General features: G+C 43.4%; 1 long non-coding RNA gene across 1 annotated transcript; it reads left to right on the top strand.

The window, feature by feature from the left end:
* Positions 1–21,887: 21,887 nt before the first annotated feature.
* On the top strand, positions 21,888–39,763 carry LOC144889853 (uncharacterized). The gene is made up of 3 exons (XR_013622115.1): positions 21,888–22,018; positions 36,674–36,814; positions 36,947–39,763. It is a non-coding gene; the product is annotated as an uncharacterized LOC144889853 (long non-coding RNA).
* The last annotated feature ends 32,326 nt before the right edge of the window (positions 39,764–72,089 follow it).

Below are 72,089 nucleotides of genomic sequence, written 5' to 3' on the forward strand. Positions count from 1 at the left end.
GGGCTTTTGGGTCTTAAGGGTATTTTGGTTCCTCTGGATTTCCAATGGTCTTTGGGGTCTTCAGTGTGTTTTGGGTCTTCAGGGTGTTTTGGGTGGTCAGTGGTGTTGGTGGTCACCCCTCCCCCCCCCCCCATTTCTCCCAATTCCCCAGGAAGAAATCCAGGAGGCACTGGAACTGTTGTACAAGAGGTTTATTATAGAATTACTAATAACGTGCATGGAATATTTTGGAGATACCAAGGGGACAGTCCATCTCATAAACAAGAGGCTGCCTCGATGCCATACACCGAAACATTAAAGTTCTCCGGCCACACCCGGACATATACATCATCCACTCCATTTCCCCCAACCCCCTCCCCTCATCCCATACTGAGAAATCAAAGAGGTGGTCTAGACATTAAGGAGGGAGGGACAAGGGCATTGGGAGGAAGGGAAGAACGAACAACTCATTCCAGGGAGAAATGCTTACAATATACTGGCCTTGACAGCAATAGTTCTCGGCTGTGAAGCGGAGTGACAATGTACAAACACGTCTGCTTCCCGCCCTGCCCGTACCTCCCAGGAGGAGATCATCTGGCAGGGAATGGAAATGTCATTTATGGTCTTAAACTGCCCTTCAGAGGATTGGCAGGGTATAGCGGGGGGAAATACTCATTATGCTGGCATACTTGCGATGGGAGTATTTGAGTACCCCCAATCACTGCCACCACACATACACATACACATACACACAAACACATGCACACAAACACATGTACACACATGCACACATACATACAAATACACGTACACATGAACACACGTACACATGTGAAGAAGCGGCTCTTCGTTTGCAAAGGAAGTCCACAAACAGTTTGAAAATGACGCAGCTTTATTAAAAACCAACTTATACAGATCCGGAAGAAGGCGAACATCAACAGCACGACTCGCCCTTGTGCCACGTTCAGACCTTCCCGAAGCATATTGATTCGCAGTCCGTATAAATAGGGACAAGTTTATCAGAAAATCTCCGAGAGAACAAAGCGACTGGCGAGAGTCCCTCACCGTCATCCTAGCCCCCACCGTCATCCGTCCCTTATCTGGACCAGATGTTTCTCTGGGCTCCGAGGAGACAGAAAATATAACTCATTAAAGGGAGGGTGCATTCTTTGGCTTCGATAAGGCCATAAAATATATGGGTTTGTTCAAATGAGTAATTCAAAGCATGTTTATACAGAGTCAAGCGTCGCTGTGATTAATACAAAATATATATGGTTTTAACGATAGGTTTATGTCTGCAATCTAATCATTCTACTAGCGTTACACAAAATCACGTGCATGTGAGCGTGATTTTACGACCGGCCTTATCTAGCCTCGAAAAAGCACACGTATACAATTGTCCAGCACGACCGAAGCGAGCCTTTCCTCATTTTAAACTAAAACGAAGCAAAAACCTTTTATTAACTTTATGAAAATAGCATTTTTAAACAACATTTAAATCATAACACATTAGCAACCAACGTCTATAACTGAACTTTAGGCAATAACAAATCTACGACCTGACATTCCTTCCTCTTGTCTCGTCGAGACAAAGTATCTCAAGAGACAACGTGCCACATCGGGCTTTATTGAAAGACAATCGTGTAATGCGGGTATCTCCCAAGGGCATACCGTGCGCCCATAGCGCCTCGCCCGTGCATTTGGGGAACGTGTCGTGTGGTGCGTGCTTGGAACCTGAGGGCTCAGAACATGAAAGTCCATTAACGTTTCGGATCCACAACGAAGACGTCTGGTCCAGATGAGGTTCTGCCCCGCCAGGGGGCCAGCAACCTCCCCTGCGGAACTTGCTCCCCCCACCCTTTGCAGACGCAGTCCTTGCAGATCTTCGAAGTTAATCAACGGTCATGCCCATGAGGTCCCTCACGTGCTGCTGTTCTGGGGAATACAAAATGTCGTCAGTATCTTGTGTCTCAATTTCCTGATCAGGGTACAGAGCGTAAAAATCCGATTCACTTGAAGCATTTGAACTTAAAACATTTGGAGAAAAGAGAGGGACTTCCTTTATGTCAAAGTCTCCCATGGGCGCCTGGTCGGCTTGCGGGTCTAGGACATCCGCGTCGGGTCCCTCGACCGCCAGACCCAGTGTCGCAATCAGATCCATAGTTGGGTCGGAAGGGGGCGTGCAGCTGTCAGCTTGTAATACATAAGCAGCGTTAGCCAGTACACGCAAGGGGTTTATAGCACAAGTATCACAGTCATCACAGACACCGTTACAGGCAGCAGCCAGTTCCCACATGGGATCCACACAAGTATCACAGTCATTACAAAATTCAATGCAATTGGATTGAGCGCCGGTCACGTCTGCCTTGTTGAAGGACCCGTTCAGGTCGACGGCCTCTGTGGTCAGAACCATTGTTGTTGTCGGCGGCTTCTTCACTTTCCATCCTGTAAAATACTTTCTCATACAGAGGAGGACTAGAGATTTCATTAGTGCCCCCCAAATTACTACCCCGATTATCACGGCCAGTGCGGTCAATAACCACTTCACTATGGTGCCCATCCATCCCTGGAACCAGTCAGTGAGCCAGCTAAATTTATAAGAGTTCTCGCGCGCGATCCGATCGATCGTCAGGGCGTGGCTAGTTTCTCTTAGTCTCACTATTGCGGCTGACACTCCTTCAGATGGATCGGGTATGTAAGTGCAACATTTTCCCTCTATTATTCCGCATACCCCTCCTTTCTCTGCCAGGAGCATGTCCAAAGCCACCCGATTCTGCATCACCATTGTACGCATGTGAATCACCGTATCCAATAGTATGTCATGAGCCGTAGCGGTGTCGTTTGCCACCTTTTCTAGGGCCAAAGCCAATTTATCTATCCGGAAACTATCCATGACTGTGCCCGTTCCTGGGAAGAAGAAACCAAACACCTTTTCCCATAGACTCCCGTGTAGTTTAGTGGTTCCATCTTCGTTCATGACTGACCTCTTATAACGCCTGTCCAAGGACTTTGGGTCTAGCTCATCCAGTATCTCAACGTCAGGAAGGACTGAACCCAGATAACATGTGCCCCCCCCAATTATTTGGTAAATATGGGTAAGCCTTGTCGCCGCATATAAACATTGTCCCATGGGGTGGGACCAGGTGGGTGGATAAGCACTGGAGTCCCTTTACCACCCCATTAATCCTACTAACCCCCCTAGAGAATGTTATAGCCGTTATGTTGTGGTTGTGTTTATCTTGCAGTACTATTCGTAATGTAATCCCCGAGCTCCCTTGTCCCAGCTTCCCTGGGAGAGTGTAGGCGCATTCTGATTCTCCCATACGCAAGTGGCCGGAACCCTGGAGGCAGACCCTCCCTTTCTGTGGTTTGACCCAGACGGGGGCAGGCCTCTCGGCCACATGGGCAATCATTGACGGGCGATAATTAAATTGTCGATTGCAACTCTTGCCGTTGTCAACCCCTTCTCTTTCCAGCGTGGTGAAGTGCGTGGCGTGGATCCACGAGGTCTTGCCCTCGCAAAAGACTGCCGTTGGTGTAGTCAGCAACACCTGGACTGGTCCCTTCCACCTTGGTTCCAAGGCGTTCTTGCAGGTGAAGTGCTCCACGAACACCTGGTCTTTTTCCTCTGGTGGAACACCTGGTCCACAAGTCTCCTGGGAACGCCTGGTCTACAGGTCTCCAATTCATAGATTCAATTCATTCAATTCATAGTTTCATAGAACACCTTTTCTCCAATTTCCTAATCCACTTTTTTCAAGTGGATCCAATTTTATCCAATATTCAATTTTTAAATTCAATCCCATTTAATCCAGTCCAATTCAAATTAAATTCAATCCTTCTCTCAGCATCCCATTACCTGTTTCCAACATCAATAAAAATAAAATTATAAAATTAATAAAAATCAATCATCTCAAATCTCAAATCAAATCAAAAAATCAATCAAAATCATAAAAAATCAATAAAATAATAAAAATAAACGAAAATTACTTCAGCTAGAGTTTCAACTAGAATTAACACAAACAAACCACCATTAACCTCCATTAACACAAACAAACCACCATTAACCTCCATTAACACAAACAAACCACCATTAACCTCCATTAACCTCCATTAACCTCCCCCTATTATTTATTTATTTTCACGAATAAACAAATAATAGAAATAACCTGGTCTACTTCCAATTTCAATTCTGGTCAGTTCTGGTGTCTGGTCACACACAATGTTTTCCTCACCCACTGTGATTCGCTCAAAATAGATTCTCACTGTTATGTCTGAAATTCGTCTCATGAAAACCCATTCAAGAGTCCGGTGTAACAGACAGCCAAACACATAGACACGCCGAAGACCCCAGGGTACCCATCAAACTAGCTTGTCCCCAGATCCACAACACAGCGAAACATGTAACTTTACTAAAACTAGAACGGGCACTCGGTAGAGCGCATACCTTCGCCGCAGCTACTTTTGTTGCCAAAATAAAAGACTACAAGATCTGTGTAGCAAAGCCACACCTACGTTGTCATGCGGGAAGATTTGTTTCAAATTAAACCATTCTATCCCGCCAAAAGTTTGATATTGTAATCACATCCATGACCTTTTCATGACCTTGACCTTGACCTTTGACCTGATCGATTCCAAAATCTAATCAAATGGTTCCCGGATAATAACCTATCATCCCACCAAATTTCATGCGAATCGGTTGAATACCTTTTGAGTTATGCGAATAACATACACATACACACACACACACACACTGACATACAAATAAATACACAGCGATCAAAACATAACCTTCCGCTTTTGCGAAGGTAATAATCACTTACTCATAACTAATACTCATAATAACTCATAATTACTTATGTAATTACTCATGCCAATACTTACTCAAAATAATGTAATATCCCAATCTTCACCCCCTATGCAAATCGAAGCACCCCGGACAATCCACAACCAATATCAACCACTGTAGCCGCCTTCCCGACTCCAGGCAGCCACACGCAGCCACATACATCTCCATCCACGTCACACAAGACAACAGCCAACGAGTGTGTCCACCACACAGAAACCTTTGGCAATGCAACAACCGAACTCCCAGACAACCAACAACAAAACCCAATCCATCTCCATGGCTCATCAAGCAGTTCCAACTTAATCCAGCTTCACATACCGATTTCCCCAAAAACTCGTGAAACTTCACCCCCATTCTGGAAAAACCCTGGACTAAACCCTGACACCCTAAATAACTTCAGACCCATCTCCAACCTACCCTTTCTGTCAAAAGTTTTGGAACGTGCTGTGGCCACTCAACTCAAACATCACCACTCTGCCAATAACCTGTATGAAACATCCCAATCCGGATTCTGCTCCAGCCACAGTACTGAAACTGCTCTCCTCAAAATCCAAACTAAATAAACAAATAAATAAACAAACTTTACAACGTGAACAAACTCCTCAGTGCCCTGGATACCACCACCTGTCATTCAGAGTAGACAACAGCATCTCCTTTCTGGCTTTCAGCATCTCCTTTCTCCTTTCTGGCATCCAAATAAAATTCTGGCTTCAAATCAACTTCCTCGAACTTAACTATGATAAATCTAAATTAATCTTCGTTTGCCCAAAACCACTCACCAAATCCACCCATAACTTTGCCCCCAACATCGATGGTTTCCCAGTATCCACCTTTTATGAATTTTATGAATCTTCTCATTATTCGAAAGTTTACAAAATGTCCCAAATCTGTATATTATTTTCTACTGTGGTTATATTAAACCATTATTTTACAAAATCCAACTTTCAATAAACTGAAAAATGCTTCGCCATGGAATAGTCCACCACTCATATAAATAATCATAAGAGTTCTGCGAAACATCTCCATCTTTAAAACTTAGCCAACCAATTTTAAACCACATGTTTTCCCCCCAAAAAACAAGTCACATTCTTTGTATATTGCCAACATTGTTCATCGTTTAAGTATCATCCAGAACTAATTTTTTTTTATAAACCATCAACTTGTAGATGCATTTATTTATATCCCATTAACCCAAGAACTCTCAATTGCTTGGTTATATTTTAGTAATGTCATATATCCATATTTCTTTTCCAAAATGTTCCTGATATACACATTAATCCCATCTGTCTTTGTTTCCAGATCAACTCAAATCAAGAAATCAACACAAATCCTTATTACCTCCAATCAACTCAAAATTAAATCAAACAATTCAAAACCAGATCGGATCAGCGATCAGAAATCACTTTTCCAATCAACACATTCCAAGCAACAATTCATTCAAAGACCAAGCTTAAAAACACAACTCTCATCTTACTGTGACAAATAAGCAACCAACCTACTTCACACTAAACCAAATAACTTTTCATCACCCCTTTCTTCTCCGCCGCCTCTTGCACTTAAACAGATCACAATTACTCACTCATACACTGTTGCCCATCATGAAATCCCAGTAGGTTGTTCTTCAATCCCAACCATCATGTGATCCCAAATCCCACTCCTGACACCAGGGGAAGGTTATGTTCCAGTTTTGGGGAGGGGGCCCTTGTGGGTTCCAAATTTTGGGGAGGGGGCCCTTATGGATTCCTGGGCAAGCATTTGCAACATGTCGTCCTTTACATCGGCCTTCTTATCGTCGCCCATGTCCCACTGCTCGGCCGCTTCATCTAATTGGTCGGTTAGCCTTAGTGCGATGTGTACCCCGGCCAACAACAGGTCGACCAGGGCCCCCCAATTGTCGAGGGTCTGGGCCGGGGTTGGTGCTACATTCGGCCAGCGTGCGTGTACTTTGGCCTGGTCCCACACCCGCGCTGGCAATACAGCCTCTCCCATGTGGCAGACGTCCCGCCAATCTGCGCCTGTATTTTGTATCCACAAACGCATAAGTTCCGGTACGTGACCGGGCTGTTCAGCCAGCAGGGTTCTCACCCGCTCCTGCATAGACGCCAAATCTGATTCTCTCCAGGGTATTCTGATGTTAATGGGTGCCCCCCTGTTCAGTCCTATTGTTTTTAAAGGACACATCCCGATTGCAGGTGGTGGGTTCTCTGATTCCGTGCATTCTTCCAATGAGGGGTACAGTTCTCCTGGCCCTTCTGGGGCCGCGAACCCGCTGTCCATCCCATTAATTTCTGGTCCTCTAAATGGATTGCCCGGGCTAAGGTGAACCTGAGGGGCGGCTGGTCTAGTTTTCTGGGGGTCTAACCCCTGGGGGAACAGGGGCGGGGGTGGGAGAGGTGGCGCCTGTAGCCCTGGGACAGGGCTCAGGGCTTGGGGGGGTAGAGGCATGGTGGCTACCTCCCCTGTCGCGGGGTCTTGGTCCGGATTATGGACGAGCGGCATTAGCCGCTGATTTGCTTGCTTAACTACCTCCTTAATTGTTTTGTCCTGAACCTTGTCTGCTTGTTTCTTTTGGCCCTGAAGCTTCAGTACTTCCCCTGCCAAGATAGCCTGTCTTGAGGCTGCCAGTCGCTTCATTCCTTCCCTTTCCCACCAGCCATACACTTTCCAGTAATCGGGTGGGAAGTGTTTCCTTTCCCTTTCTAGCTTATCCAAAGCTCCGTACAACACTTCCAACTTGTCAAGTGCAAACGATCCCTCCTCTGGCCAGGGATTATTTAAATCTTTAGTTAACACAGCCCAGTCTTTTACTGGTCTTACCGCGGCAAAATGATGCCTCTTAAACATGAAAGATGCCGGGGTTCCCTTAAGCGGTTCCCCTTCTTTCATTAGCTTGCTTCCTTCTTGTCAAGCCTACCTACTGCGTGTTTTCCTTTTCCTGGCCATGTTCCTATGGCCCTCTAAGTTAGCCACAGCCCTTCGTTCCCTGGCATGCAATGGCATACCCCATCTTGTCTCTGGGCTGTTCCTTCCTGGAAAAATCTTGGCCACCTGGCTTCAACCTATATGGCTGTCCGACCTCATTTTCCCCTCCTGGTGCTAACTGTAACTTTAAGCTTACTGTTAAGTCCTTACTGGTATCCTGCGCAAAATCTATTCTTAGCTTTACCCTTAATGTTTATCCTGGCTTTAACAAAGCCACGTCATTCTGAGGCCTAAAATGAGCCTTTACTTACAATTTCTGTTCGAGTGCAGGCAACGCGGAGACAGGGAGACTGGACCCGCTCGAGGGCGGAAGGTACGAATTTGGAATAATAGCCCTCTGATATAAAACAACTCTCACCTTTAATCAAATCAACGTGCCGGCGCCGGCCTCAGGCAGCCTTCCTCCTGTCCCTCGGGCTCCGTTTCCCGTCGTCCGGTGCTGCACCCCACTCCTGGTACCAAATGTGAAGAAGCGGCTCTTCGTTTGCAAAGGAAGTCCACAAACAGTTTGAAAATGACGCAGCTTTATTAAAAACCAACTTATACAGATCCGGAAGAAGGCGAACATCGACAGCACGACTCGCCCTTGTGCCACGTTCAGACCTTCCCGAAGCACATTGATTCGCAGTCCGTATAAATAGGGACAAGTTTATCAGAAAATCTCCGAGAGAACAAAGCGACTGGCGAGAGTCCCTCACCGTCATCCTAGCCCCCACCGTCATCCGTCCCTTATCTGGACCAGATGTTTCTCTGGGCTCCGAGGAGACAGAAAATATAACTCATTAAAGGGAGGGTGCATTCTTTGGCTTCGATAAGGCCATAAAATATATGGGTTTGTTCAAATGAGTAATTCAAAGCATGTTTATACAGAGTCAAGCGTCGCTGTGATTAATACAAAATATATATGGTTTTAACGATAGGTTTATGTCTGCAATCTAATCATTCTACTAGCGTTACACAAAATCACGCGCATGTGAGCGTGATTTTACGACCGGCCTTATCTAGCCTCGAAAAAGCACACGTATACAATTGTCCAGCACGACCGAAGCGAGCCTTTCCTCATTTTAAACTAAAACGAAGCAAAAACCTTTTATTAACTTTATGAAAATAGCATTTTTAAACAACATTTAAATCATAACACATTAGCAACCAACGTCTATAACTGAACTTTAGGCAATAACAAATCTACGACCTGACACACACATACACACATACACAAACATACAAACACACATACACACAAACATACACACATGCACAATGCAGAAACACACGTACACGTAATTCCTTTCGCCAGACGGGTTTTCCAACGCAGCGTCAGATGCTGCTCAATATCAATACCCTCGCCTTGGAGCTCGGCGAGGAAGAGGAAGAAGATCGTCGCTTCTCCCGCACCTCGTGTCTTTTTTTCTTCCGTTTCCGGTCTCCTTTTTCCCAGAAGGGCCCCTGACCCTTTAATCACAACAACCTTTAATCGACTACACATTGATAAGCAAAGACCTGAATAGTAATTCACATACATTCACATAAATCCGTAACACTCCCCCCCTTCAAGAAAGAAAGGTTGAACCCAGTGAAAACCTTCTTTGCCGGCCAACTTGGATAAACAAACCAGATAACTCACCCCCCCCCCCCCCCAAATCATCAGTTCCTCCCGGGCACAGTCATCACTTAAAAATAAAGCAACAAAATTTCACACAAGCCCCTAGATTAATTCCCTCTGGACCAAGCGTCAACCACTTCTAGTTTCTCTTGAATGACGGTTAAGAGGTGGTGACCAAAGCCCCCAAATTTAAACCTCTCAATAGCACTTTTTCGGGAGGCCCAGCGGAGTATTCCCTACATGGACGCTTTAAGGAATGTGGAGTTCACGGTTAGTCCGTGCAGGAAAGTTCACTACCTGGAAGCCTTTAAGAACGCGGTGTTCACGGTTAGTCCATGTAGGAGCCCCGGCTCGGCGGCTCCACCGTATATAGGGCTTCAACTTCTCCAGACTCCTACCAGTTACGGTGGGACCCCTTGTCCCAGCCGTTACCTGACTGGTGGTCTCCTTCTCGGCCAGTGCTCTGACAATCATTCTTTCGGGAGATGCCGTAACTCTGGGCCTCCATAGTAATATCGGCTGCTGCCCACACCAAAACTACCGCCAAGTGGTCCTCTTCTGTAGACCTCTCGATGCCTACGAAATTCCTTCCCTACTGTTATGGTCCGACCTTCCAAATCCTTACCATTCCAATTCTTCTCTGCCTCCCTGGCGTCTCTTGTGCTTGCAAACGTGACAAAGCCGAACCCTCTTGACCATTGCGTTTCCCTGTCTTTTACCACCCGCACTTCCACCAGCGGCCCATATCTGTTGAAGACAGAGGTCAGAACTTCTTCCTCTGTGTTGAAGTTCAGTCCCCCTAGAAATAACTTGGAACTTTTGTCGCCATCCCGAGCTGGTGTGGTGTTATTTTCCCTGCTGTGCTCTTTACCAACCCTCGGGTTACCATAAATTTGCCCCCCGGCCAAATCATTCCCGATAATCACAGATACTCCCTCAACAGGAAGCGTGGCTTGTAAACCGACGGTGACCGGTCCTGACACCAAATCGGATTCCAAATGGATGACATGAAGTGGGGCACTAACACAGCCACCGATCCCTTGTAACCAAACACTATCACCAGTTGCGGTACTCTGTGACAATGGCAAAATGCCTTCAAGCATTAAGGATTGATGGGCTCCTGTGTCCCTCAAAACCCTAACCGGTCTTGGGTTAGTCAAGTCTCCCTTGAGTGAGACCAACCCCTCATAAATAAATGGTTGGTAACTCTTCTGTGGGCGATTTCTTACGCTTGCCATCGCATTCGGAGTGGTAATAGTCGGACTCCGCTCTGGGTTTTCCCTTTTCATGAGGTAACAACTGGACATCAAGTATCCAGGTTTCTTGCAAAAAGCGCAAGTAGGCCCGGAGGAAAAACTCGTGGTCTGCCTCGGGCCCCCCGAAAAATAAGTTTGTCTTGGGCCCGTAGCCCCCTGATTTCGAATAGTTCGGGTATCAGCGTTGTCCCCATATTCATCTCGAGGCTGCCGCCATGTATTGTCGTTCTCTGCACCTGCTGTTCCACACCTCCCCTGCGGAGATCTCGGCGAGGAGTTAGGTTCGTGGACACCTACCCGGTGTGTTAAGGCATAATCATCTGCCATGGTGGCTGCATCCCACAACTTCGGTATTTTCTTTTCCTGCAGGTACACTTTGATGTCCTCGTGGACACACTGTTGAAATTCCTCCACCAGCATCAGGTCACGCAATGCTTCGAAGTCGTTCCCGACTCCTTTTGACTCACACCACCGATCAAACATATTTTCTTTCACTCTAGCAAACTCCACATGGGTCTCACTCTCCCTCTTCCTGGCATTCCTGAATTTTTGCCGGTAAGCTTCCGGAACCAACTCATAGGCTTTGAGGATGTGCTTCTTCAATACCTCATAATCTGCACATTGGTCCATTGGTAGTGCCGAATAAATCTCTTGAGCTTTTCCCACCAGCACACTTTGCACTAGTATGGTCCAGGCCTCCTCCGGCCAGTTTAACTGTCGAGCCACTTTCTCAAAGTGTGGAAAAAATTTAGCGACTTCCTTTTCACTGAAGGGTGGAACCAGCCTCACATGTCTGCCCACATCCCACATGTTCTGGCTAGGTGTTGACCCCGTCAGCAAGGGTGGTACCTCTCCCCGTTCTCTCATTAACTCCAGCTCCTTGAATTTAATTTCTTGCTGAAGCTCCATGTCACGTTCCTTTAATTCCCTTTCCGCTTTTCTCTCCTCTGCTTCAAGGTGCCTTGCAGCTCTCCTCTCCTCTGCTTTTCTCCCTTCTAACCTTTCCTGGAGTTCTCGTTCCACGCTCCTTTCCTCTGCTTGTTTCTCTTCTCTCCTCTCTTCTGCTTTCCTTTCCTCTTCGGATCTTTCCTTTTCTGCTTTCCTTTCTTCTTCTGCTCTTTCCTTTTCTGCTTTCCTTTCTTCTTCTTTTAACCTTTCCTGGAGTTGTCGTTCCACTCTCCTTTCCTCTGCTTGTTTCTCTTCTCTCCTCTCTTCTGCTTTCCTTTCCTCTTCTTTGATCCGTTCCTGGCTCCGTAATTGCAACTCCAGTTTCCGGAGCTCAACGTCTTCTGGTTCTTCGGGTAGCCACTCCCAGGCTAACTCGTCCCATGTTCCTAATCCCACCATAGATTGTATCACCGTGGTCTGCAACTCTGCCTTCCTCAAATTAGTTCGGACCTCCAAGTTAAAATGTTTGGCCAATTTCAAGAGGTCCGACTTTAGTAACGCTCGGAACTGTGCCTCACTCGGGGTTACCGCAAAGTTCTGTGCCACAAACGCCATGGTGCCTATCGTTAACACCTGTTAACCTTCACCCAAGACTTTACCCCCAATTTCCCCAAAAATTTACCAATTAATACTTAATTAATAAATTTTAATTAATAAAAATATTATTTGATTATTTTATACAATTTTAGATCCCGGACATAGACCCAATTGCGAATCCGCAAATCGTAATTTGGACGAGCCCCAAATTCTGTTACATGGTCCTCCCGGTAACTACCTGGTCTCGGTGACCCCCGGAACGTGAGAGGAACTCCGCCAGAAAGATCAATGCTTTATACGCTTTCGTAACGCAATCAATATGAATTCCAGCCAATAAGAAACCCCACACCAAGGATCCGCCGGAATAATCAATACTATATTCCCCGAGCAATCAACAATCAACAACCATCAACAATCAACAATCAACAATTAATCACCAATATTATTAAGATGGCCATCTTATATGTGGGTGTCCCCTTTCCCCACTCACTACCCCTTGGGTACTCACGACCCCTTTGGTCTCTGTCCCTCACAATGTCTATGGGCCCCTCCTGACCAAGATGATGGTCGGCTTCTCCGCACACGGGTGGTTGAACGAACCCCTGGCTGACGTGCTCCCAAACGTGCACGTCACGTACCGGGAACAACGGTTGCAGCGCACACCTCCTTGCCAAGCAAAGTGGGCAAAGCAACGCGCGGCTTGTCCAGCGCACGAGGCCCAAGGTGCGACCCGTACGTGTCCTTGTAGACGGGGAGGCGAACTGTGTAGGACGCTTGGTTCCGTGCACGAACCCACGGCAACTTGATGTGTCAAGGGGTAATTCCTTTCGCCAGACGGGTTTTCCAACACAGCGTCAGACGCTGCTCAATATCGATACCCTCGCCTTGGAGCTCGGCGAGGAAGAGGAAGAAGATCGTCGCTTCTCCCGCACCTCGTGTCTTTTTTTCTTCCGTTTCCGGTCTCCTTTTTCCCAGAAGGGCTCCTGACCCTTTAATCACAACAACCTTTAATCGACTACACATTGATAAGCAAAGACCTGAATAGTAATTCACATACATTCACATAAATCCGTAACATATGTATAATTATGTAAAGATTAACTGATTAGATTTTGGGGTCAAGAGGTCAAAGTCTGTAATATGTCTATAACTTCAGAACGGCTGGAGGTATCTAATTAATACTTGGTGCAGATATGTATAATTATGTAAAGATTAACTGATTAAATTTTGGGCTCCCAAGGTCAAAGGTCTTGTCAGGTAAAAATGTCATAACTTGTGAACAGCTGAAGGGATTTAAATTAAAACTTGGTAGAGGTATGTGTAATGATGTAAAAATGAACTAATTAAAATTTGGGGAAAAGAAGTCAAAGGTCAGAGATCATGTCAGGTAAAAATGTGATAACTTGAGAACAGCTGAATGGATTTGAAGCAAACTTGGTACAAGTATTATAATGATGTAATAATGTGGGTTGAGGGATATCTGTCGACATCGTCACGTCGAAGAGTGTAGTTCTTGTCAAGACATAAATTGATGATTTTAGATGTTTGACCTTGAGTTGACATTTGATCTTTTAACCTAAAAAAATAGTTGATTCTCCAATTTGCTGATTCAATTTGCGAATGCTGTTCAACTTTCACGGAAATTGGATGAAAAATGACTCTTTTTAAAATCAGACCTCAAGATAACCTTTGACCGGAAAATCAAAAGGCTTCTCAGTTGTGACTACCTCTATGATTTGGTAAAGTTTCGTGACGATTGTGTTGGAATTGTGACCTGTGGGCAATTGACATACAAACAGACAAACAATAAATCTGTCGAACATCGAACGATACTTGCGAAATCCCTAAAATAAGTTGTTCTTTAGCCGATGTTGAGATTTTGGCCTATGTTGACGACAAAAATAATTGGTGGCTGAATTCATTGGCCCGATCTGCAAATCCTCTTTAAATTTCAAGTGAATTGGATGAAAATGGAGGATTTTAATAAATCTGCCAAAATTGTTGACCTTTGACCTATGCTGACCTTTTAACGTCAAAATCAATCGGTTTGTTTTTCCTCATGGCCAACTCTATGGTTTGGTGAGGTTTCGTCAAGATCGGTGTTTTGTGCCCAGGGTTTGTGTCCAGGGCCCCAAAATATGTAAATCTGCCTCTGTGACTGACCCACTCACTGACTGAATGACTGACTCATTCACATAATCAATCACTCACTCACTGATCCACTCACTCATTCACTCACCGACTCACTTACTCACTCACCAACTCACTCTTACTCACTCACTGACTCACTCACTGACTCAATCAATGACTGACGCACTCACAAACTCCCTCACACTTTGACTGACTGACTGGCTCACTGACTCAAGCTCAATGACTGACTCACTCTCTGACTGTCTCACTTACACCCACTCACTCACTCACTGACTCACTGACTCAACTGACTAACTCACACATTCACTGAAACACTCACATATACTCTCACTCTTTGACTGACTCAATTACTCACTGACTGACTCACTCTCTCAGTCACATACACATACACACTCACTGACTCACATAGACACTCACTGACTCACTGACTAACTCAACTCAATCACTGACTGTCTCACTGACTAACTCAACTCAATCACTGACTGACTCACTCACTCATAGAATGCACTCACTGTCTGACTCACAGATTCCCTCACTGACACACACACACACACACACACACACACACACACACACACAAACAAACTAGAAATCGGTCAGAGACAGAGGACTTGCTGGAATGTACTTTTTTATTGACCTTTCGGTTGACCTTTCAAGGTCACTCAAGGTCAAAGGTCAAGGTGCAAATGAAATGGTGTATGTGACTTCCTATATGTCAGTAACAGTAAGTGTATGCATATCTCTTGTACTTTTAGAGTTATAGTGGTTTGAAATATATTTTAAATAAAAACTCGACCCCCCCTGATTTCACGTTTTGGGTGACCTTGAGCTTGACCTTGGGCCGAGAGAGTTAAAAATTGGGCACAGTCTATTCCAGAGCAAGACAAATATCTGTGTAAAGTTTGGCAATGCTATCTGCAACGATGTAGACGTAGTACTGCGCACAAACAAACAGACGGACAGACGAACCAACCAACCAACCAACATACTTGCCGGAATTTTTTCCAGCAAGTAACAAACAAACAAATGAAAAATCGGTCAGAGACCGAGGACTTGCCGGAATATACTTTTTTATCGGCCATTTTGGATCATTAAAAGTAAATAATGACCTCTGCCAAAGTTCAAACGACGTGGGTTTAATCTCCCCATGAGAGAATTCCACATAGCTGTTTGGGCGGCGTATAAGCTAACAGATCGCTGTCTCCATAGATCTTGCCAAGGCCGTAACACCGATCGGCTCAAAATACTTTTAACTGTTGACTTGGTAGTTTTTACAATGAAGGAAACACGTATCGGGAGTACATACGACATAGCGATTGTGAATGTGACAGTTCTGAGGCGTCTTTCGCTTTGCATTGCAGTGACGGCGAGCACCAACATGGCGGCTGTAAGATTAAAATCTGGCTTCAAGCCCCCTCACCACCCAAAATATAGTCTGGCAAATCTATTCCGGCAAGCAACAAACCAACCAACCAACATACTTGCCGGAATCTATTCCGGCAAGTAACAAACGGACAAACAGACAGGGGAGAAAACATAACCGCCATCCACCTTTGGTGGCGGAGGTAACGAAATCAGGATGAAGGTCCCAATGAAAATCCGCCTCATCGCGGCTTCATTTAAACCGTCGAATCCTTCCACTGTGTCACTCCGCCTCGCCCCAGCTTTACGCTGCGGTCACAATTTTCATGTTTTGGGTGACCTTGAGATTGACCATGGGCCAAGAGAGTTAAAAATTGGGCACAGTCTATTCCAGGCAAGACAAATATGTGTGTAAAGTATGGCGATGCTATGTGCAACGATGCAGATGTAGTACTGTGCAAAAACAGACAGACAGACAGACAGACAGACACACAAACCAACCAACATACTTGCTGTTGAAGGAGCTGTGCTCCAACTCGAATCGGAAGAATGGACGCGACAAAAAGCTGGAATTCGTCCGAGTTTCTTTATTGTGTCAAATCAACTCGGGTACTCTGAAAAGCCCGTTTATCGGGCAGCAATATATATACACATTATGCCGGAGCGTTTGCCCTGGAAAGACAAGACCGGGTGTGCCCGGGCATCCTGGGTGAACCCTGGAAAGGCGAGTCTGGACGTGCCCGGGCGTCCTCGGCGAGGCCTGGAAAGGCGAGAGCGGGCATGCCCGGGCGTCCTGGGCGAGCCCTGGAAAGGCGAGGCTGGGCATGCCTGAGCGTCCTGGGTGAGCACTGGAAAGGCGAGTCCGGACGTGCCCGGGCGTCCTGGGCGAGCCCTGGAAAGGCGAGAGTGGGCATGCCCGGGCGTCCTTGGTGAGCCCTGGAAAGGCGAGACTGGGCGTGCCCGGGCGTCCTGGGCGAGCCCTGGAAAGGCGAGTCTGGGCATGCCCGGGAAAGACGAGACTGGGCCTGTCCAGGCGGCCTGGGCGAGCCCGGCATGGTGATCTCTCCCTGGCCGCGTCCTCGGTAGGTGCAAGGTGATTGTGTATACCCAGCGGTAACCGCTACACACGCCCCCCCAGAATCGACTTGCACCGGCAGGGTCAATTTAAGGGGCGTCCTGATGACCCGGCCGAAGCGACCCCTGGAGGGTCGTGGGGGGGGGGGGGGGTGGGGGGAGGGTCCAGTGTGGTGGTGGGTGGTCGAGTGGGCGGCACCGTGGGTGGGGGCCAGCCTTGCCGCAGAGGAAGGGCCAACCATGGCGGTTGATCGATGTCCACGTGCGCCGGCTTGAGGCGGTCCACCGAAATCTGGTCCGACCTGCCGCCGATGTCGATGACGAACGACTTGTCGTCCCGTCGCAGGACCCGGAAGGGTCCATCGTATGGCGGCCGGAGTGGCCCCCGGTGTGCGTCATGACGCACAAAAACGTACTTCGCTGTGCGAAGCGCTGGGGGGACGTAGGACTGGGGGTCACCGTGGTGGGACGTTGGCACGGGGGTAAACCGTCGGGCAGTCTCCTGGAGGTCCGAGCGCTGGTGAGCTGCGGACCAGGGACTGGTAGCGTCGGGCCAGAATTCGCCTGGATGTGTAGCGCCTGGCCGTAGACAAGCTCGGCGGTGGACGCCCGGAGGTCCTCCTTGCGGGCCGTGCGGAGGCCCAAAAGGACCCACGGCAGGCGGTCGGCCCAACCGCCGTCCTGAAGGCCGGCCATGAGCGCAGCCTTCATGGAGCAGTGGAACTGCTCGCACAACCCATTGGCTTGGGGGTGGTAGGCCGTGGTATGGTGGAGCTTGACCCCCAGGTTGCGGGCGACCGCGCCCCACAGCTCGGAGGTGAACTGCGGCCCGCTTTCCGACGAGATGTCCGCCGGTGCACCGAAGCGGGTGACCCAGGTGGCGATGAAAGCCTGCGCCACGTCGGCGGTGGTGGTGGAGACGAGGGGAACAGCTTCTGGCCACCTGGTGGTCCTGTCCACCATGGTGAGCAGGTGTGTGAAACCCCGTGATGGGGGGAGGGGGCCCACCAGGTCCACCTTGATGTGGTCGAAACATCGTTCGGGCACGGTGAAAGGTACCAGCGGGGCCTGGGTGTGTCGGTGGACCTTGGCATGTTGGCAGGCCGTGCAGGTGCTGGTCCAATCGCGGACGTCCCATCGAAGGCCGTGCCAGACGAATCGCGCCGACACCAGCTTCTGGGAAGCTTTCCGGCCCAGGTGGGAAAGGCCGTGGAGGGAGGCAAAGATGCGGTGTTGCCAGGTAACGGGCACGATGGGGCGAGGCTGGCCTTGGGAGACGTCGCAGAGCAGGACAGTGTCCGCGAAGGGGATGTCAGCCAGGCGGAGGCCCGTGTCCGCCGCCCGGAGGGCTTGCACCATGGTGTCAGTGGTTTGGTCAGCCGCCATAAGCGCGAAGTCCATGCCGAGGTGGACCACGTTCGCGCTGGCCCGAGAAAGACAGTCGGCCACGGCATTGTCTTTGCCGGCGACGTGCCGGATGTCCGTGGTAAACTCCGACACGGTGGAGAGGTGGCGCTGTTGGCGGGCCGACCATGGCTACGTGACTTTGGCCATTGCGTAAACCAACGGCATGTGGTCGACGAACGCCATGAAGGGTCGGCCTTCCAGGAGGTGGCGGAAATGGCAAACGGCCAGGGGTAGACCGAGGAGCTCGCAGTCAAACGTGCTATATTTGAGCTCGTTCGGCCGGAGTTGCCAGCTGAAAAAAGCGAGTGGCTGCCAAACCCCATTCACCCATTGCTCATGTACAGCGCCCACCGCGTAGTCGGAGGCATCCGAAGTGAGGGCGATGGGAGCGTTGAGCACCGGGTGAGCGAGCAGTGTTGTGTCGGCGAGGGCCCGCTTTGAGTTTGTAAATGCCGCGTTCATGGCTGCGGACCAGACGACGTCGTGTTTGGCCGGCTTGTCCCGGAGGGCTTCGTAGAGGGGCCGCATGAGTTGAGCAGTGCGGGGCACGAAGCGGTGATAGAAATTCACCATTCCGAGGAACTCCTGCAGGGCCTTGATGGAGCGGGGACGCGGAAACGCGGTGATGGCCTCGACCTTGGTTGGCAGTGGCACGGCCCCGTTCTTGGTGACGTGGTGGCCCAAAAAATCAACGGCTGTCGTGCCGAAGTGGCATTTGGCCGGGTTCACGATTAGGCCGTGCTCGCTGAGGCACCCGAACAGTGTTCGGAGGTGCAGGAGGTGCTCGGCCCAGGACGCGCTGGCTATGAGGATGTCGTCCAGGTAGACGAAGAGGAACGGCAGGTCACGCAGCACGCCGTCCATCAAGCGCTGGAATGCCTGAGCCGCGTTCTTGAGGCCAAACGGCATTCGAAGGAATTCAAATAAGCCAAACGGCGTGATGACGGCCGTTTTTGGGATGTCGGCTGGCCTGAGAGGTACCTGGTGGTATCCCCGTATCAAATCGATCTTCGAAAAAATGACCCGTCCTGCCAAACGGGCGGAGAAGTCTTGGATGTGTGGGATCGGATACCTGTCGGGGGTGGTAACATCATTAAGGCGGCGGTAGTCGCCACATGGGTGCCAGCCACCCCCTGGCTTTGGGACGATGTGTAGTGGCGAAGCCCTAGCGCTATCGGAGCGCCGCACGATGCCGAGGTGTTCCAAAGCGTCAAACTCAGCTTTGGCCATGGCGAGCTTGGCCGGGTCGAGGCGATGGGCTCTGGCGTAGACCGGCGGGCCCGTGGTTGGTATGTGGTCCTCGATCCCATGTCATACTGCGACGGCCGAAAACGTCATCCGCGTGAGGGCCGGGAACTCCGTGAGCAGGCGAGCAAACTCATTCGCCGCCGGGAGGGCGCAAGCTAGCTCGGTCGGCGTGGAGCTGCTCAACGTGCATGCCAGGGAGCTGAAGGTCTCGGCGTTGACGAGGCGACGCCGTTTGACGTCAACCAGCAGCTCGTGTGCGCAGAGGAAGTCGGCGCCTAGCAGAGCCATGGGCACGCTTGCGGTTACAAAAGTCCAATTAAAGCGCTGGCTGCCGAAGCAGAGGGTGATGTTGCGTGGGCTGAAGGTGCGGATGGCCGATCCGTTTGCCGCAACCAAGGAGGGGCCGCAAACCGCGGACTGCCTGTCTTGATTGGAGGTGGGTATGATGCTCAGTTGGGCGCCGGTGTCACACAGGAAGCGCCGTCCGGACGCTTTGTTCCTGATAAAAAGTAAGTTGCCCGTGTGGCCAGCGCTCATGGCTGGTAATGAACGTCGGCCCGGCCGTTTCCCGACTTGACAAAAGTGCACGGGGGTTGGCATGTCCAGGCCTTCTGTCCGAACCTGGCATGATAGTAACACCACGCCTGGTCAGGTGGAGGCCCCGGTCGTCGTGCTGGAGGTGGTCGGCGCATCGTAGCGGCCGCCAATTGCGCCGGCAGTTCGGCCGCCGACCGTGCCGGGTGCTCGGGCGCCATGGGCGTTGATTCTGACGTGGGTGGGCTCCAGGTCCCTGCTCCGATGCATTGGCCTGCCGAGGAGATCTTGTCGGCTTCACTGGCGAGCGCGCGGGGATCCGTGATCGTCGTGCTTGCCAGGGCGAGTTGTACCTGGCTAGGCAGCTGACGGAGGAACAGCTCTTGAAAAAGAAAATCCAGGGCGTGCTCCCCGAGCAGCGAGAGCATGTAGTCAATTCGCTCGGACGGGCGCGTGTCGCCGAGCTCGGGCAGGTCGAGCAGGCGCCGTGCGCGTTCCGCCGGTGAGAGGGCGAAAGCGTCGAGGAGGAGCTTCTTGATGGTGTCGTACTTGTCAGCGGCTGGCGGGCGCTGGAGGAGGCTGAGGGCGTGGGCCGCGGTGGCTGAGCCGAGTGCTGCTACCACATGGTGGAAGCGGGTGTCGTCGGCGGTGATGCCTCGCAGGGCGAACTGGGAGTCCACCTGGGCAAACCAAACTGCCACGTGAGCCTCCCAGAAGGTAGGCAGTTTGAGGGCAACTGCCGTGTCCATGTCGGCTCACCAATGAAGGAGCTGTGCTCCAACTCGAATCGGAAGAATGGACGCGACAAAAAGCTGGAATTCGTCCGAGTTTCTTTATTGTGTCAAATCAACTGGGGTACTCTGAAAATCCCGTTTATCGGGCAGCAATATATATACACATTATGCCGGAGCGTTTGCCCGGGAAAGGCGAGACCGGGCGTGCCCGGGCGTCCTGGGCGAGGCCTGGAAAGGCGAGAGCGGGCATGCCCAGGCGTCCTGGGTGAGCCCTGGAAAGGCGAGGCTGGACGTGCCTGAGCGTCCTGGGCGAGCACTGGAAAGGCGAGTCCTGCCCGGGCATCCTGGGCGAGCCCTGGAAAGGCGAGAGCGGGCATGCCCGGGCGTCCTGGGCGAGCCTTGGGAAGGCGAGACTGGGCGTGCCCGGGCGTCCTGGGCGAGCCCTGTAAAGGCGAGTCTGGGCATGCCTGGGAAAGACGAGACCGGGCGTGCCCGGGTGGCTCGGGCGAGCCCAGGAAAGGCGAGTCCGGGCATGTCCGGGAGAGGCGCATCTGGGCCTGTCCGGGCGGCCTGGGCGAGCCCGGCCTGGTGATCTCTCCCTGGCCACGTCCTCGGTAGGTGCAAGGCGATTGTGTATACCTAGCGGTAACCGCTACACTGTAATTTTTTCCGGCAAGTAAGAAACACACCTACCTACCTACCTACCTACTGACACTGCTCGATCGATAAGTTTGCCGGATTAAAGTCCAGGTGAGCTAAAAACGAGTTTGTTACCTGGTAAAAAGTCAGACAAGTTTTAGGAATCCATTTTAACATAACACGAATGGAAGGACATGTGGGGATCGTGGGGAGTGATAGATTTATTGTATATCAATTAATTATTTTAAAAATCGGGGAATATCAATTGATGATTTTAATTTTAAAAGGGGGAAATATCAATGAATTATCTCATCATTTCTACCTCAAATCGAGAGCTACGTCACATAATGTCGGACATGATTTTACATTGATGATTTCACAGGGATTCACTGGATTATTGGAATCCATGAAACCTGTGTTGTAATACAAATATAAAATGTATTATTCAAATATACAATGTACAATGCAAGTACACTTGATGCATGTACACACGTTACGGGATGTTGTTACCGGTGTCAACCTGTTAGACAGTAACACATACACCGCCTAGTGGGTGATTATAGCGTATGTGGCAATGCGGTGGGGATGTACTTCCGGAGTCACTTCCGGCCTCCGGGCCACACGTGGAACGTGACTCGCCTGAACGAACATCGGCTCCGTGTCCTTTTCCACGGGCGTTTGAAACAGAGATCGGGTCGGATCTTCTGAGGAAAAGGTTTGTTCAGAGTTTCTCATTTTATTATTAATACTGAGAAAGATATTCTGTAAAACGATCATTTGAAGTGATTATTCGTCATATCAAAAGAATATAAGATAATAATAATATAGTAGGCCTTTTCTTTAGTTTGACAAATGCCACACACCATATAAAGGGGTCTTTGCTATTGTTTTCCACATGGCACACACCATATAAAGGGGTCTTTTCTATTTCTACCACGTGGCACACACCTTCTAAAGGGGTTTTTTTCTATAGCTTGCCACATGGCACACACCATATAAAAGGGTCTTTTCTATTGTTTGTCACATGGCACACACCATATAAAGGGGGCTTTTCTATTGTTTGCCACATGGCACACACCATATAAAGGGGGCTTTTCTATAGTTTGTCACATGGCACACACCATATAAAGGGGCCTCTTCTATTGTTTGCCACATGGCACACACCAAAAAAGAGGCCTTTTCTATGGTTTGACACATGGCACACCCCATATAAAGGGGCCTTTTCTATTGTTTGCCACATGGCACACACCATAGAAAGGGGCCTTTTCTATTGTTTGTCACATGGCACACACCATATAAAGGGGCCTTTTCTATTGTTTGCCACATGGCACACACCATATAAACAGTTTTTTAAAATATAGTTTGCCACACACCAAAAAAGTGGCCTTTTCTATGGCTTGCCACATGGCACATACCATAGAAAGGGGCCTTTTCTATTGTTTGCCACATGGCACACACCATACAAAGGAGCCTTTTATATTGTTTACCACATGGCACACACCATATAAAGGCATCTTTTCTATTGTTTGCCACATGGCACACACCATACAAAGAGGCCTTTTCTATTGTTTGCCACATGGCACACACCATATAAAGGGGCCTTTTCTATTGTTTGCCACATGGCACCACCATATAAACGGGTTTTTTAAATATAGTTTGCCACACACCAAAAAAGGGGCCTTTTCTATGGTTTGACACATGGCACACACCATACAAAGGGGCCTTTTCTATTGTTTGCCACATGGCATACACATACATGAATATTGCTTTTTTCTCTTTTTTAATTTATATAATTAAAATAAAGGTATTTCTCCATTTGTATTTGATCCGCTTGGGATATCCCTGGTAGTGCCACATCGTCTCATCCACATTCATCCCCTGATTCCCCCAATGGAATTGCATCCTGTTTGCGTATAAAATTGGTCTGGTGTTGATGTACCGCAGAATAATGGGCCGAATGGTCTCCCAGTTTTCTCTGGGATTATCTTTGTCTCGTTATATAAAAACTCACATTCGTGAGATGCTGATTGATAAGAAAACTTTCAAAATGGGGCACAGCAGGTGAACAAACTGGATGCAAAAGCCCGCATTTACTGGATAATAATTGCTTGGATTGTCAATGGAAATAACTCACAAAAATTCCAAACCGAGTCAGGAAAATAGCATGTATAACTTTTCTGTGATTAACACAGGTATTTTATCCCTGACAGGTCATCGGTGAAATGGAGAGCTTCTTGGTATGGCTCAAGTCTCAAGGCCTGAGAGCAGAAACAGCCCAAGCAGTGATCAATATGCTTGGAATTGAGAATCAGAAGGTTATTCGAGCTTGTACTGAGTCAGATCCATTGCGAACTGAACTCCTCTCTCTCGCCAAAGAGAAATTTCAATTTGCGATGTATGCTGACTTCTGTAAATTTATGAATTCTTTTTCGAAGCCGCAAGATGCCCAGATTGCAGGTTCTTCGCTTTTGGGAAGTATTTTCGACAACTTGGAGAATGTTATTCGGGAACTTTCCAGTTTCTGTGAAAAGATATTCGGATTCCAAAATGTGCAGCTGGACAACGTTTCTGATTTCTCTGGAATCAGGTTCAGTGATGTCTGCAGCCTCCGCTCTCAGGATGATGGTTTAATACCCACGTCTGGTGTGTGATTTTTAAAATTATTTTTTTAGACACAACATCGCATGTCAACAAATATCTTGATCTTCTGCCATTCAACAAATATCTTGATCTTCTTCTGCCTTCTGCCAACATGATAGACCTGAGCCTTGTCCTGGTGGTGGGGTGGCTATCTTTATCAAAAACTCTCTTCCTAACTCTCCTTGCACTGTCCTCTCTCCTCCTCACCCCCAGGCGTACCTCTGGCTATGGCTTCCTCTCCACTCCCACCTTTGGTTCATATGTGTTCTGTACCGTCCCCCAAACAGTGATGACTCCATTTACATTTCACTGTCTGACAACATGGACCAACTTCTATCCACTCATCCCAACTCTCTCTTCCTCATATGTGGTGACTTCAACTGTCATCATGCCACCTGGTTGGGTGTGGGTTCCTCTCTCACCAGTCATGGCACCTCAGCAAAGGAATTCTGTGACTCACTGGGATTGACACAATCTGTCAATTTCCCGACCCGGATCTCAGCCAATGGAGTATCTTCTCTTCTAGATTTGGTTATGACAAACATCCCTGCTCATGTCTGCTGCTCTTCTTCTGCTCCAATCGGTTCTTCTGATCATGTGCTTGTCAAAGTGGACATCTCTCTGGCCATTCTCAGAGAGCCTCCTCAGCGTCGATGAGATGGCATTTCACTCAGGCCGACTGGGACGGTCTTCAAGCAGCCATCAATCGTCTGGATTGGTCTCCCATCTCCACTGCCTCTGACATCAATTCTTCCTGGGAATTCTTCCAAAGCAAACTGATCTCTCTCATGCACATATTTATCCCATTTCGTCTTCAGTTGTCTTACCCTTCCTCCCGTCCATGGTACACTGAATCTTGTGGTGAGGCAGTTGCCCTGAAACAACTTGCCTTTGCCTCTTGGAAGGCTAATCCAACTGAAGGCAATCTCAGTTCCTTCCACCAAGCTCGGAACAAGGGTGTGTCTACCCTCAGGAGTGCCAGGAAGCACTATCTCTCCTCACTCAAGAATGAACTCTCAAACCTGTCTCCTTCCTCCAAATCCTGGTGGCGTCTGGTCAAATCCGTTTCTGGTGTTTGTTCCCCCTCCGTCCCCTCCCTTACCTCAAATGGCCACACAGTTGACATCGCACGTGACAAGGCCGAATGCCTCAACTCTGTGTTTGCCTCAAAATCTTTAGTCCCAAACCCATCTCTCTCTGTTCCCACCTTTCCCAGTCGAACCCAACTGCTCCTGGACTCTGTGCCCTTCTCTCCTGACAAGGTGGAGGAGTTTTTGTCTAACCTCAACTCTGATTCTGCAACTGGACCAGACGGCATTAACCCACGGGTCCTAAAATCCTGCTCTGCCGCTCTATCTCACCCTCTCTCTGTTCTTTTCACCCTATCTTTTGCTCAAGGTCATCTGCCAGCATCCTGGAAATCAGCAAACATTACCGCTTTACACAAAAAAGGTGCAAAAACAGATCCTTGCAACTACAGACCAATCAGCCTGCTCCCAATTATCAGCAAAGTCATGGAATCCATCATTGCTTCGGATATAAAATCTTTCCTCTTCTCCAATGGCTTGATCTCTGATCATCAATTTGGTTTCAGACCAGGTCACTCTACTCTGGACATGCTGCTTCTGCTGTCTCAACAATGAATGGAGGTCCTCAATGCCAAACAGGAAATCAGAGCTGTCTCCCTTGACATATCACGTGCCTTCGATACGGTCTGGCACCCAGCTCAGCTCACCAAACTCTCCTCCTATGGTATCCATGGAAATCTCCATGCATGGCTTGTGGACTTCCTCTCTGGTCATAGTCAACGTGTGGCCCTGAATGGATTTCTCTCATCTCCCCTTCCTGTTCAGGCTGGAGTTCCCCAAGGCAGTGTGCTGGGCCCTGTGCTTTTTCTGGTCTTTATCAATGATCTCTCCGACTCTCTGGAAAATCCTCTCTATCTCTTTGCTGATGACTCCACTCTCTGCCGCTCCATTCCTCTTCCCTCAGATCAGCAGTCTGCAGCCTCCTCACTCTCTGAAGACCTGGACAAAATCACAGACTGGTCAAACAAGTGGAACTTGTCTTTCAATCCTGACAAATCTCACACTCTTACTATGTCTCTCCGAAAAGATCGACTGGACAACCCTCCCATGTACTTTCTCAACAATCCTCTCCAAGAAGTTCTGTCACTCAAGCTTTTGGGTCTCACTATCTGCCATGATCTCTCTTGGGAAAACCACATTTCCAAGCTGGCCTCCAAAGTCAGTCGCCGACTGGGCATCCTCCATCGTGCGAAGTCCTTCCTAGGCACACCTGAGCTCCTCACCACATACAAGGCTTTCATCCGCAGCTCAATGGAATACTGTTCTCCCCTATGGGCTGGTGCTCCTGCCTCACACCTAGCTCGGCTTCACGCTGTTGAAACCAAAGCTTTCAGAATCATTGGAATCTCCCGCGATGAAGCTATCTCTGAGGGCCTTTCACTCACTCACCGCAGGCAGGTAGGTGGTCTTACTGTCTTCTACCGACTCCTCTCCGGCCTTGCTCCCCCAGCTCTCTCTGTGCTCTGTCCCCCAAATATTCCTACAGGTCGCACAAGATCTGCCAGCAAACCTCTGATGGTTAAACTGCCTAAATCTCGGCTCTCTGCTCACCTTCACTCTTTCATTCCTCTTTTCTCCCGCCTCTGGAACAAACTCCCACACTCCCTTCAATCCCACTCCTCCCTCCAGGTCTTTAAAACAGCTGTTCACCACCATCTCTTATCTTCCCCCATCCAAAACCTTGATCTTTTCTACCCCCGCTAATTCACCCCAGATCCACCTTGTTTGAAATTCCAACTTCTTTCCTGGAAGTCCTGGCAGTGTCCATATGTTTTATACCTCTCCAACCCGCCCCCCCCTTCCTTTGCCTCCCCCCCAAAGCCCTCTCCCTCCCACAGATCTCTCGATGTCTCCATGTCTCTCGGTCCCTGCTCTCAAATGTTGTGTTTGTGTCCTTCCACCTCTCTCCCCATCTTGTCTACCGCTCCCGATGTTATTTGTTTTATGTGTCGGTTTGTCGGTTTGTCTTTCTGTGTGATTAATGTTCGCTCTTTCATGAGCCTCGATCTTGTATACCAAAAAAAAAAAAAAAAAAAAAAAAAATTGTATTTTTTTGTATTTTTGAAACTTGTATAATCTCTTTTTGTGCAGCTTTGTCTTGTCTAATATGAATGGATTTTTGATGTGGGTACAAGGTAAATTTTAGCTCACCTGGAACATATTGCCGCGGAGCTTATGGGATGTTGCGTGGTCAGTCCGTCCGTGAACACTTGCAACTTCTTCTCTGATACTGCTAATGGGATTGTGACCAAACTTGGCTGAGATTATATTTTGTGTGTTGGAACTCAAGTTTGTTCGTGGCATAAAAAAAAATCGAGGTCTCAGAGGGTTTACTAGGGTCAAAATGGGTCCAGGTTTGACCTACCCCAACCACCCACATTTGAACTACACAAGCTATTGCGATGAAACTTGACCACAACCTTCATCACCCGTGATGTATCGAAGTTTGCTCGCAGCATTTGAAAAATTGGGGTCTATTGCCTCTGTTTTTTTTTTCTTTTTTTGGAATTACGTTAAATTCCGAGGTGTTCCATGTTAAATGGTGCATTTAAGTTATTTGCATGCAGGCAGTAGATTGTTACCTCGCTTTAGCCATGGAAGGCTTATCCTTGTTATCCCACGCTTTTTGAAAAATATGAAGACGCTTCATCGAAGTCATATTGCAATCAGCTCTGTCCATCCGTCCGTCTGTCTGTCAATCATGATGTCTCCTCCTGAACGGTTGTGTAAAAATTCACAAACTTGGTTGTTATGATCACCAAGTGGCAAAAAGGTGTAAGATCAGTATCATATTGACCCTGCCCCCTGGGTACATTACCAACACAAGAAAGAACAATCGGAGATTGCAAACCCTCGCCAGGATGTATTTGTGGTTTTCAAGGCTTTTGTGTTGAAACAAATATGGCAGGCGAACCACGTGACCGATGACGTCATTATTTTTTTTCTCCACTCATTTATTCCAAGATTATGCTCAAGACATTTCATCTTGATTGGATGAAGTTTTGTATTTGTCAAATTATGATGTCGTAATAGAGGCACCTATGACATCATCATTAATAGATGTTATTCCACATGGAGAGTTATTTACAGTGAGCCATGTCTCAATTTTTTCTACGCAGCACTTTCAGAGATATAGAGGTGCAAATGTTTTTGTTTTTTCCAAGATGGTGGCGGAATCACATGACCTATGATGTCATAATTATCATTAAAAATTCTACAGGTGGAGTTGCTCCTATGGTGAAAATTTCCTGTCAATCTGACCAACTGTTGCAGAGAAAATTATATTTATTCTGTGCGGACAAACAGACAAACAGACAAATGAAAAATCACTCCTGGAGCGACACTTGGCAAAACAGAACAAAGTAGAATGGCACTCAGTAGAGCATCCTTTTGACCTCAAAAATAATTTGTCGTTGAATTCAGTGACCTTATATGCAAATTGTCTTCAAAGTATAAGTTAATCGGATGAAAATTGACAATTTTAGAAATTTGGCCTATGTTGACCTTTTGGCCTGTGTTGACCTCAAAAATAGATGGTGTATGGTTTCACTAACCTGAACTGAAAATCCTTTTCAAATTTCAAGTCCATCAGATGAAAATTGAGGATTTTAGCAATTCAAAAAAATTGGTTGACCTCTGGCCTATGTTGACCTTATGACTTATGTTGATCAAAATAATAGTTGGTGGTTGGATTCAGTGAGCCTATATGAAAATCCTTATCAAATTTAAAGTCAATCAGATGAAAATTGAGGATTTTAGAAATTTGATATTGTTGTTGACCATTGGTCTATGTTGACCTTTTGGCCTTTCCTGATCTCAAAATAGTTGGTGGTTGAATTCAGCTGGCCGATACGTAAATCCTCTTCAAATTTCAAGTCAATCGGATTAAAATTGAGGATTTTAGATATTTGAAAAAAGGTGGTTGACCTTTTGGCCTATGTTGACCTTTTGGCCCATGCTGATATCAAAAGTGTTGGTGGTTGAATTCAGTTGGCTGATATGTAAACCCTCTCCAAATTTCAAGTCAATTGGATGAAAATTGAGGATTTTAGAAATTCAACAGAATGTGGTTGACCTTTTGGCTGACATTGACCTTTTGGCGAATGCTGATCTCAAAAATTGTTGTTGTTTGAATTCAGGAAGCCGATATGTAAATCCTATTCAAATACAAATACAAATAAATTCAAATCAAGTCAAACGGATGAAAATTGAGGATTTTAGAAATTTGAAAAAAAGTGGTTGACCTTTGGCCTATGTTGACCTTTTGGCCTATGTTGATCTCAAAAATAGTTTGTGGATGAATTCAGTTCACCGATATGTATATTCGGTTCAAATTTCAAGTCAATCGGATGAAAATTGAGGATTTTAGAAATTTGAAATGGTTGTTGACCTTTGGCCTATGTTGACCTTTTGACCCAAAAATATAAAGGTTTTTGTCGAACCACGAACTCTATCATTTCGTGAAGTTTTGAGAAGATCGGTTTAAAATTGTGACCTGTAGGCAAGTATAAGTGAGCGGACAGACAAACACACGCACAAACCGGAGTGATCAACATACTTGCAAAAAGATAATTCTTTTTTGCCAAGTAACAAACGGACTCAAATGCAATACCCTCTCCTCAGGCGATATAATAGGGTAAAAATAGTATACCAATAGGGAGAATAGCAAAAAATGTAATCTGAGGCGCATTTTGAAAAATGTAACCATTTACATTTTTTTATGTAAATGTAAATTTTAATGTTTTAATGAATTTTTAATGTAATTTTCAATGTTTTAATGTAACGCAAAACATTTTTTAATGTAACCTTGTCGATGCAATCAGCATTGGGGACATATGAAATGTTATGAATTTTGGGTCGGCATATATATAGATTTAGGTAGATCTGCAAAGGCAGGTGCTCTGAGGTCGCGAAGAAGAAGAACCATCTGGATGTAAGTAAGTCAGGGAACTGTCTAGCCCGGTTTGTCGGGGTAAGCTGCGTATCTGTGTCCCCACCACGAGGGGGCGGGGCATGTTAAGTAGTTCTCGGGTTTATGCTAATTCCCCGGTGTCGTCCCCTCTGTGATCATTCCAGTGTCCCTTATGGCAACACATCACATATATTAGTTAGGCCCATTAGCACACCACATTAAATAATTGCCCCCCCCCTCCCCCCTCACAATGACTGACCGTAAAGACAAACAGGAAGCGACCGTGTACCACTGCAGCATGGCAGGCAAACATCACACATGCAAGCAGGACACGACATGCCCAGAAAGGCTCGTGACTGGCAGAGGGGCAAGTAACAACCAGGGCACTGATTGGAGAGGAAGGAAGATGAAGGACATGCGACACTGATTGGCCACCGACTGATGACACGAACACCAAAGGTGCGAGACGCTCAGCCAATCAGTGTGGAGGGTGCGAAACATTACCAACAAGCGACATGCTCATCAGAGGAGAAGCGCCGGTGACGTAGGAAGGCGTGAAAGGCCACGAAGAAGTGACACACTGATTGGCAGAGAGAGAGAGAGAGAGAGAGAGCTGACGTCAGACGACGAGCGACAAAACGACTCGCGAGCCGGCATTTCTCTCTCTCGTTGTTGGATTCCTTCCTGCCCAGACCTCTTTGCCTTTCCCTCCCGTTTGGAACTTTTCCCTTGCGATCTGAAGATTGCCTTGCTCGTTGGCCGACGACGAACGTTGGAAAGACGTTGGAGCGCCGACGATTATCTTCCCCGGCGTTCACGTGTGAACGGCGAGTGTACGAGCTGCAGTGCACTGTGACCGTGCCGAAGCCGGGAGAATATTGCATGCTCACTTGCTTGGCACGAGAGGCCTGGTGAACGGGGACGCATCAAGGCATGGTGAAAGGGGGCGTGGCGAGGCCTGCTTCGCGCTAACAAGAGCACGGTCAGACGACGGCACTTGGAGCTGCACGCGACCCGTTCAAGTCGCACGGAGGCCTGGGGCAACGCCCGCAGACGGGACCGAGCGGTTCGCGCCGACCAGAGCCGCGTTGGATGGAGCCTGACCGATCTGACTACAGACAGAGCTAAGTCAGCACAAACGTGCACACAACGGTTTCTTTAATTACCCTTCCATTTGTATTGTGTTTGAAGTCTGTGTAAGAGCGCTCACTAATGGGTTTAGTTTCTATCGTTGCGTTTCCTTGTCCCGATATTTATAAAATAAATCCTTTCATTATTTTCCCTTTGATTCTAAAACCCGTTCATGTGAGTTAATTTCCACAGGGTGAAGACGCTGGCATGCGCGGACCGTGAGGTAAATCTCGCCACTTCTTCTTCTTCATTCCTTCTTCCTCCCACGCGTGTATAGGAAATCCCCCATTGATCGTCGCCTCATTAAGCTCGTTTCCATCCGTGATTTCCCGGTCTTCACCGAGGGGAATCACGCGACAATATGTAACCTTTTTCGATGACTCCTGGTTCATGCCCCAGGATTTAGCGTCACAGGTCAAAATGGAAAGGAAACCCTCAAAATTTGATATTGGGTCATTCCTGGTGGAACTTGCCATCTTTCAACTTTGCTTTGGGTGTGAAGTGTGTGGATTTGTGATGGTGTGCCATGTTTTGCTCTTGTAGTTTTAGTTCCTTTGAGCAGGCCCGCTGCAGGGAGACAGCTGATCAATCTCTTATCCTTGTTTAAACAGTGAAATTCATCATATAATTCTTATATCTTTGAAATATTTGTTTGAACAATGTGAACTCTTATCCACCACCTCTTATCTTCTCTTATCCACCAAGTTGTATCTTCCCTTATCCACCACCTCTTATCTTCTCTTATCCACCATCTCTTATCTTCTCTTCTCTTATCCACCATCTCTTCTGTTCTCTCCTCCACCATCTCTTCTCTTCTCTCCTCCACCATCTCTTCTCTTCTCTCCTCCGCCATCTCTTCTCTTCTCTCCTCCACCATCTCTTATCTTCTCTTGTCCACCATCTCTTATCTTCTCTTATCCACCATCTCTTATCTTGTCTTATCCACCATCTCTTATCTTCTCTTATCCACCATGTCTTATCTTATATTACCTTCTCTTATCTTCTGTTATCCACCATCTCTTATCTTCTCTTGTCCAAAACCCCCCGTTAATACAACCCAAATTCACCTTTTTCAAATTCAGTTTTTCTTTCCTGAAAGTCCTCGTAGTGTCCACATATGAAATACAGTTTCCCACTCCCCCACCACACCCCTTTCCCTTTTGCAGATCTACCACTGTCCCTGTTCTTTACTGTTGTTGTGTTTCCCTCTCCCTCCCCCTCTTGCCTCCCACTCACTTTGTTATGTTTTAAAAGTTTTCTGTTTGTCTTTGTGTTACATGTGTTGCTCTTGCGCGAGCCTCGACTTTGTATCCAAAAAAAAAAGAAGTGGACTTGTGTGCAGGTGAAGCTGATCTGGAAGAGGGAACTATTTTCCAAATGGATATTCCTCAAAACCATTAGAACTCATATACAGTATTCCGATTATAGAGTAAAACAATGCATCCACACAATAATCCAGCATTACTTCCCTGCATAACGCCCACCAACTAATGGCAGCAAATGAGACACCAGTTTAATGAACATCCAAGGGACGGCACACACATAGATGGATTACCCTCTTTCATTCCACCACCCTGAAACCTCTTTCCTCCCTCTTCCAATCCCCCAATCACCTTCCCATTTTCCCATTCCTACATATGCAGATTTCATCTTTTTAATTTTCCTCTCAGTGTCCCAAACTAATCAAGATGGTAATTCGTACTGCCAGGCGGGCAGAGATTCAGAAGCGAAGTTCGGCTCGGTAGTGGGAAAAAATGCGGTTGGGGGGAGGGGGAGGAGTGAAAGGGGTTGAGGTGGTGGAGATGATGCAGAGAAGGAGGTTGGAAGTGTTGTGTGTGTGTGTATGCGTGTGTGCAGAAGACCAGATGGGGGGACAGGGCCAGGAGGTTCGTAGGAGGATACATGCTGTTGCACCCGGGTGGGGATGAATTGAGTAATGGCGTCGGAATAAAAGTTTCGGGAGAGATCAGCAAGCAGGTGGTCAGAGTGGGACGATGGGAGGCATGGATAGTTATGGCATGGGTGGTGGTTTCGAGGCAAATGGTGTGTTTTGTTGGTTATGTGGACCACATCCGAAGAGTACAAGGAGGGGGTGAGGGCCAGGTATGAGCAATGTAGCAAAGAAGCGGAAGGTTTGGATAAGGAGTGGAAGTATGGAGGGGCACGTAAATGAATTGCAGAAGTGTTGCGTGGAAGGACGCCAGGAAAGGGTGCATTGTCAAGGGACAAAAACCACATATGCTGGACAAAGGAAGTAGCGAAGGCAGTTTGTTTTTTTTGTTTACAAGATCGAGGCTCGTGTAAGAGCTAATATAGATCACACAAGGACAAACTGACACATAAAACATTTGATAAAGGGAGCGGGAGTCAAGATGGGAAAAGAGAGGGAAGCACAGAAGTACAACATTTGAGAGCAGTGACATCGGGTTTGGAAGTTGGTGAAAAGAAGGAGGTTTGGAAGAGGATATTGAAGATCAATGATAGAGGGAGATAGCCTGATGTGGCATGCTACACCTGTATGGGCAGAAGAAGAAAGCAGCAAGAAATATGTGGATAAGGCGAGGAATGATATGAAAGAGGAAGTGTTCAACAAGTTCGAAGATGATGGTGGGAGGAAGATGATCCATAAATTGGCTCGTGACAGGAGTGAGGATAGGAAAGACATGAAGGGCGGGGCGGTGATTAAGGATAGAGGTGGAAGGCCAGTGACAGAGGGTGCATGATTGAAGGTGTGTGAAGGACATTTCAAAGCTGTTGAATCAGGAAGGAAGCAACAGCGAGCTGGAACTACAGAGTGATGTGGAGGGAAAAGCAGAGATCACGGAAGAGTAAGTGCGGACGGCATTGAAGAGGATGATAAAGGGAAGGAGCTAGGCGTTGATGAGGCATGTACACAAATTATAATTGCAGTTGGAGAAGTTGGAGTCAGGTGAACAAAGAGGTTGTTGAATGTACATATGAGAGATTGGTCAATTCCAGAGGAGTGAAGGACAGCGTTAATTGTTCCGATATGAAAGGGGATGGGGGGTGTTCAAGATCTGGGGAAGCACAGGGACATGACACTCCTTAGTCATGTTATGAAGGTGCTGGAGAGGATTCTGGATGAGAGTATGAGGAAGAGTGTGGAGAAGCAGATCTGAGAAGAGCAGCAGGTGTTCAGAAAGGGAATTACAGAACGGATGTTCATGCTGAGACATCTGCTGGAGAGGAGGTTGGAGGTGCAAGGTGAAATGGCATTGGGACTTGTGGATCTGGAGAAGGCCTGTTGCACTGTCTTGAGAGAGAGATGGTGATGGCGACAGTGACACTGAAGTGGATGGGAGTGACAGAAGCAGAAGTTAGGTTGGTGAATGGCGGGATCGGGAGTGGTGTGCAAGGGAACAAAGGGAAGAGTTTTGGTTGGTCCTTGGATGTAGGAGTTTAATGTGAACATCAATTTGAGGCAGGGAAGCGCTCTCAGCCCACTTCTGTTTATCATGATGATGGAGCTGGTAAGCAGGAAGGTAAACATGAAAGATATTCTGGGGAGGATATTGTGTGAGGATGATCTGACTGTTGTGGTGGAGAGTGGGCAGGTGACGCAGGAAGTACTGGGGGAGTGGAAGGAGGCATTTTTGAAACATGGGCTGAAAATGAGCATGGAGAAGACTGAGGTGATGTGGGTTGGGCAGAAGAGAAAATAAATGAATATCAAGTTGGGGGAGGGGGGGGGAGGAGATCAGACAAGGAAATAGGTTTGAGTATCTGGGGGGTTTGGGGAGGGATGTGACTGGGGATGGAAAGTCGAAGGCAGAGGTGTGGAAGAGGATTCAAAGAGTAATGGCAGACAAAAAATTTTCAATGAGATTGAAAGGGAAGGTTCTGATGTAGTGTGTACCACCAGCCTACCTTTTGGGTCTGTAGATAGTGGCACTGACAGAGAGACAACAACAGAAGCTGCAGGTTTGCAAGAACAACTGAGTCAAGAGGATTGCTGGAGTGAAATGGGTGGATTGAAGGAGAATGGATGAACTGAGGGAGGAGATTGGTGTGTGGATGAGCTTGATGGGGACATTGGTGAAATGTCAGCTGAAATGGCCTCGACATTTGGTGTGGATGGGGGAAGAAAGAACGGAAAATAAAGTGGGTTGAGGAAATACTGTTGGAGGAAGAGATTGGTAGACTGTGGTTCAGGTGGGAGAATTGTGTGTAGAAAGATATCAGTAAAGTGAGGGTGGTTGGAGGGTGGAGAGAGTTGTTTGAAGATGGAGTGGAGGAGTATCATGGTCAAAGCAGGGCAGGAGCTTGGTACCGTTGGACCTCACCCCTTATGGAGGGAAGAGGAGGAAAACAACAAGAACAACTCCCCACATTTTTTGAGCATGTACAAAAGTTCCAGTACCTTTTTATGTTCCGATCTGCTGGTATTATGTTGTTGGGTTGTCTGTCTATGTGTCCAGAGCAAAAACTTGTGAAACGTTAAAGGGGTTTTTTTAACTGAACTTGGGACAGGTATGAAATATGATAACAAAATAGTAGTCATATGTGGTAGCAAAATAATATAGTATGAAAATAATTATCGGCAAAAAAGTAAAAACAAAAAATGTGTCAGTTGATGGTAAAAAACAATTTAACTTTTTTTTCCGCCCCTCAGAGAAGGTCGGAGACGATCAGAAAAAGGGGGAAAAAATCAGCCAGAAAAAAAAGTTTACCGGTAATTGTTTTTTACCATCAACCGACGCTTTTTTGGTTTTTACTCTGTGTGCTTCAATTATTTTGTGACTATATTCGTGTATAATGAGCTCGACCGACCAATCATATGTGCATGTACTTTTGTGTACACTATATTTCAAAAACCATTGAACATTTAGCTTTCATATTGTAGATATCCATCCCTCATGTCATTGTCTCAACCTGATTAGATAACGGCTGTGATTAGTTAAATGTTGGTGATATGGAGATGGCACACTGCCCAGCCAGACTCTTGCCAAGAAACTGCTTCAGCAGCACCGACCCTATATTACAGATTATGCCACATCAAATGGGGTATTTTTTTTAAAAGGCATTGGAAAAGTAGCTTCCTCATAAGTTTTGGAGCCAGCTGTCTAATTAGCAATGTCTTATTTTGATACCTGTACTGGGAGGAGGTTTTAGTGAAGACATGGACCAAATGTCCTGCAACGGTGTTGTGATTGTGATATTTAGATGATTTAGAGAACAAATAACTAATGTATTATGTTAGATAGAGTGATGTAACAGACACGGTACAACGCCAGTAAATTCGAGAAATTAAAAAAACAGAAGAAGAATTTTACAATCTTTATTTCATTTAAATTGAATTAAATACTGAAACACTGTTGAACACAAATCGCCTTCTTGTTACTTCCACTAACTGGCGGTTTCGCAGTATTTGGACATGTCAAATAGGGGGGCGTATTTGGGTGATGGAGAAGACTGCTTCCTTAGCGCTTTACATGCGGAATTTTCTTTTAAACAATCTTTGACGTCATTATAATATTTAAATTTAAGTCCACATTCCATTACATAACTTTTCTATGAACTCTCAAGAATGTTCTCAATCTCAATTTCCTGCAAAAGACTGACGCTGTTGTGTACACAGGTGATGTCTTTTCTGTAAATGTGGAAGGCAGACAACACAACAACGATTCATCTGTCACAGGAGATTCAAAATGTGCTTCTGCAAAGGAAGGTTCAGATGATGTTCACATGACAAACGGAAGTGCTTCCTGTTTTGCAACTGGTGAGTGGAAATGTAAAAAATTAACTTTCAATCTTTGATGTTGAGAAAATATATAATTTTCGGAAAATTGTTAAATATTTTGCATTTTGATTTTGACAAAAAAAGAAAATGTTGTGTTCTTTTTTTCTGTAGAACAATCCATAAGTAATATCGGACAAATAAGGTCCAGTTGCAGTTTGACAGTGAGGAAGATGCCTTTTTTGTGGAAACGATCACGAAATCAAGATTCACTTCCTATAAAATCCAAGTGCTTGTCAGGGTCTCACAACACCAAGATTAATATAAAATTAAACAAACACAAAAAGGTTCCAGATAGGCAAATACGTTATAAGTGTAATGTGTGCAGAATGGATTTTGCTTCAACGAGTTACCTCAAAATACACATGAGGATTCACACTGTAAAACACCTCCACAAGTGCTCTGTCTGTGATAAAGCTTTATCGACAAAAAGCAATTTGAATAAACACATGAAGGTCCATGCAGGAGAGCGAACTCACAAATGCTCAATATGTGATAAAGGTTTCTCTCAAAAAGGCCATTTGAAATTACATATGATGATCCATACAGGAGAGCGTCCTCACAAATGTTCGATATGTGAAAAAGCTTTCTCTCAAAAAGGCGAATTGAAATTACATGAGAGGATCCATACAGGAGAGCGACCTCACAAATGCTCGATATGTGATAAAGGTTGCTCTCGCAAACACCATTTGAAAATACATATGAGGATCCATACAGGAGAGCGACCACACAAATGCTTGATATGTGATAAAGGTTTCTCTCACAATCACCATTTGAAATTACATGTGAGGATCCATACAGGAGAGCAACCTCACAAATGCTCGATATGTGATAAAGGTTTCTCTCAAAAAGGCAGTATGAAATTACATATGAGAATCCATACAGGAGAGCGACCTCACAAATGCTCGATATGTGATGAAGGTTGCTCTCATAAACACAATTTGAAATTACATATGAGGATCCATACAGGAGAGCAACCTCACAAATGCTCGATATGTGATAAAGGTTTCTCTCAAAAAGGCAATTTGAAATTACATATGATGATCCATACAGGAGAGCAACCTCACAAATGCTCGATATGTGATAAAGGTTTCTCTCATAGCGGCAGTTTGAAATTACATATGAGGATCCATACAGGAGAGAAACCTCACAAATGCTCGATATGTGATAAAGGTTTCTCTCATAGCGGCAGTTTGAAATTACATATGAGGATCCATACAGGAGAGCAACCTCACAAATGCTCGATATGTGATAAAGGTTTCTCTCAAAAAGGCAGTTTGAAATTACATATGAGGATCCATACAGGAGAGCGACCCCACAAATGCTCGATATGTGATGAATGTTTCTCTCTTAAACACCATTTGAAATTACATATGAGGATCCATACAGGAGAGCGACCGCACAAATGCTCGATATGTGATAAAGGTTTCTCTCACAGCTGCAATTTGAATAAGCATATGAAGATCCATACAGGAGAGCTCAATTCTGAAATACCAGGATATTAAAAAAATAAAAATGATGTGATGTGGATTTTGAAATTGAAGAAACCTGAAATTGTACCAGTGATAGTTGAAGCCACAGGGAATCTGGATGATCAAGAAATCCATAACTGAATACTTAAAAAGCATTCCTGAGAATATTATGAGAAACAAACCTTTGGTGGAATCTGTCAGACATTCCGAAAGGATTCTAAAACAAGCCCTTGGAAAAAGCTATGAGAATGAAGTTTCACAAACTAGTTGATGAATAATAATTCTTTACCGAAAAAGGAGGTGGAGATGTTGAGTCCTCGGAGAACTGCCTCCCACCTCCTCAACCCCCCGTATGGAGATAACCAACGAGATCATCATTACAAATGTTTTATTTGTCACAAGGATTTTATTACCAATTGGAGCTTGAACTTCCATCGTCAAACCCATGCTGGAGTGCTCACATGAAAGTGCTTTGACTGTGGGAAACGTTTTGCTGATAAACGTTTGTTAAATTCATATAGCATTACCCATTCTGGGTTGGACGTGCCCCCCTTGTAAGTGATCTTCAGCAGTAGGCAAGGTATTCAGTAAACCAGCAAGGAGAAAGTTATCGTGAAAGTGTACACACCTTTGGGCATATACCTTATCAGCACAACGTCTCAGAGTACCATCTGTAACCCTTGACAACCAGCCAGCATCCCCACTCCCCTCGATGAAAACCATGCGGCTGGCTGTCACTGGAATGTCCACAACAATGACTGCAAATTGCTGCCAAAAGACAACAATGCTAACCTCAAAATGCTAACCCCATCTGATCAAGTTTAAAGAAAATTACAGCTTTTTTAAAATGTAAAATTTATTAATTAGGTTCTTCATATTCTCACAATAGAGAATTGTTGAAAATTTGATGCCAAAAACACAAATGATAACAACTTAATCTCTCAATGTGATCTTGGATCTCATCCTGCTTCTTTCAGGGTCTTCCTGAGGTTTACAGTTTGTAATTATTTTCTCTGTCCTTGCCATCTTGATCTCCAATACAGCCAAGTTATATTTGAGATTTTAAAAATTGTGACCATTGTTTAGGATTTTTGTTTTCTATTTGATTTTGTTGTTTTTCTTGTCCCTTTTTGGTTATGCTCAGATGACATCTTTCCATGGCAGTTTGAACATCAATTTTTACTCGATCTTTGCTGTCGTCCATGTTTCTTTGTCATGTGTGATGTGGGGAGAAGACCCTTGTTGTAAAATTGTGTATCAGAAGAAGACTCCTGCCTATGTTTTTCATGGAACTTGAATTTGTGAAGAGTTTCTCAATAAAGAGAGGTCCTCAAAGCACAAATGCACTGTCTGGGTTATTACCCTCGCCAGATGAGAGGTTATTGCATTTGAGTCCGTTTGTTTGAGGCATTTGTTTGTTTGTCCGCACAAAATAAATATGATTTTCTCTGCTACCGTTTGTCCGATTGACAGGAAATTTTCTCAATAGGTGCCACTCTCCTGCAGAATTTTTAAATTTTAATTTTGACCTCATGGGTCACGTGGTACGGGCGCCTTCTTGGAAAAACCGAAAATTTTTGCACCTCTATATCTCCGAAAGCTCTGCATAGAAAAAAATTCAGACATGGCTCATTGTAAAAAAAACTCTCCATGGGGAATAAAATATGCTCATGATTATGTCATAGGTGCCTCCATTATGACGTCATAATTCGACAATTACAAAAATTCATCCAATTTAGATGAAATTTCTTGAGCATTATCGGGATAAATTGGTGGAGAAAAAAAATGTCGATGACGTCATTGGTTACATGGTTCGGCCACCATATATGTTTTAACACAAAAGCTTAAAAACCACAGAAAATACATCCTGGCGAGGGTTTGCAATCTCTGATTGCTCTTTCTAGTTGTGAATATGTAATGCCGCATTGCCACATTATGTTCAATGATCAGTCAGTAAAGAGTTTGCAGTTGTCCATATCCTCAAAAGTAATCCTGATCAAACCGAGAGTTGTTTACCAAACCAGTTGAGAGCCTTCCATAGTATTTACCGTCATGACATGACTGCACTTCATGCCATCACTGATTGCTGCAAAGTTTAAATTACAAGTTTAAGTTGTCTGTAAACAATTTCAATGCATGGTTTCACAGAGTTGTGTAAGTCCTGGAAAATTGGATGAAGTTTTTTAGTAGTCGGGGCTTGGTTTCACTGGGTCGGTCTAAACCAATGTTGGAGAAGGTGAGTGTTCGTAAAGATATTCTGGATCTGCATGACAGATACGTCACAGCTCCAGCGGATAAGGCTGCGAATAATTTTGTGGATATTTTATTAAGAGAGTTCGGCTTCGATACGGTTGCCTTCACTAGCATAGGAAATAGCACATATGTTCCTCGTCATAAGTCGCTCCAGGATATTATCTCTGAGCATCAGGAAATTTTAGTTAATAATTTCAGTATGAAATGTAAAGAGGTGAATCTTTGTATTCCTCGGATTTTCTGGATGCCAACGCTTCATAACCCGCACAAGTTTAGGTTTATAGCTGGTTCCAAGCAATGTACCATCAAACAGTTACAGGTTGTAGTTAACTCAGGATTACAAGTTGTTCAGGAACAGTTCAGGAAATATTGTTTGGCAATTGAAAAGAATTCTGGTGTTAACACTTTCTGGAGCATTAATTCTACTTTGGAGTTATTCGATAGGATTAGATGCCTCAATACCAAGTCAGTTGAGGTTTTTGATTTTTCGACTTTTAGTCGATTTGATATTTCCTGAACCTAGAAATGTTCTTTCCTCTGAACTTTTTTTGTTGATTTGTACTCCCATGGGGTCCCAGAACAAATTTAGCTTGGTTGCCCAAATTGCAAGTTTGGGCAACTCTGGTAATTTGCATAAATCCAATATTGCCGCCGGGCGCCATTTTGAAAATCTAACTTTTAAACCACTTGCCCAATAATGATATGAAATACATCTTTTATAGGCTATGAGCCGAGGGGTCGACCATGCTCAATCAGAGGGAGGATGGCTAACAGTTATTTTTGGCAAGGCCAAGGTCCCTAGTGCTGAAAAAAATGTGATAGCAGTGTGAAACTCTTAGCCGTATCTGTGTTATCATCACATTTGTCAGATCACCCATTTATCGCTTTTCGGGTCATTTTTCCCGCTTAAGATTTAGGGGGTGGGGTTAGTTTTTTGGCTCTCAAATAATATCACGTGTATATATCAGCTGGTGTGGTATATCAGGTAAAAGGTTATTGAATTACCTTTCAAATGATGTATAGAAAGTGCCTTTGTGATCTATAGTAACCTCTTTATAATGATTATTAAAACATAATTATTTCCACCAACTCTCAAAACTTCATCACAAAATCCCCAATTTTAGGAACAAAAATAGGCAAAAATGAAAAGGTATGTAAAAGGTGTGTTTCGATTTGAGACACACATACAGTATAATTAGTCAATATCCTCACACATATGATCATGATGTGCTATGAAATTCAATGCAATATGTGTAGACATGCTAATACGAATGTTGTCATCAATGTCAATATTTTCATTATATTTTAGGTGATTTGCAACCATGACAGCGGTGCACGACATCTAATGTATTTCTCTTTGTAGATTTGTTGGTGCAGAATACATTTTTAAGCAACTATAGCAACTGATGCTAATTTGTAGTAGTGGTGGTGGTGGTGGTCTCATTCGATATTATGTGTCTTTCCAGGTGAGACGGTGGTGGTGATATTGGTGGTGGTGAAACAGAGTGTACCGCAGATAGACAATTGAACAAATACTTGCAATGGAGATTGCGATCACTCAGAAAGTTCCCAAGGACGTTTGTATCATTCATAAGCTATCGTTAGATGTCAAACCAGAAGATCCGCTCATAAGCCCTCAAACATTCGATTCGTGGACTACATTGCTGGATGCGGCCAAAATACGGAATCATGCACCCATTCTCGACCTTGCTCAGTCGCTGCCAGAGAAGGAGATTCCCCGAGTATTCTACCACAGGCAGTGCAGGAGTCTGTTCACCATAAAGCGAGATTTGGAAGCACTGAAACGAAAAGCTGAATCCAATTTAACCGACGATGCTGCTGCAACATGTTCAGCGAGCAAGAGACAAGCCAGAAGGGCATCTTCGGAATCACGCATCTATGAACCGGATTGTATATTCTGTGGAAAGACCAAGTGGTGCAAGGGAACGTCATCCCGTGAAAAGTTGAGCAAGGCTGTTGATCTGAGAGCAGATGAAACACTGCGAAACAGCGCCGTGCGTAAATGTGACACGAAAATCATGGCTGCCACAAGTAGAGACATTGTGGCAGCTGAAGCACGATACCATTTCTCTTGCTACAGAAGTTACACGAGACCAAGCACTAAAGATGCACATGACAGAAACACGGCCGCCACAAACGAATCTGACTACACTGAAGAAGAAGCATACAATGAGTTGCTAGTATACATCCGGAACCATATAATCCCGAATAAGGAAATTGTTAGGATGACAACGCTGGTAGAGCACCTACAATCGATAATGACATCAAGAGGGTTGCATGGGATAAGAACTGCTACAAGAAAAAACCTCGCACGGAAACTGGAAACTGATCTTGGAAATAGCGTTCACATCTTTCAAGACAACAGTGGAAAACTGATTGTCGTACCTGATAATGTAACACTACAAGATGCTGTCAAAGAAATACAAACACTTAAACAATAACTGAGCATTTGGAAAGGGAAATCATCAAACATGTCCAAAGTCATTGATCAGACATCGACACACATCAGATCGATGATAAGGAAGGATAACAAACCAACTCCATGGCCCTATCATCCAGCCGACGTCGACAATGACTCTTTCGTCGTTCCCGTCTATCTCCAGCGCTTTATGCTTGGCCTCTTGACTGGAGATCCGGAAAACGCGCTTCCATCAAACAGGGTCATCATGCTGATGCAATCTTTCAGCCAGGACATTATCTATGCAGTGAGCTGTGGACAACAAAAGCCTCCGAAACACATGTTGCTCCCATATGCAGTTAAGACTCTCACAGGGAACGTAGAACTAATTCGCACATTGAACCATCTTGGACATGCAATATCCTACACTCAACTGGAGGAAAATGACACTGCACTATGTCTTCAAAAACCTGCAGCAAACTTAAATGAGCAAACAGTCCTACCAAGCAGCATCCAGCCGTATGTATTCACAAACTTGGCATGGGATAACATTGATAGACTGGAAGAGACGCTGACCGGGAAAGGAACAACACATCGAGTCAATGGCATTGCAGTGCAGGCCAAAATGTATGGACCACACCTTCCAAAGGAGCCACTTCCGAAGATCGAGAAGCTCAAGCAAAGAACAGTCTGCATAACAGAAGAAACACTGCCTGTCTACATTGCAGGTGAACGTGTTGGGCCTCATCCACTACAAACATTATCAACAGCTGCAGCGGAAAACAAGATGGCTATGGAAGTTGCTCAAATCAAGAATCTTCTTTGGGTCATTGCCCGTCAGGTGGACCCAGTAACACAAAAAACACCAAGTTGGACAGGATTCAACATCACCGTCAGGGCATTTATCAGCGTCTCTCAGGATATTGTTAGATATATGCCTAAAATAAATGCACCAGCTACAGAGATGTCCACAGTCGCAGAAATCTTGAAGCAGTCTGAAAGCGTCCGACAGATCCTACACTTGCAGGACATCGTCGTCGTCATGGATCAGGCCCTGTATGCTAAGGCTGCCGAGATCGTCTGGAAACACACAGACACATATGCTAACATCGTACTTCGCCTCGGCACGTTCCACACAATCTGCAATGTGATGTCGATTCTTGGTGCTCGTTTCCAAGATGCTGGTCTTAGAGACTTTTGCATCGAAACAGGAATCGTCGCAGAAGGCTCACTCCATCGGGTTATGGAGGGGAAGATGTACAACCGAGCAGTCTGTGTACATAAGAGCATCTACGAAGCATTCATGAGGCTTGCGTGGATTGAATTTCTCCCTTGGCTGGAAAAGATGCGACCAGAGGCAACACAGACGGTCACTACGTTATTAGCAGAAGTTGCTGAATTGGGACAAGATGAGAGCCAGTGGAACAACCTGTTGGAAGATCAATCGTGTGAAGAAGTTCAGGCTGTTTGGAAGCAATTCCTGCATAACCTTCGTCATGATAATGGTGAATAGTCGTCATTCTGGATGTCGTATGTGGATATCGTTGAAACGGTCTTGCTTGCTCTACTGCGCGCTTCCCGAGAAGGTAATTGGCCATTACATCTATCTGCTATCCAAGCCATGATTCCTTGGTGCTTCGCATACGACAAAATCAACTAAGCACGGTATTTATCAGCATACTACGCACAAATGACAAACCTTCCAACGCAGCACCCTGGCATCTTCCAAGCGTTCTCGGATGGGTACTTCTCAGTTCAAATGTCAAAAAGCAATCCGTTTGGATGCATTCCAGTTGACCAAACTACTGAGGTCACTGTCAACAAAGACACACAGACACCAGGTGGCACTACCAGGTTCAACTTGAAATCTGGAGCAGTGAAGCGCTACTATGTCACATCCGAACACAGGAGTGCGTTTCTCCACCAGATGAGGGAAATTGTGAATGTCAGCAACACACACATACAACACGCGGATCTGCAGCAAACACGGATCAAGAAAGATGAGGACGCTGTATCATCACTGATAACTCTGATCCAGAGTTGGGTGAACCCATTCACTATGGCCAGCTCTCTCATCAGTATTTCCACCGCACGCGCAGCCCCTCCAAATATTGCCAAGGATCTGGAGAAAGCATGGGAAGTCGGACACAAGTGCTACACAAACTTCAAGATTGAGCGACTTGAGAGCAACCCACCAATCAAGAAATTCCACGAACTGATGGATAAATTGGAGAACTTCACTTTTCTCATGTACGCACCGAAGTCGGGGACAGTGAAGGTGAATGACTTGAGATATCACCTGTTCTGTGCCAAGAGGGGAGAGATCGACAGTCACCAGCTACCTCCGTGCAAAGACTGCTTAACCAAACATGCACAGCGAGCCAACTATCAAGCCGCTATTTGGAAGAGGCGTCTCAAGATGGATCCAGCAGTACCGAGTCCAATCGGGAAAGGATGGCACTGGGATACCCAGGATGGTCGCGTGCAGCTGGCAGTCGACTGGATGCAAGGACAGCCCGCACCACAGGCGGTTCTGGATTTACTGGCATGCACCTGTTCGAAAAGATGCACACTACCCATGTGTGTCTGCATGGCCAGTGGTTTGAAGTGCACAGACATGTGCAAACTCACCACATGTGACAACCAGAGAGTGTATGGTGAGAGTGATGACAGTTCGGCAGAAGACGATGAAGAAGACGACGACGATGACGAGGATAACTTCTGAATTGTAGAACTGTATGGAGAAAGATCATGTACATATGTGTAACAAATATGGTGTACGCTGAATTGATAACTCGTGTACTTTATGGTATGATGTCTATAAATATATGTTGCTTAAATAGAAAGTACATTGTTTTCCTTTGGTTTACTTTATGTATAGCTGGTAATATAAGAGAACCATACAACACTACAAGACTAAAAACGTTTGCATGAATATGATGTAAATTATCTCGCCAAGTTAGGGTACATCAGGATACATACATATACATGGAGTAGGTTAATCATCACATGCATCATACGTCTGTGGTATATTCAAGAACACCACGTACAGTTTGGTCATAATGCCTTCATATTTTTAGAATTAGACATTTCTGACACCAATTTCAGTACTTTTTGGCCTATATATGGCTGACATCCCAATATTATATATACTATTTTTAGACCAATAATGGTATACAAACTATATACAGTACATGCTGTCGGTCAAAAATCGTAAAATGTAAATCAATATATCATAAGACCGGAAAGATATACATTTATGGATTTTAGGTCATGGTTACAGCAACTACTGTATATTGTATTTTCTCATCTTTATCAAGGTGTATGAGATTTAAGGCCCAAATTTGACTTTAATCATACTGTGTGTTTCGCAAATTCAAAAATTCATTTAATATCCGCCAAACTGAATTTTTGCCTAATTTTGTTTTCATTGGGGATTTTGTGATAAATTTTTGAGGGTTGGCGGAAATAATTATGTTTTAATGATCATAAAGAGGTTAGATCATAAAGAGGGTGACATAGTCACAATTTCGGTCTTCGAGGCCGGCCGATAGGCACAGTGTGACCGGAAGGGACGAGGTTCTCCTGACCAAGGGGCCCTCGACTTGGTGGGGTTTGTCCGCACAATGTGGGCGCTTTCAGGATGAACTTTAGCCGGGGAGCGTTTGGGCGCCCCGGTCTGATACTGCCGCCCATGCGCAGAACAACTTGTGAGTGCACGTGGGTCCCGGCGGTCCCACTGGCCTAGCGCTACCATGTTTAGACAGCGAACTCCGTCCCCGGGCACCACGTCTGACTCTCTTATTCAGTGAGACATGGCGACGTGGGCACGGTAGGACACCCGTAGAGCCCCGGCGGACCGGGGACGCGCGAGCCTACGCGTTAGCGTGCTACGGCGGAATCAACGGCCACGGCCGGGCCGATACTCGGCCCGGTCGCACCGGAAATGGACTGGTTCGACGCCCGCGCTGGAGAGGTCGCGGGAGACTGAGATGTATTAACAAATAATTAATTAATTTGAGACGTCCGATTTCTAGTGTTTGGAAATTTGGAAGACCTTGACCCTAGCCTTTCCCTTGCGAGGGCAAGGAGGAACTTAACACTTGACACTTAAGCTTAGTTTGAAGTACACCCTGCCAGCGCTCACGGTGGGACGGCAGGGCAACCAGAAGGGATGAGGTTCTCCTGACCACGTGGCCCTCGATCTGGGAAGCGAGAGGCGTTCCATTAGTGGACGCGCCCCTCACGCCCGACTTTTGGGCGGCCCCGGCAGGCCGTTTGTTTTGACGTTCCGTGGCAGGCGCCGCACCCCCACCTCCGGGCCGACCGGGCGACCGGAATGAATCCCGGTGTCCCGATCCGAACCTTCAGAGCGGGCCGGCTGGGGAGTGCCTGGCACCCCGTACCTGCACTTTCCATCCCTGCGGTCCCAAATAGCGGAACCACCCGAATACCACTTTATTCGACAAAATGAGGTGCGGCCTACATCTAGGCAAGGCCGCGTGACGTCATCGCGCTTTCACCTTAAAAGACTTATTTGATATAAGTTAATATTTTGATATAAGCCTTAGAAAACCAACCCTATAGAAGTCAAATGGTCCAATAAAGGGTGATGGGAGGGTGATGGGAGGGTGATGGGAGGGTGATGGGAGGGTGATGGCAGGGTGATGGGAGGGTGATGGGAGGGTGATGGCAGGGTGATGGGAGGGTGATGGCAGGGTGATGGGAGGGTGATGGCAGGGTGATGGGGGAGGGTGATGGGGCAGGGTGATGGGAGGGTGATGGGGGAGGGTGATGGGAGGGTGCAATAATCCGGTGCAATAATCGAAAACCGATTCAAAATGGACCCCCGCTACGATTTTCCACGATCACATTTTATTTTCACCACTTCAAATCGACCGAATTTCACCAAATAAGATACCACACTCGATGCACTGATGTCATTTTTACGGCAAAAGTGAAAACAGATTTTAATTTGGAAATAAAACGAAAGCGTGCACAATGGAACCATTCGTGCCGCATGACGCGGTGACGTCATCGCGCTTCCACCTTAAAAGACTTATTTGATATAAGTTAATATTTTGATATAAGCCTAAGAAAACCAACCCTATATAATCACACAGGCACTTTCTATACATCGTGTGAAAGATAATTCAATTACCTTTCACCTGGTATACAACACTAACTGATACATATAGGAGATATTATTTGAAAGCCCCAAAACGAACCCTACCCCCTAAATCTTAGGCGGAAAAATTACCGAAAGCGTTATTGGGGTGGTCTGACAAATGTGATGATAACACAGATACGGCTAAGAGTTTCACACTGCTATCACATTTTTTTCAGCACTAGGGACCTTGGCCTTGCCAAAAATAACTGTTAGCCATCCTCCCTCTGATTGAGCATAATGTCGAAAATTTGAGGGTCTGGCTCATAGCCTATTAGGGGGTTTTGGGGTGTGTAGAATCTATTTATTCTGTTATTTTTTCAATTCAAGGTGAAGATCAGGTGCTGAAGGTCATTTCAGGTCAAGGTCAAATTTGACCTCTCGGTGGACAACAGATGAAAAGTTTAACAAAATTACATTTTAATAGTTTATTCATGTTCATGTCACGGAATGGATAATCATGTAACATTTGACACATTTGTATTTGAGAAAGTAGTAATAATTCATATTTGAAAGATCATTATGGATATTAGCCTAGCTTAGATGACATTGAAACTAACACATTGCTTTGGCCATTCACATTTCATGATGAGGAAAACTATTGCATTAAGTAATTATGCATAAACGTCATTGTAAGGACGTTACAAGGCTTGGCATTACTGCAGATAAAAGGTGGTTTTAAACAATATGCTATAACCGTAATGAAGTATATACCGGGTATCACCTAATAACCTTCATCTTTACTCCCACTCATCATCGTCTTCATCCTCAATAACCTCATTGTCTTCAGAATCAACAATACCATCGTCAATATTCTCATCGCCTTCACTCTCCTGATCCACACCCTCTCCAAATTGTCTCCTTGAACATCCTCCCTCTCAACATCAACCTCATCTCCAGTCTGAGCATCTCGTTTCTAAGTGTACGGATTATAATAATAATAATAATACATTTATTTTATATAGCGCTTTTCAAGAAGCCCAAAGGCGCTTTGACAGAGTACAAAAAACAAGTGCAAAAAGACAAAAATCAATAGGTAAATAATCAAAGCAAAAGGAAGGAGCAGGAGAAGAGATAGTCAGGGGTTAAATGTTGTGGGTTAAATGTTGAATGCAGTGTTGAACAGGTGGGTCTTGAGTGATGTTTTGAATGTGGTGAGTGAGGAGGAGTCTCTGATGGTGTGAGGTAGTGAGTTCCAGAGGGTGGGAGCAGTGATGGAGAAGGCCCTGTCCCCCCCAGGATCTGAATTTGGTCCGCATGGGGGGGCGGGGGGGTCAGGAGGTTGGTACCAGCAGAGCGGAGGTTGCGGGTGGGAGTGTGTCTGGAGAGGAGGTCAGCCAGGTAGGATGGGGCCAGGTTATGGAGGGCTTTGTAGGTAAAGAGGAGGATTTTGTACTGGATTATCTGGGGGATGGGGAGACAGAGAAGCTTGTAAAGGACGGGGGTGATGTGGTCACGGGTCCGGGAATGGGTGAGTAGATGGGCAGCAGAGTTCTGAATGTATTGGAGTTTATTGGTGATTATTGAGGGTGAACCATAGAGGAGGCTGTTGTAGTAGTCCAGACGGGAGGTGATGAAGGCGTGGATGAGGGTTTCTGCAGCCGTGGAGGAGAGGGATGGACGGAGACGGGCGATGTTTTTCAGGTGAAAGAAGGCTGTCTTTGTGATCTGTTTAGTGTATTTGTCGAAGGAGAGGGTTTGGTCAAAGATGATGCCAAGATTCCGGATGTGAGGGGAGGTGGATACTGGGAAACCGTCGATGTTGAGGGCAAAGTTATGGGTGGATTTGGTGAGCGTTTTTGGGCCAATGATGATTATTTCAGATTTATCATAGTTAAGTTTGAGGAAGTTGATTTGAAGCCAGGATTTTATTTCAGTGATGCAGTTTGTCAGGATAGAGTGGGTGGCGGTGGAGATGGACTTGGTGGAGATGAAAAGCTGGATGTCATCGGCGAAGCAGTGGAATTGGAGACCATGACGGTGGATTAAGTGAGCAAGGGGGGACAGGTACAGGATGAAGAGGAGGGGGCTGAGAACTGAACCTTGGGGGACACCTTGGGGGAGGGGAGCAGTGGGGGATTTGCAGTTATTGATGGAGATGAACTGGCGTCTGTTAGAGAGGTATGATTTCATCCAAGAGAGGGCAGTGCCGGTAATGTTAAAATTGGTTTCAAGTCCGGTGAGGAGGATGGTGTGATTGATGGTGTCAAAGGCGGCGCTGAGGTCAAGGAGGATGAGAATGTTGAGGTTGCCGGCGTCAGAGGAGAGGAGAAGGTCGTTGGTGATTTTGAGGAGAGCAGTTTCAGTACTGTGGTTGGAGCGGAATCCGGATTGGAATGTTTCATACAGGTTATTGGCAGAGAGATGATGTTTGAGTTGAGTGGCTACAGCGCATTCCAAAACTTTTAACAGAAAGGGTAGGTTGGAGATGGGTCTGAAGTTATTTAGCATGTCAGGGTTGAGTCCAGGTTTTTTCAGAATGGGGGTAACAGCAGCAATTTTGAGGGATGGTGGGACGATGCCTGTAGACAGGGAGGACTTTATTGTTGCAGTGATAAGTGGAGAGAGAGAGCAGGAAGGGAGGTCTTGACAAAGCTGGAGGGGATGGGGTCAAGAGTGCAGGTGGCAGTTTTCATTCCTATGAGGAGTTCAGAGAGGTCAGTAGGGGAGAATGGGGAGAATTGAGACAGGGGTTGGCAGGATAAGGGGGGGGGGGGGGCAGGTGGTTTGAGGGGGAGCGGGTGCGGTGGTGGTTAAGCTGTTGTATATGTTGTCAATTTTGCATTGGAAGAATTAAAGGAAGGAGATGCAGTTGTCCACTGTGAATGACTGGGTGGTGGTGTTCAGGGGGCTGAGGAGTTGTTTATCGTAGAGAAGAGTGCTTTTGGGTTTCCAGAGCCATAGTGGATAATTTGAGAGTAGTAGGCGGAGCGGGCGCGGGAGAGGGCACCTTTGTAGTGTTGTAGGTGGTCCTTGTAGGCTTGGGAGTGAATTGTGAGACCTGTTTTATTGCGGAGTCTTTCAAGTTGGCAAGCACGAGTTTTCATCAGGCGGAGTTCAGGGATAAACCAGGGAGCAGAATGGGTGAAAGAAACTGTTTTGGTTTTCATAGGCGCAAGCTGGTCAAGGCAGGAGGAGAGAGTGTGGTTGTAGTAGTCATTGAGGTCAGAAGGGGTGTGGAGGTCAATGAAGGGAGAAGTGGACATTTTTTCAGAGAGGGTGGATGAGAATGAGGTAGGTGAAAGAGCGTTTAGCTTATGGAAGTTGATAGTGCGATAATGCCTTGGTGCTGGGGTGGGGATGTTGATGGTCATAGTGATGGCTAAGTGGTCAGAGAGGGTGAGGTCGGAGCCAGAGAGATGGTGCAAAATTAATCCAGTAGAGCAGACAAGGTCCAGAATGTGCCCATGGTTATGTGTAGGAAAGTTGACATGTTGAGTGAGGTTAAAGCAGGTGAGTAAATCAGTGAAGTCAGTGGTTATTGTGGAGTCAGTGGAGTCCATGTGGATATTGAAATCACCGAGGAGGAGGATTGAGGGGGAGAGGGAACAGAGCTGGGTCAGAAAGTAGGAGAAGTCAGAACAGGAATGATAGGTGTGGTTTGGGAGGGCGGTAGACGACAGCCATGACTGACTGTGTGTGACCAGAGAGTTTAAAAGCCAGGTGTTCAAATGATGGAGCAGATGCGATGGAGATGAGGCTGGTCTTGATGTCCTCTCGGTGAATTACGGCAATTCCACCACCTCGGCCCTCCGAGCATGGTTTATTGATGTAAGAATATCCATTGGGTGTAGTGAGGTTGAGTGACAAGTAGTCCAGAGGTTGTTGCCAGGTTTCAGTGAGACAGAGAAAGTCCAGTTTACTATCCAGAATGTAGTCGTTCAGGATGAGGCATTTGTTGTTGAGGGACCGGGTATTGAACAGGGTGAGCTTGATGTTGTTTTGTACAGTGGGGATGAACTCAGGTGATTTAGCCAGGGTTTGCAGACAGGAGGTGCGATTGTGTGCGTTGCTGTGACCAGGTGCGCTGGGACGATGAGTGGGAGTGCGCTGAGCCGACCAGAGTACGGGAATGGAGTGACTCGTTTGTAAGTAAACAAACTTACGACCAGAGCCTCTATGAATATATCTGGGTCGTCGCAGGAGTCAGTGGTATTTGATTGCAGAGATGCATGATTGGGTGGAGTGAGTATTGAGCAGAAGAAGCCTTGTGGCGGAGTACCTCAGAGCCATGCCAGGCAGGAGCGAAGGGACGAGTACGAGGCCAAGGTCGAGGAGGCAAAGTGGCAAACGCAGCGGCAAATGACCGCAGCCGCTAATCAAGACCACAGCGGCAAACAGCCACAGCCGCAAACAACGGCCACAAACAACGGGAGTGGGCCTGAGGAAACAGTGGAGGAGCCGGGCAGGTGAAGCGAGGAGCAGAGCCGGGACCGAGCAGAGGGCAGACCCAACGGTCAAAAATCCGTCACGACCACCAGAAAAGCAAACTATGTACAATGGCCCAGTCGGAGAAGTGGCGAACAAGTAACGCCAGCGTCCTCTCCAGACCAGACCAGAAGCGGATTCCCTCTTGACATCCATCTTGCAGCATCCCTCTTGACCAGAGCAGTTACAGTATGACGTGCATGAAAGATGTTGTTTGTGACAGCCACATGCCTCGGTCCTGCACTTCTTGCCATGTGCCCTACACTGACACAAAATCACGTCAATCAGATCTGGTGGAGCTGGGTCACCCTGAGTGATGACAGGAACGGGGATGCCATCCCGGATCTCCCATCCAAAGCGAGTGATATCGGCTGACTCGTTGGGTGGGGCTTGGTGATCTGCAGCTTTCCACAACATCACCTGCAGATGAGCCCACAGCACATGCTGCAACAGGTTGGCAGATGTTGGAGGCAGGGCCATGATTTTCGGACTTTTCTCATTTTTGGTGAAGAGTGTGAAGCGGGCAGACTCCATGGATGTTCCTGGTGGTTGACCATACAGAGCAACGAAGAAGGGTTTTGCTGCTTCCATCATATCTGCCTGTGTGGTGCCCACCTTACCCAGGACATCAGCCAAGCTTGGAAAGTCCCCATCAAGCAAGTTGTTCAGTGCATGGATCTTCCCTGTGGCATATGGATATGATGTTGTGTCGCACCCGTCTGAGGGCATGCATGCCAAGCAGCTGCAGACATTTTGGCCCAAGGTCAGCACAGGTGGCTTTGATGTCCAGCACTGTCAGTAGATGATAAATGTTGTTCCTGGGACACCTCCATTTAACATGGGAAATCCCTATCTAATGTCGTTTACCCCCCTGTCTTTTCCCACTTTTGGAAAACACCCCTATTAATCCAAAAGACTCTATGAGCCTTTTGGCCTTTTGAACCATGAGCTTATTGGCCTTATGAGTCAATTAATCTACTTGGGCTAATACATAATGAAGATATTTTAATTGAGCTCTGGCTGAATGGTAAACCCATCTTGATGTACCAGGCTGAACACTAACAGCTTGGAACCAATCCTTCATTGAACCTCCAAATCTCCATTCACTTATGTGTAAATTTTCCTCTCACCATCACTTTTCTTCATTTCCCCTTAACACCTCTATTCCTGCCCCCCTTGGTCTTATGGTACTCTTACTATCAATGATCCCGAGTAGACCACTCAAACATCGATCCTACAAATATTTGTTTATGTGTGGGAAATTATTTAATTCTCCTCCAACTTCCAACACCATCTAATATATTATTAAAGAAGAGGTTTGAGTTTGGTTCTTTTTCAAGATATTTTAACTGAGCTAAGATAAAATGGTAAACCTCCCTCAATGTTCCATGTTTGACCTCCTCCAGTGCCACACACCATTTTTAAATTAAAGTATATATTTTCCTGACAACCATCAAAGGTTTCCGTCCACTCTAAAATATTTCCATCTTTTTTACCCAACTCACCAGTATTTAAATTAATTCTCTTATTTGTTTTGTGAACTTTTTTACCAGTTGCCTTTTCAATTATACCTATTTGATATTTTTCACATTCATTATGTTTTCCATTTTTATACCAAGGTTGATTACACCTCCACTCTTTAGTCTGGTTGATACTTGGTTCGATCATTTATATAATAGTAAAAAAGGCGGCAGTAGCCCGTTAAAATCCCTAACCCCCTTTTTAACTTATCACTTATATACTTATATAACCATAAGGGAGACTATCAATTCCATTTTCTAAAATAAACCTCTTATCATCAAAAGCCCCCAATGCTTTCTTATTTATCTCTTCTGTATATAATTGATGTTTATAACTTCTTATTCCATTAATCTTTCTAAACTCTTCTTTTTTGTTGTTAAACAGTTATAATAATCCTTAAAGTTTATTGTTTCTTTGATAACATTTTTATTTATACCTTTTAACTTCTTATCGGTCTTTTCAACGTTATTCACAATGTATTTATAAGCATAAGCCTTAGACCTCAATCCCACAAATTCACTCATAACATTTCCTCCTAATTCATCCTTGAACTTTCCAATCACCTTTTTTATTTTTAGAAGAGAACAACTCACTCTCTGGACTGTAATTACTTGTATCATAGATATTAATGTACTTTTTCATGTCTGAATAAACATCATCAGTATTAATTTTCAAAATAAAACTATCTGTATCCATATAAAGTAGATTAACATCATTTTGATATTTCTTCCTCAAGTTATTATAAAAGTAATCATACATTAATGACTTTGATAAATCAAGAATTGATGTTCCAATATAAATAGGTTTGTCCATTTCAATACTCTCTTGAACCAAATGGATCGCACAAAGGTTCTCAGTAAAGACCTCGGCTCTTATAAAACTCAGTCTATTAATTAATTTTGATGCTTGTTCCCAAGATGTTGATAGTCTGATATTTTGTCTTTTCCTCACATTCTCCATGGTCTTACCAAAGATCGCATTATTCATCAATTTATAAAAGTCTTTCTCAAAATCTGTTTTTGACTCTGTTCTTCTTTGTGTATTAAAATCAATGTACTGCTTTAGCCAATGTCTTTGATTGAACTTTAGAACCCTATGGATCTTCTCTACTCTTAGACCTTTTGATAAATATTGTCGCAAATTTCTTTGGTGTAGAACATAATTTTTCTTGTTGTATAATGTAGTAAGTAATTTTTCTGTTGATTCACCTATATCAAACGATCGTTGATTAATCACTCAACCATTCTTTCTTTGGACTTTCTTTCTCACAAGCAAATGGAAGATCTTTATGTTTGATATGAAGTTCTTCAGGATATTTTAAATCGACCTCAAAATAATAACCAACCTTTGAATCATCCAATTCTTTTTGTGTAGAGATACATACATCTTGTAAAACCTTTTTGTAGTAGTTTTCCTTTACCCATCTAAGTTTTCCATAAGGAAGAGCCTGAGACATTGCCCAGCCATACAGGTTGTTCGCGTCATAGTACATCAAGTAAGAACTCTTTTTCGTTGAATCATAATTCGGAAGATATTTGTTATTTGCTTTTGCGTATCTACTCAAGCAGACTTGTGAAATTCCTCCTCTCTTTGCCTTTTCAATCATCAAAAGCATATCAACATCGGTTATCAAATCCAAAGCTTGTTTTGTCATTTTCAACATCGCACTCCAGGCCAATCCAGGTGCTGTGTTGTATTGAGCAGGATCCAATCCATATCCAGTGCGACAAACAGATCTAAAGGCTTCAAATACATCGGCCAATAAAAGCACATCAGTTTTGAGATACAAATCGTGATACTCGCCAAGATTCTTGATGTTATATTTTTCCCAAACATTTTGTGCATGTACATAATCTTTATCAGATATATGACTGTTGTTTAATTTGTTATAGAAATTTTCTTTTAAAGGAAGTTGTGTTTCATTGAATCTCTCAAATGAGTCCATATAGTCATAGGGGTAAATTCCCTTTTGTGTTAGTAAATCTTTATCTGAAAAATACTCTGAAAGACATGGAAACTCTTTTAGATTTTGAACCAAGTTAGCCAATGGACTTGTCATGAATTTAAATGTATCAAGAAATCTGATATGAGTAATAGGAGATGTGTGAATTGTTTTTGTGAATGAAATGTATTTCTGATCCATGTTAGGAATTGCTGAAATGTGTCCAGATGTCTTTGAAAGTTCATTAATAAATAGATGCGTATCATAATGAGCGTTGTTATGAAGAAAGACAGGAATGAAAGAGGGGAGTTTATAATTAATATTACAACTTTGATGAGCCGGACCTCTATATTTGCCAGTGAGATGACAATGATCTCTAACCTTTAGACCTTCACCAATTTTTTCCTCACAAATATGACAAACATTGTTTTTTTCTAAATTCCCTTTTCTGTTCACTCGTCAAGGACATTGGTTTATTGGTTTCTCTCATTATCTTGGTTAATCGATCACAGTCTTTTTCTAGTCGTTTCACAAACTCCTCTGGGGTATTTGAGCCTCTATACTCCTCTAACTTGTTATATTTATCACAAACGGATGATTTGATATAATAACAAAAACCGCAAGGAGTATGTTTTTGATATTTATTTGTGTATGATTCTTTTGGATCTGGAGAAGCAGTATCTATTTTTTCTAGAATACTTTCAAAATCAGCATAAATAACAAATGGATGTTTGATCTTTTTCTTTTTATCTTTGAATGTGATCTTTGAGCCTTCTTTAGGCATATTGATTAGCGTTGATTTATGTTCACCACAATAATTTGAATGTTTATCTAATCTTTCTTGTGTATGGAAGAAGTTAAGACAACGCAAACAATTATATATTTTATTTGTTATTTTACATACTTGTGGCTTTATTAATTTAGCAATATCTTTGATGTATGTATAATGTGAATTTTCCTCTGAATTAAAATATAGAAGATTAATATGAGTTTGTTTACAATTGTCAGAAAGCTTTAAAACCTGAATGCTGTTTGTTTCTGTTAGACCATAAACATTAACTGATAAATTATTCATCTTTTCAAATTTAGGAATATCATTTAAAGCCATAGGAAACTTTAGATCTTTTGTATTTAATGTATTCTCATATTTTTTTATAATGAGATACTCTTTCATCATGAAAATGTGGAGGATGTAAGTGTGCTAGAATAGACCAGAGAAAACATTTATTGTCTTTATATTTGATATTGATAACTGCTTTTCTATTTTTGATAACACTGGGTAAATCAATGTAAGAAGAAGCTTTTAGAGGATCTGATTTAAGAATATGAATGTCTATGTAAATAATTTTTCCTATATTGAATCCACTTCCTACGATTGAATTATCCACATCTTGCTCTTGTTTAATAAGTTCATCATAGACTCCTGATGTTTTAAAATCTTGATATGAAGATATAAAGTGTGGCTCAGTTCTCATGTATGGTGTATCTATAACTCCTTTGTCCTTTGTCATTTCTAATTTTACTCCCATATAAAATTTAAGTGGTTTCATTTCTTTTAGTGTTTTTTCAATCAACGTTTGAACAGCAGGTTTAACTATTTCTACAGCATCAACTATAGACTCTGGTTCAGGAGGTTTGAAGTTAAAGACTCTTATTTTAATATGTCCTTTGAATGCGCCATCAGAGTTTTTAGTTGTGATAAAATTTGATAAATGTAGATTTGTTTTAAGATGTATTTCGAAGCCTTTCTTGAGGATATTTTTATGACAGACAGAACAGTGTTTTGTTTCCTTCTGAATAGGAGCTAGTAGTTGAAGTAGATTAAATGTGTGTTTGTTAGTTTTAAGGTGACTTTTGTATTGTTTATATTCTTGTTCACAAACGTCGCAATACGTTGCTTTGATCATATTTATATAGCAAAATCATACTTAAAGTAAAACACCTTTTTAGAGGCTTTTTAAAAGATGAAACTGTGCTTAAAGTAAAACACTTATAGAAGAAAGTGCCTTTTTACAGGCTTTTTATATATGAAACTATACTTAAACTAAAACACTTTTTCACTCAGAATCATCTGAGTCATAACTATCACATGAATACTCAGAATCATACTCAGAGTCATCAATAAAGCTACTCTCATAACTATCATTTGAGCACAAACTATTAGCATCATAACTATCATCTGAGTTCAATGAAATACTGTCATCACCATCGTCCGAGTTCAATGAAATACTATCATCACTATCGTCCGAGTTCAATAAAATCGTAAAATCTTCACTGCTGTAATGACTCATATTTAATTAGGAGGAAAAATATTCCCATCAATATTTATATACTTTCTTTCATTAACAGATTCAATCTCACCATTTTTAATATCAAAGGTTATCTTTAAATAATCTCTAACTATCATAGAATGAAATGACATTTCACCAGAAATATTAACATCATTCATTTTACTTAGATCTACACCCTTTGGATTATTAAAGTAAATACAAATTTCTCCACGAGTATTGTTGATGGTCTTATCATTCTTTTTCAAAGTATCGCGATCGATCACTTTTTCAAGCTTTGAATAAATTGCCAGGAGTAGAGGAGAAACTTTTGTTAGATTTACTTTAATAGATGTCTTTCCAGGTATAGTTAGAGCTCTTCCTTTAAATGAAATAGAGGGGCTCATGTTATTTTCCATAACTGGTTTTACCTAAAAATTTCCATATTTATCTTTGTTCAATTTAACATCTTTGACATATTTTTCTATATCTTTCACCGAAGTAGAGATTGATTGAAATTTGTCTTTTGTGCTTTGAAACATTGTATTTATTAATGAATAAACTTGCATTTAGTTTAAGTAAAAATTTACTCTATAAATATCATAAGTTCTGAAGGATATTTAGAATTTCCAGACTCTCCATATGATAAATTAGAGAATTGTCCGGCTTGTGATAGAATAGGGCTTAATAATGAGGGTTCATATAAACAATGTATTTTCTGTGATTTAATTTTAATTAATGATAATAAAAAATATAAAAATATATATAACTCTTTTAAATCAGAACCAAAAATGAATTACTTTACAAGATTAATAAGAGAGATGAATGTTAAGTATTGTGATGATAATACACCATTTCTTTCAAGGGAAGAGACTATTTGTATTGAGGAAATGTATAAGGGTTTAATGATATTTATTATTCAAAATAATTTTCATGGAAATGTTAATACAAGATAATATATAAATAAAATAATGAATTATTTTGAAATTAAACCCGAACTCAGGATAAAATATAGAGTTTGTAAAGTAGCTCAAAAAAAGTTAGATGACTTGTTTTCCAAATATATAAATGAATGATTTTTTACCCGTTTGGGAAAATAAGATAAAATTTAATAACCATAAAAACATTCCAAATTCATTGAGATGTCTAATAGTTGGTTCAAGCAGATGTGGAAAAACCTGTTTACTTTTAAAGATGCTCCTTGGTCCTAATTTTTTAGATTATGATAATTTAATAATTTTTACAAAGTCAAGTTTTCCACCCGAGTATCAACTACTCTCACAGGGTTTTAATGCGGGTCTTAAAAAGGAAGACATTATCGGTTTATTTAAACCTCAAAACAAACTAAATGATTATAATATTGAAGCTATAATACAATTATTTTGTGATACACAGAAATCAAAATCGAAACCAAAACCCATAACTTGTATTCTCAGTGATAATACGGATGATATACCTTCACCTCAAGATTTAGATAAATCAAAAAAGAACCTCGTCATCTTTGATGATTGTGTTAATGAGAGAAACCAAACAGTAATGGATAGCTACTATACAAGAGGGAGACATTCTTCTTGTAATTGTATTTATCTTAGTCAGTCATATTTTCAACTCCCCCGGCGCTCAATAAGAAACAATGCTAATACTTTTATTTTATTTAAATTAAATTCATTAGATGTAAATAATTTTTGGAGAGATAATTGCTCTATGTTATGTAGTAAAAAAGAATTTGAAAATTATATGAAACACACGATTGAAAAATATAAATATATTGTTGTGAAACAAGATGAGATACTAACTGATATTTTACACACATAAATAATAACTATTATTATGAATCTTGTGGGTAAATCTGCTTCAGGAAAGAACTTTCATAAATCTCAACTCTTGAATAGTAAAAATGAAAAGATTGCAAGTTTTTTTTTAAAACACCCGATGATTCGTTTTGTAGGTACTACAACCAGGGCAATGCAACCAGGAGAAGTAGAAGGGAAAGATTATTACTACATTTCAATGGAGGAACATATGCGATTGAGGAACAAAGGTCAAATATTTGAGGAGGTCTCTCTTGGTTCTACAAAATATTAACATTGTAAGAGTGAGTTAAATAAAGTAAAATCTAATGGTCTTGGGATTTTAGAAACGAATCCTGAAGGAATGAGACAAATTATTAAACATTTGTGTGGTGATGGAGTTAAGATTTTATCATTCGGTTTTGATATCGATGAGGAGACTCAACGCAAACGTATGAAAAGCAGAGATACAAGTATTAGTGAAGAAGAAATAACAACTCGTATTAATACCAATAAAGAATTTGATGAAATATTTAAAGAAAAGGATTTATTTCAACACATTTACTATAATGATGAAGAAAAGGAAAATTTTCCCATTGACCTTTACAATTCATTAAATGATATTTTTCAATAAATAAATAGAGAAAATGAATACCGAAGAAAGAGCAAGAAAGTTTAAAGAACATCAAGAGTTGGTTTCAAAAGTTGTAAAGCAACAGGAAGAGATAAAGAAGAAACGGAGACAGAAACCAACTGGTGAAGAAGCCTTTAAAAGAAAACAAGAGAAAATTTTTAAACCACTTTTAAAAACTCAAGAAATGATTTCACCTACTGTTCCCATGTTAGAATTTACTCCGAAAAAACTTCAAATGCTCAAAGATTTTAGTCAAATGACAGAGCAAGAACTTAGGAGAATTAGAATATGATGATGAATGATTATTTCGGAAACTTGAGGAGGTAAATCAACCCCCTAATTATGTTGTGGAAGCTCTTCAAAACAATGAATATTCGGCGGGTTCAAAAACCAGAGCAGGTCTCATTCCAACAGAAGAGCCAGCACAGTTCCATCTTGTGAAAGAAAAGTTATTGATATTTAATGAAAAATTGGTGTTCTTAAGTTCTGCTCAACCAAATGTTGATTTATCTCCAAGACTAATGTTTCTTCCAACAAACTCCGGATTCATCGGTTCAAAATATTTTGAGGAACCACTTGATATGGAAAGAGAGGAAGATAGAGAGTATATTGAGTTGCTAAATGCACTTGATTATGGAGTTTCTGTTGCTGGTAAAAGTAAGAAGAATGAGAAGGAGAAACATATTATTGATGGTTTAAGTAAGCTTGGTTCGGATGTTAGCTTTCTTCCAAATGACCCATCACAATTAGTTAATAGACTATTATTGCTGTTGGGTAGTAAGAAGGCTGGAAACAACAATTGTTTTAATGAAGCCTCAGCCATTTTAGACCAGTTGATGAACATGAAAATAATTAATAAATGTCAATACAAAGATATTTTATTAGATATTAAATAAGATGAGAAGCACAATTCTTAGTTTTAATTTCACAACGAGTGATGACACAGCTTCATTCCCTTACCCACTACAACCTGACCCCACAAAAGAATATGAGGCTTCTTTGTTGTCAATGGAGACTTACAATACCCTTTTTAATATCACAGAGAAAAACAACAAGTTTAGTTATAATCCAGGAAGTGGATATAAAACTCTAACCGTTTCACCCGGAGCTTACGAGATTTCTCAAATATCTTCAGAAGTCTCTCGCCTTATGAAAGAAAAAGGTGATGAACCAAAAAATATTGCAATAGATATTCAAAAACACACTTCAAAATCAACTATTAAACTTAAAAATAATTATAAAGTTGATTTCATGATTGAAAATTCGTTCAGAGAGCTATTGGGTTTCTCTTCAAAAAAGATTGAAACTAACGGGACGTTTTACAGTGATAATGTCATTCAAATATCCTCCGGTATAAATTCGGTATTAATTCATTGTGATTTGATTGATGGTGCTTATAACGATGGAATAAGAACAAATACAATATTTTCATTCAGTGCATACTCAACCCCGATTGGTTATAAATTTAATATGGAACCAAAAAATCTTGTCTATTTACCTGTGTCAGGAAAAACCATATACAGAGTAAATTTTAGGATAACCGACCAAGATAATCATATGGTATCCTTTAATGATGAAATTATATCCATCAGAATTCACCTTCGTGAAGTTTTTTTGATAAATAAATAATGGTTATTGTGAGAAAACACGAGTTGGGAAAATATAAAATAATTACAGGGGATGGGATGTTCCTTTCACCATACTATAAGGGTGAAGGTATGTTTCTTGGTAGAGGATATGATAAACCAAAGAGACAACGGGGTGTGGGACATCAATTTAGAAATAAAGGAGATGGGATAATTGATACTCTAATGGGTATTGGTTCAACCATCCTTAAACATAAAGACCTAATTGGTTCAACTGCTTCTGCCGTGGGCTCAGTTGCGGGTGCAATAAAGAGTATAAAAGATGCTCAAAAGGAGTCTCTTAAATTACAAGCAATCAAAGAAATTAAAAAAGGTAAAACTCAACTATCTTCACAAGAACGACAAAAAATCATTGAAATACTTGGGTCAGGGTTTCAACGATTTTAATACTATATAAATACAAGTATGGAAGCGATTGATAGTATCTATGATTTGGATGATACGATTATCATTTCAAACTCCACTAAAAAGGAAGGCTATTTTAAGGTAAATGCTATAACAGGAACAGACTGGAATTCAAATGGAACAAAAAGTTTTGAAATAAATAATCAACAAACTTACTTGAATCTAGCTGATAGTTTCTTGCTGTGTAAATTTAAATTCACAAAGGCTGCGAATAATACTAATGCTACACTCATAAATGATTTCTTCTGGAAAATGTTTGATAGTGTCCGCCTGTATATTGGAACACAAGAGGTTGAAGCGGTTGATTATGTCTCTGCTACATCTGAAATGATGAAATTTACACTACTAGGGCATGCCCGTACTATATATATATCTAAAATTATATCCCCCCCCTCTATTTACATGAAATGGTTTGGTCCATTCGCAAAGCCAAAGCGAACGGCTTGCGAGTACGGTGACAATCCCCCCCCCCCCCCTCTATTTACATGAAATGGTTTGGTCCAAAGCGAACGGCTTGCGAGTACGGTGACAATCCCCCCCCCCCTCTATTTACATGAAATGGTTTGGTCCAAAGCGAACGGCTTGCGAGTACGGTGACAATCCCCCCCCTCTATTTACATGAAATGGTTTGGTCCAAAGCGAACGGCTTGCGGAGTTTGGTAAAGAAATCGCCATAGCGTGCACAAACGCGCAGGAAAGCGAAAGAATCGCAAATTAGTTTTAATTAGTTTTAAAACATAGTTTAACGCCAACATAGCGCCAACATAGTTTGCCAACGGGAAATAAATGAATACGCTCTCAAATGTGCCGTCCGAGGCAGAGTCTGTTCGCCACGTTCGGCACACGTGATAGCTCGCTGCTCTCTGATTGGTTGAATCGTTTTTTGGACATAGCTCGGTAACTACTTCTCCGATTAATATGAAACCTTGAAAAGGCACATCCTCAGGTCCCCAGCAATATACCTGGCAAGTTTCAAGTATATCGGACCCGTGGTTGTCGAGAAACAGCGGTCACAGACACACAGAGATTACTGGAATTATAGATAGATATTCGTTTCGTGATAGAATGGGTAAGGGAGCTGTTGAAAGTTTTATTCCTGATATGTCAACAGGAACAAATGCTGACCCTGGTTATAGTCAAAGGAAGTCAATGTATAATGATGATACAAAAGCAGAGAATAGTTTTACCATAGCAGTACCTCTGAAAGGTATATTTGGATTTTGTGATTATGATAAAGTTTTGTATGGTCTTAAAATTAGATTTCAACTACAAAGGAATGATAATGTAAATAGATTGCTTTTTGGGGCTCAAAATGCTTTTGGAGACGATAATAAATTTGTTATTAATGATTTGTGTTGGTATATTAGTGAATATACTCCTAATCTTAAAACGGAAGAGATGTTAAATAGAAGACTTAACTCAAAGAAACCACGAAATGTATCATACCTTAAAAGAAGATGTCAACACGTTAAACTGGAACACACTACCTACACTTGGAATTTAGGTGTTTTGGCAGGAAAACCACGATACCTATGGCTCATTTTTAAACAACCAGATGGAGATGAAGGTACTGATAAGAATAATGTGCTGAGTGATAATGCTAAGGTGAAACAACTTCGGGTTTCTCTTGATGGCACATTTTACCCGCGAGATAGATTGGAAATTGATTGGTAAAAAAATGATTATGCAGAAGCCTACAAGTCTTACCAAAAGGTGTGTGAAAGCAACGGTAATAATGATCCTATTTTGGATATGTTGCGTTTCAAAAACTTTATACAATCTACGCAATTGACCTGAGTTCTCAAAAGGAAACTATAAAGTCTAATAGAGTGGATACTTCTCTATACATTGAAAGAGGAGAGAATGAAGAAGTTGATGCTTATTGTTTGCTTTTGGAGGAAACAGAATTACAGATTAATACAGATAATGGTGTTATGATTAATATCACATAGACTTTTTCTCATAAATAAATGAGTAGGAAAGAACCGGTATATGTTAATCAAATCAATCTTAATAAATTAACATCTTGTATTCAAAATCAAAAGCCTTGTATTATTAATGTTAATTCAATTCAAAGAAAAGGAGCAGTAAGAATTGATGTTTTACTCACAAGAGAGCAGGTGAAAACACTAAATGATGTTGGATCACTTAAAATTAAAATGACAAAGCCAATGTTGAATAAATATTCAATACAAGAGGGAGGATTTCCCCCGTTTCTAATTCCTTTATTTGCTGGTTTAAGTGCGGCGGGAGCATTGACTGGTGGTATTTCAGCAGCGGTAAAAACTGCTAATGAAAGGAAGGCACAACTAAAAGCTCAAAAAGAATTGGAAAGACATAACAAGGAGTTGGAGAAACAAATTAGTGGAAGTGGTGTAATTGTGGATTTTGCTCAAAAACTTGAAAGTTTACCTGATAAAGCTAGATTGTTGGTTGGAGATATGCTTTCCTCTATCGCTCAAGCGGGTGTTAAACTAACTAAACGGGGTAATGGATTGTATCTTTCTCATAAATAAATGGATAAATGGTTTAAACAATTTGGAAAGAATACAACGTCAAATATAGAACTTGCTAAGTATTGTAAAAAACTAAAAATGGATGACGTGGTAATCTGTATGAGAGATTAATTAACAAAGTTGACCAAGAATACAAAGAATGTTATTATGAATTTAGACACACAGAATGGTTCTCATTGGGTTTGTATTCATAATAGTCAGGATAAATATTATTTTGATAGTTATGGTATGCCACCACCTTTTGAAGTAATACAATTCTTAAAGAATGGTGTTTATCAAACATTTCTAGTTCAATAAATTAATTCTAAATGTTGTGGCCAATTATGTTTATATGTATTATTTCAACTCAACAATAATGAAAATTTTTATGATGTCATTTTAAATCTAATATAAATGACATGTCGGAAAAGATGGTTCTATCTTTGGAGAATCCTCTCAGGATATTGATTTATCAAATTATTATACAAAGGCACAGGCTGAACGACAAAAATATAGTATAAGTAAAAACATTAATATGAAGAATACTTATAAATTAGTCCATTATCCAAACCCTACAGATGCGAATGACTTGATTAGATTCAGTGATTTATCAACTGATATTCAGTGATATATCCAAACCTTTATCACTTAAAGCGTCTTTGGGCTTCCTGAAAAGCGCTATATAAAATAAATGCATTATTATTATTATTATTATCACAATATATATCTTTATATAAAACAGCACGTTTTGTTAAACAAGTAAAATTTACAACCACATCACCTGGTTATACTGACCATACACCTTTCCTCATAAAATTTAACTATCTGCTTACAATTGAATTTTATAAAGAATTACATATAGTTAATATGCGAATTAATAAATGGGGGTATGATATGCCTGATTTAGGGTATAATTGGTCCTTTTCAATAAACTTAGAAGACCTGCATGATTTTAATCAGTCTCGTAAAGAAGAATATTATCCGCTTGGTGAGGTTAAGGATTTATGTGGAAGTACAATTAGTAAACAACAAATACATGATTTTAAGAAAAGAAAAATATATGATAGTATAGCGATGGTTAGCATGACAAAGAAGGAAGCTAATGAGATAAGGATAGAAAGCCGAGGAATACAAACCGATTTGGTAGTGGGAAGATGGGGTGGTATTACCTGTCATAATATTAATCTCACATATATTTCTGATACATAAATGGCAGGAAAAAGACTACAAGAGAATTATAATTTTTGTATTCAGGGATACCTACAAGAAAAGGGTGCTCGGTATTACATACCTTATGATGTGGAGCATATACATGGACATTTTGTCATTAAAAACTGGCCTTATACTGATATCGTTAAACCCACAAATAGAGACTTGTTTAAAATATTAAATAAAAATGAACTTCTCAAAGTTATGAAATATAAAACTCTTTTAGAAATCGTCAACAAATCTTATTGGTATCCTATTATGAGAAAAATAATTATAGATACAAGAATATCTCAAAATCCAGATGAGTATATGTATAATATTCTTTGGGGCTCAAACTCAAGGGTAGCAAGGGATGAGGAAGGAGTTGAAGGAGAGAAGGAGGAGAAGGAGGAAAGGGAGAAAAAGGAGAAGGAGGAAAGGGAGAAAAAGGAGAAGGAGGAAAGGGAGAAAAAGGAGAAGGAGGAAAGAGAGAAAAGGGAGAAGGAGGAAAGAGAGAAAAAGGAGAAGGAGGAGAGGGAGAAAAAGGAGAAGGAGAAGGAGGAGAGGGAGAAAAAGGAGAAGGAGGAGAGGGAGAAAAAGGAGAAGGAGGAGAGGGAGAAAAAGGAGAAGGAGGAGAGGGAGAAAAAGGAGAAGGAGGAGAGGGAGAAAAGAGAGAAGGAGGAGAGGGAGCAAAGAGAGAGGGAGGAAAAATATAAAAAGATGGAAATCAGTGAGATTCGTAAAAGATTGAGTGTATTACAGCAAATAAATCAATCTCAACGCACCGAAGAGGAAAATAAAGAATTAACGACTCTTACGAAGATAATGATTTTAAAAATGGTTGAGATGAGTTCAGCGAGGAGATTTACATGAAGACAAAGATGATGTGGTTGATGATACTATTGACTTTAGTTAGTTTTATTTGTAAATAAATGGAGGAGAGATTGAAGGCATTCCTTAGGATTCTTTATGTTTTAAAACTAAAGATTGAAATGTATATGTTAAAAACCAAAAAGGTTTTGATACTCTGTCGGAATTTTTCTGATAAATAAATATGAGTTATTGTCTCAAATGTAAAAAGAAAACTAAATCTAAAAATATCTCTTATGTTAAAGCTAAAAATAATAGAGTTTATCAAAAAGGAATATGTCAAGTGTGTGGCTCTAAAAAGTGCCAATTCATCTCTCCTAAAAGTGGAAGAGACATACAAAAGTTTCTGTCAGGAAGTAAATTTACAACAACTGGAATTCCTGGGGAACAACATCTACCTGGATATTCTTTCTGTGGTCCAGGAACAAACTTGGATAAAAGATTAGATGAGGCTGACAATCCTAAACCTTGGTCTAAACCTATAAATAGGGTTGATGAAGTGTGTATCAAGCATGATATTGCTTATGGGAATACCACTACATTGGATGAAAAACATGAAGCAGACAGAGAAATGTTGTATAATTTGTCCTTGATACGAAATCCTGCATTGAGAGAGAAAGTTGATCGGTTTATTGTTTAAAAAATGATAAGTGTCAAATTGAAACTTGGTCTTGGTTCACCCTCAAAAAACTATTAGACTCCAATGATGTCATCAAGACTGAGGAGCTTTTGGCTAATGAATTACACAAACCTATAATCACAAAGTTTAAAAGAAGGAAAGTTTATTCTAAATACACCGACCACATATGGTCCGCTGATTTAATCGAATTGAATAATGACGGGGGACACAGGTATGCTTTAACCATTATTGATTTGAGGAGTAGATTTGCCTGGGTTGTTCCGTTGAAAAACAAAAAGGGTCATACTCTTATGTTAGCTTTCAGTGGGATATTTAGTAAAAGTAAAAGAAAACCAAAGAAGTTATGGACTGACGAGGGAACAGAGTTCTATAACAAAATATTTATGAAATTTCTGAAGGGGAAGGTTATTAAATTATACAGCACCTTTAATGAAGGAAAAGCAGTTGTTATTGAGCGTTTTAATCGTACTTTAAAAGAGAAATTATATAAAAAATTCACACAACTCGGTTCTCAACAATGGGTGTATTTAATCCAGAATATTGTAGATAATTACAATAATACAGTTCATTCATCAACAAAATCAAAACCATCAGAAACATTTACAAAATTCGAATATGAAAAGGATATTAATTTGAGAAAACCCAAGCTCAAAGTTGGTGATATTGTAAGAATATACAAATGGAAAAGCCATTTTGAAAAAGGTTATACAAAGAGGTGGACTAATGAATTGTTAAAAATTGTTGATATAATGGATACAGTCCCTTGGACTTACAAATTATATGATATGAATGGGGAAGAAATATTAGGGGCATTTTATTCACAAGAATTACAAAAAACAAAGCTGATAATTCATTAAACAACATTTCTATTCACCCCGCCCAGATTAGCTAATTTAATTAGTGGTAATAAAGGAGAAAAAAATTAAATAAATAAAAAATCATAAGCCACGCCCACACAGACCCCGCCCACACAGACCCCGCCCACACAGACCCCGCCCACACAGACCACGCCCACACAGACCACACCCATCATCCCCCACCCCCAGTGCATCCCCCACCCTTGATCCCCCCTCATCCCACCCCCACCTTCCCCACACACACAAGGGGAGGGGAGGGGTGGGATGGGGGGGATCGAGGGTGGGGAATGCATCTTCCCCTCCTTTTTCCTTTATTCTCTTTTTGTAATTAATTCGTAAATAGTTGTAGACAACGCAAATATATACAAATGACAGTGACAGCAGTTGTGTGCCCGCACCTCCGCTGCCTCCGGCCTGCACTGATGCACAACCTTATGGACCACCCGTTCTGTGGCCGAGCACCACCCTATGGACCACACGTTCTGGGGCCTGGCACCTCTGCTGGGGACCGGCCACTGTGGCCAGCGGTATCTGGTTGCGGACCTCGGTTTTAAGTGGCACCTATGCCATGCAGGTGGACCACGGGAGTTGGGCCTTCTGGCCATAAATAAAAAGCGGACGTGGTTTGTGCCCTTTTTATTAAAAAATAACATCAAGTAAGAAGAGGAAGACAACCAGACCCGGCGGCCCAGCAGAGAAGACGTCACAAGACATCATTTATTATTCTAAAAAAATATTGTTTTGTGCATTTTTTGATGATGGTGCTTTTTGGTGCTTTTGGGTGCATTTTATAATTTGGTGCATGTGGTATGGTGTATCAGTGCAGTGCAGTGCAGTGATTTTCCTCCTCTCAAAAGGTCTGCTTTTGTCTCCCAAAAGACAGGTCCTGGGTTCGAGTCTTGTAAATATTGCTCTTGTAAGACAATAGTCTTGTAAATAATGCTCCCCACCGGCTTTATGTTGAGTTTCAAAACAATTCCGCAATTCGGTTAGTCTGTGGGAATAAGTCTGTTAGGTAGAATGCAACGCAGCAGGCGGGACATACTTGATTGTTAAAACTGTCGCACTCAGGGTGAGGTTAAAAGTAGAGGGTTACTACACCTGTGTGTCACATTAAGTTAAAGTTTTGTCGGCACGGAAAGTGCCTGGAGGAAAGGACGGTGCAGTGTTGTGGTTTTGAGAACCCCTCACTTGTAAATAATTCTTGTAAATAATATTCCATCATTTAAAAGGTCAAAGGTCGCACCCATAGTTAGTCCATAAGTAACATGTAGGACTCCATAGGAACTCCTCAGTTATTTCCTTAGTCTGTGTTTAGTTAAGGCTGTGTTCCCAATAGTTGACTCTGCGTTGCATTAATTAAATAAGAAAGGTCCCCTTTCGATTCGTTCATTTTGCGGCTTGACTCTCCAAATTGGTACGTGCCTTTGCCTTAGCGCTCGCTCCCAAATGTCATTACGCACGTGGTCAAGCTTGGAGAAGAAGGGGGCGGAGCGCCCAGAACGAGGCGTAACCCTGTCATCGACCCGTCAAGGGGCGGAGCGGTGAGCCTTCGCCATCCAATCAAGGCTGAGGTGAGCTCACTGGCGGGCGTGGCACGGCTTGATTTCTAAGCACACTATATAAGCGCAAGTGCGGCACCTTTACACAGAAGAAAAGAGAGAGACGTGCGGGTGCTCGCATTGCTGCAATAGGCTGAGGCCCTCTAGAACCCTATTGTTGCCAGTTGTTGAGAGATAAAGAGTTGAGTGGAGTGGAGCAGTTGCGCGAGGGGAAGTGACCGATGCGCGGAGATAGCTCGTTTGTACCAGATGCGTGAGGAATCATGAAGCGGCGCTGAGCACCTGAGAAGCTGAGTAAGGAGGTCACGAGCAGAGAACTGCGCATACGGCCTTGTGAAGGACTACCCCCCACCATACATAAGGTCCGATCGCGTGCCAACGGTACGCGCCCGCTGCCTGCCTGGGTTTTTGCCACGGTACGAGTTGACACCTGGAGCCGGACCTCAACGCCTACCATCTGCCTGGACCTTTCTCCCCTACCATCTGCCTGGACCTTCTCCTCCTACCATCACCATCCCATGTAAGTCTGTCTGTTTGTCCTGGGGTTAAGTAAGACTGTATAGTTAAGGTTGCCCTGTGTCTGCTTCTTCTTCTTCTTGTATATTCTTTCCCTTTCGTTTCCTCTTCTTTGGTTGTTGTAATAAATCCTTTGTTCTTCCTTACCTTTTGGTTTCCTTCCCATTCGATCATCTTCGTCCTTTCTCTCCATTGAGTACCTGTGGCACGATTTGGGAAACTGCTCAGGATCGGGTTTAGCCCTTTGTTAATGGCCCGGGCTTTGGATTGCTAAACCGCTCGGCAATTTCCATCTTGTCCGTGGTCCGAGCGGGAGTTATCTCCCTGCTTTGTGGTCGGATTGGCACTCAGGTATTTGGGACTCCATTGACCAATCACCCTGGCCAATCTCGACTGCAAAGGAGCTTCACTGGCTCCCCATACCCCAGAGAATCCAGTACAAAATCCTCCTCTTGACCTACAAAGCCCTCCATAACCTGGCCCCATCCTACCTGACTGACCTCCTCTCCAGACACACTCCCACCCGCAACCTCCGCTCTGCTGGTACCAACCTCCTGACCCCCTCCATCCGGACCAAATTCAGATCCTGGGGGGACAGGGCCTTCTCCATCACTGCTCCCACCCTCTGGAACTCACTACCTCACACCATCAGAGACTCCTCCTCACTCACCACATTCAAAACATCACTAAAGACCCACCTGTTCAACACTGCATTCAACATTCAACCCACAGCATTTAACCCCTGACTATCTCCTCTCCTTCTCCCTCCTTTTGCTTTAAATATTTCCCTATTGATTCTTGTCTTTTTGCAATTGTTGTTTTCATGTATTGTTATGCATTATGTTTTCCACTCTGTCAAAGCGCCTTTGGGCTACTTGAAAAGCGCTATTCAAAATAAATGAATTATTATTATTATTATTATAATTTCCAGGATCAGGGGACGGCCAGCTTAAAATACACGGGGATTAACCCCCCCTTGGTAACGGGAGCGCCGACCCCGAATCCGCAACAATTGGTGTCAGGAGTGGGATTTAGAACCTGGGACTAAATTTAGTAGACCAAATTTTGGACAACAATTGTGCTATTGGCCGCAACAATTGGTGTCAGGAGTGGTCTTGGACCCGAACAAAATTTTATAAATCTAAAAAAAATTTGGTCAAAATTTCGAGCGGCCGAAATTTTATT

Source organism: Myxine glutinosa, chromosome 1 (assembly GCF_964187855.1).
Source record: "Myxine glutinosa chromosome 1, kmMyxGlut1.1, whole genome shotgun sequence".
Taxonomy (NCBI): Eukaryota; Metazoa; Chordata; class Myxini; order Myxiniformes; family Myxinidae; genus Myxine; species Myxine glutinosa.